Below are 72,089 nucleotides of genomic sequence, written 5' to 3'. Positions count from 1 at the left end.
ACGCACTGAAGAACAGCAAGGCCTGTGAAGAGCGACCTGAAAAACAGCAACGAGCAGGCAAGATCACACAGAAAACTTTGATACGAACTGACTGCACGCACTGAAGAGCAGATACAAACCCACAAGCACTAACTGAACGGCAGAAAACGATCTGAAAGCCACGAGTCTGAAAAAGCGCAAATCGTCTCTCACCAAACTTTTACTAACACGAGATTAGCAAAAGGAGCCCAAAGGGTGCCGCGCTTGGTTCTGAACCGGCCTTTTCTAGTCTCGTCGTACGTGGTGTACGTGACCGCGTGGTTGGCGATCGGAAATTCCGACAACTTTGTGCGACCGTGTGTAGGCAAAACAAGTTTGAGCCAACATCCGTCGGAAAAAATCCTAGGATTTTGTTGTCGGAATGTCCGAACAAAGTCCGACCGTGTGTACGCCCTATTAGCGTTCGCAGGGATCAGGCCTGTGTTTAGTGTTTTGTAAGTGACAGTGATCGATTGATACTGCACTTGGGTGGGCTGGGCTGGGCTGGGCGGAGGGGCTAAACGCAGTTGCTAGCAGGTATCTGGGCTGATCCCGCTAACACTGCATTTTTGGGAACCCTAAACTGCTGGGGATGCTAATATAGATCTGATCAGATCCGTTCAGACACTATACTACTAAGGGAGGCGTATGGTGCGTGCGTGGGTGTTAGGGCTACTGGCACTAATCTGACGCTGCCTGGGGTGACACAGACCCTAACTGACGCTAAAACCTAACTTTGATCACCCGCCAGGTCATCAGGGTGTTAAACCTTTATTGGGTAAAATACAGCGGGTGCCCTGGCGCTATAAAAAAAATCTAGTTAAACCACATCACCCGTAACACTTATACAGTGATCACAGGTGACGGGGTAATCAAGGGATTAAACCTTTATTGGGGGGTTAGGGGGTCCCTAGACCTATCTGGGCCTAGTACTAATTGCCCTGATTAGTGTCACTAATGACACCAGTACAGCAATCAAAAAAAAAAATCTGAATGCTGTACTGGGTGACACAGTGACAGGTGGTGAAGGAGTTAACTGGGGGGATGATTTGGGGTGAATTGGGTGCCTAAGTGACCTGGTGTCAGTGTAGTGTTGTGCAACTCACTCTGTGATGTCTTCTCTCCTCGGTCTGGAACGGAAAAGAACGACATGAGGAGAGATGACATTACTTCCCCTGTCAGTGTTTACACTTACACGACAGGGGAAGGATCTCATTCGTCAGGACCGATCACCAGGTCCAGGCCAGATATCATTGGTCTAGGCCTGGAGATTGATCAGTTCCTGATCGAATCCGATGGTCATGGCCGGCGGGGGGGCGCACACGCGCGCTTCTCAGGCGACCGAGCGTGCAACGTATAGCTACGACGCTTTGCGCAGCCGGTCCAACCTGCTGCAGTATAACTGTGATGGCTGGCCCAAAAACGGTTGTGGGGGTAAATCCTTCCGGGGCTCAAGTGGTTAATCGCCACTGTTTTTTTTTTATTTTTTGCTTAACAAACGAAAAAAGATTGAAAGTTATGAAAAAAACTAACATTTTCCTTAGTTTCTGTTATAAAATTTTGCAAATAAGTATTTTTTCTTCTTCACTGATGTGTGCAGATGAGGCTGTACTGATTGGTACTGATAGGCTGCACTGTTGGGCAATGATGAGGCTGCACTGATGGGCACTAATGTGGAGGCACTGATGAGCCTGCAGTAATGAGGTGGCACTCATGAGCACTGATAGGCACTGTTTATCATTGTAAATGTCCCTAGCTCTCCTTTCCTCATGTTGTGACAGAGTGTGAGGAAAGGATTGTAGATAACCGGCAAGTCTATTTACATGTGATCAGCTTTGATTGGACACAGCTGATCACATGGTAACAGGCTGTTGTGATTGACCCTTTACCGTGATCTATGATCGGCTGTGTCCTGAGGAAAAAGCATTCACAGAGCGCACCCGATGAGCGTCCCAGGGGGCATGCAGGAGGAGTGGTTTTGGGAGGATGTCCATGAACGCCATCCCAAAACAAGAGAGCCGCGCTGTAGCCAACTTTTGGTCATAGTGTGGTCATGAGGTGGTTAATAATGGAGTACTTTTACATGTGGTAGCGCTTTTTTACCCCTTTTTTATATTTTTATTGTCCATTTTCTGACTGGTACAATATCAAGAAATATGCACAATTTAAGTTCCACTTGCTCTTGTATTATGACACATAACCATTCCTTTTAACATAATGATTAACATATACTAAGTATATTATAGATACAAAAAATGTATCACTTTTAAAATCTTAAAACTGCCCCCTTGGTCCTTTATGCACTAAAAATATTAACTCCTTTTTAGATTATCTAAATTAAGAAACAAATCCAAACCAAAAAGGTGCAAGCACAAACAATTATTTTGACTTTTTGAGTTGCCTGGTGGGCTTCCAAACATTTGCTGCATCTCAGCTTTAGTTTTAAAAAATGGCTTATAGTTCCTGCTCTGCAAGCTTACACCTACAGTATTAAGTGCTGATATGTTAACCAAATACTGGGTAGAACTGGATGCTCTAGAACTAATAAGGGAAAATTATTTTTATTTAAAGTGAAGCCATCATGCCTCTTTTATAAGGGTGCTGAGGCTCATATCCCATAAACAGGCCTCCAGGTGTTGCTAAAAGCAGGCCATTGAAGTCTATTAGAATGCAGTGGCTGCCTGGCCGCTCATCCTAATGTGACAGGGGACATTGCTGAGCTTTTCAGTGAAAATATTAGTAACCTACGTCATCTCAACCCTTTTCTTCTCTACTCTGCTATCAACAACCTCTACGACAAAATCTCACCCCTATCCTGCACCAACCTAACCACTTCTGTCTACAACACCTCACTTCTAGCCTCACTGTACTCAGTGGCCCCCCTCACTACACTCAGAATCAGGCCCCGAGTCCTTCAACCTTGGCAAACAGATAATACTAGAAGCCTGAAAAAATGTAGTCATGCTTGCGAGCGCCAGTGGCGTAAGACTAATGCTCTGTCGGACATTGATCGGACATTCCGACAACAAAATCCATGGATTTTTTCCAACGGATGTTGGCTCAAGCTTGTCTTGCATACACACGGTCACGCAAAGTTGTCGGAAAATCCGATCATTCTGAATGCGGTGACGTAAAACACGTACGTCAGGACTATAAACGGGGCAGTAGCCAATAGCTTTTGTTTCTTAATTTATTCTGAGCATGCGTGGCACTTTGTGCGTCGGATTTGTGTACACACGATCGGAATTTCCGATAACGGATTTTGTTGTCGGAAAATTTTAAAGCAAGCTCTCAAACTTTGTGTGTCGGAAATTCCGATGGAAAATGTGTGATGGAGCCCACACACGGTCGGAATTTAAGACAACAAGGTCTTATCACACATTTTACGTCGGAAAATCCGACCGTGTGTACAGGGCATAAGTCTCAGAGAGATTTCAACCAATATAAATCTGCCCTCCAAAAATACAATTCCAGCCTCCTCACTGCCAAGCAGACCTACTTTATCACTCTCATTAGTAACTTATTATCCCGTCCCCGTCAACTCTTCTCTGCCTTCAACTCTCTACTTCGTCCTCCACCGCCTCCACCTGCCAACTCACTTACTGCCCAGGAGATCGCCAATCACTTCAAACAGAAGATTGATACAATTCGTGAGGAGATCTCTACTGTTCTGATACCCTCCATGCTTCAAACTTCATGCCCACAGGCACAATCATTACTTCCCTCTTTCAACCGCACCACTATAGAAGAGGTTGCTAAACTACTTGCTAATGCCCACCTTACCACCTTCCCTCTGGATCCTGTTCCCTCACAAATGCTACGTTCACCCTCTGGCTCTATGCTACACTCTCTAACCCACATTTTCAATCTCTCCCTCTCTTCTGATATCTTCCCCAGCTCTCTAAAACATGCACTTGTCAGACCCATACCACCTCTACGCTGACGACACCCAAATATCTACACCTCAGCTCACTCCCACTGTCTCCTCACGTATCTCTAACTTACTATCAGATATATCAATCTGGATGTCACACCACTTCCTCAAACTCAATCTATCCAAAACCGAACTTATAATTTTTCCTCCCCCATATGCCACTTCCCCTGATCTCTCGGTCAAAATCGATGGCACAACTATAAGCCCATCCCCACATGCCAAGGTTCTAGGTGTCATCCTGGACCCTGAAATTTCCTTCAAGCACCACGTCCAATCACTGTCCTAATCCTGCCTCCTCAACCTCCGCAACATCTCCAAAATGTGCCCTTTTCTAACCAATGACACAACAAAGCTCTTAATTCACTCGCTGGTCATCTCTCGCCTTGACTATTGCAACTCCCTTCTCATTGGCTTACCTCTACGTAGTCTATCACCTATTCAATCCATCATGAATGCTGCTGCCAGACGCATCCACCTTAGCAATCGCTCTGTCTCTGCTACCCCTCTCTGTCAATCCCTCCACTGGCTTCCGGTCGCCAAAGAATTACATTCAAAATACTAACAACTACCTACAAAGCCATCCACAATTTAGCCCCCACCTACATCACTAGCCTAGTCTCTAAATACCAACCTACTCGTTCTCTTCGTTCCACTCAAGACCTTCTGCTCTCTAGCTCCCTCATCACCTCCTCCTATGCTCGCCTCCAGGACTTTTCCAAAGCCTCTCCAATCCTATGGAATGCCTTACCCCAATCTGTCCGCTTATCTCCTACTCTATTAGCTTTTAGACGATCCCTGAAAACCCTTCTCTTCAGAGAAGCCTACCCTACCCACACCTAACAACTGTTTTTTAATTTTCTCCATCAGCTCACCCCCCACAGTTATTACCTTTTGTTTCCACTTGACCCTCCCTTCTAGATTGTAAGCTCTAACGAGCAGGGCCATCTAATTCCTCCTGTATTGATTTGTATTGTAAGTGTACTGTCTGCCCTCATGTTGTAAAGCGCTGCGCAAACTGTTGGCTCTATATAAATCCTGTTTATTAATAATAATAATAATAATCCTGATATGCATTCTTGTTTTGGGTCAGTGTTTGAAAAAGTATTGAAGCATACCAGTCAGGCAACTTGCATTTTTGAAGAAGAGTTTGGCAATAGTAGCTTTTATATTACTATAACTCCAGGCTTGATTTAAGTGAGCCTTTCATAATGGTGCACTGAAGAAGCCAAGGAGCATTTTGTAACTTATAAAATAAGACACCTTGAAGAGTTGGCCTTTGCAAAGGGAGAAGTTTAAAGGTAAAGTTCATTTAGATTGGTTTGGCAATGCATATTACAACCAATCCAGCTAAGAGAATATTGATTGGAACCAATTTTTCAGATTCACTGATGTCCATGTTCATTTTGTTTTTGTAACCAGAATAAATTTAATATGCAACTTACAAACATATATAAATGTATTTACTATTAAGTGTTATGTACTTGTCCTTTATTCATAGCACACACCATTTAGAACATCAAGAAACTAATACGGTAACTTATGGTAATATTCCAAACTCTTCCAACTAAAACCACCAGCTGAGAGAACCATCCGATATTTAGAACATTTTCTAATTAAATATATTCATCTGTGAATTGATTTTTAAGGCCATTATTACTGTGTGAGTATTTCATATCCTTAAGCTTTGTTGGCACTAGGGAATGTGATGAGAGGTTAATGAACCGCAAGCTTTGTATTTCAGAAAAATGTAACTATATATTTAATGAAGTCTTAGCTACTGACAGAAAAAAAGTTTTATTGGTCCTTGTCTGACCAAACGCTATGATTTTTTTTATGTTATCTTTCCTCATTATGTTTTTATGCGTTTGGTGATTAGCGTGAAATTTTGATTGTTCCTAATGCCCCAGAAACATCTTGAAACTTTCATTTCCATATGTCCTATATGTTTTCAGTAAATTATTAATAGTATGACAGAGTTACATACTATATCAGTCACTTGTGAACACAGAAACCTATAGGATAAAGTAATTTATTTGTTATTTCTTAATAAAACATATTTAGCTAGGTGTTTTCTTCCCATATGTACTGCATTTGTTCAGTCCTGAAAATCAAATAAGTATATCACTGCTGTATTCAGTGTCTGATAACAAGTGTATTGAATAAATCCATGTTTTTTTAAGAGCTTACATTTTAAGGAAGGCCATACAGTATTCATTTTTTTTTTCGTTCAAGCAGCGAGTTTAACAGGAAAAAAATGAGCTGATTCCCCAATCCACACAGGTAAATGGGGGAATCCTTTGAGCTATAATATTGTATTCTGATGGTGGGGAGCCTTGATCAGTGTTTCCAGCTATAGCCAGTGACACTGTTCATTCAGGAAAAACCCAACAATCTGGTTGTACACAAGTCAAAGGATAGATCTACTTGAGTACAACCAGCCTGCCCATCCATGGATCAAAATTTGATCAGTCCCTGCTGAACCAAGAAAATTTAGATACATGTATGGCTAGCTTAAGGCTCCTCAATCACCCATCAAAGTGGAACTCCAGATGGAAATCATAATTTTGCCATTTTTAATTAGATGTTTTAATCAGGTTTAACACATACAGTATATGGGAATGTGTTAGGTATCAGCAGCTCTCATTAGATATAATATTTATAGTTGCTTGAAAGGCTTTGTGTATAATTGAGAGGGGGAGATGCAGAGACACTAAGGAGATAGCTGGATGACGGAGACACGTATAGTGACCACAATATCAGACATCGGCAGCCATGATAAACATGATCAGTTTACAGAGGGGAACACAGGAACAGCGAGGATCAACCAGGTATTGTACATAGAAAAGGCATGGCAAAAGCACTGGGCTATATCTCATACCTTAAAAGCACAGGAGCCTGTTTTTGTTGTTTGTTTAAAGATACAACCACTTTAAGATACAGTTAACCATAGAAGTATTTTTTCAAGTGTGTTAGAATGGGGGGGTAGTGATATATATGTAGAAAAATTCAAGTGGAATTCCAGCCTGTATAAAAAAAAAAATCAGCAGCTACAAAAACTGTAGCTGATGCTTTTAATATAAGGGCACCTACCTTCCAGGGTTCCCGCGATGTCAGCACCCCAATCCGATCTATCGGCTTGATAGGCGCTAGCATTGCTAGTAAGAGAAACCATCAGTGAAGCCTTCAGTCTTCACTGCTGGTTTCCTACTGCACATGCGCGAGTCACGCTGCACTTTCTGAATGGACCCGTCGTCTCCTGGGACACACACAGATCCCAGAAGGCAGCGAGGGAAGGAGGAGGGCCCACTGAAATCGCGGAAATGACTCCGCTTTAAACTAAAATGATTGCATAGAATCATGATTATTTTGCAATTGGTGAGAAAAATAAAATAAAAATCAGTTTTCAGAAAATGCAAAATTACATAATATAATATTGTAACAAGATCAGTGGAGACATACTTGACAAGAGCATGGAAACAAACTACCCAGAAAATGTAAACTCCAAGGAAAATCTATTGGCAACACAAAAAAATGGACACAGATGCAGAGATTGAACATGTGGTAAGAGTGAATGAAGGAAGAATACTAAAGAAAGTCTTTTTGTAAGTCATGCTGCAAGAAAAGAAAAAAATATGGATAAAAGATGTATAGTGCAAGCAGACCTGTGTGTGTGGGGGGGGCTACTAAAATATATCAAGCAAAGAAATTAAAGCTGAACTCTAATCTAAAAGCTAAATACATGATCGAAAAACATATATGGGAGCTGTTTCACCAGCTCAAAGGGTCTATACAGTACACCCCTCACATTTTTGTAAATATTTTATTATATCTTTTCATGTGACAACACTGAAGAAATTACACTTTGCTACAATGTAAAGTAGTGAGTGTACAGCTTGTGTAACATTGTAAATTTACTGCCCACTCAAAATAACTCAACACACAGTCATTAATGTCTAAACCGCTGGCAACAAAAGTGAGTGCACCCCTAAGTGAAAATGTCCAAATTGCGCACAATTAGCCATTTTCCCTCCCCGGTGTCATGTCATTCATTAGTGTTACAAGGTCTCAGGTGTGAATGGGGAGCAGGTGTGTTAAATTTGGTGTTATCGTTCTAAATCTCTCTCATACTGGTCACTGGAAGTTCAACGTGGCACCTCATGGCTAAGAACTCTGAGGATCTGAAAAAAAGAATTGTTGCTCTACATAAAGATGGCCTAGGCTATAAGGAGATTGCCAAGACCCTGAAACTGAGCTGTAGCACGGTAGCCAAGATCATACAGCGGTTTAAAAGGATAGGTTCCACTCAGAACAGGCCTCGCCATGGTCGCCCAAAGAAGTTGAATGCACATGCTCAGCGTCATATCCAGAGGTTGCCTTTGGAAAATAGATGTATGAGTGCTGCCAGCATTGCTGCAGAGGTTGAAGGGGTGGGGGGTCAGCCTGTCAGTGCTCAGACCACATGCCGCACTCTGCATCAAATTGTTCTGCATGGCTGTCTTCCCAGAAGGAAGCCTCTTCCAAAGATGATGCACAAAAAAGCCCACAAACAGTTTGCTGAAGACAAGCAGACTAAGGACATGCATTACTGATGAGACTGAGATAAACTTATTTGGTTCAGATGGTGTCAAGTTTGTGTGGCGGCAACCAGGTGAGGAGTACAAAGACAAGTGTGTCTTGCCATATAGTCAAGCATGGTGGTGGGAGTGTCATGGTCTGGGGCTGCATGAGTGCTGCCGCCACTGGGGAGCTACAGTTCATTGAGGGAACCATGAATGCCAACACTGTGACATACTGAAGCAGAGCATGATCCCCTCCCTCTGGAGACTGAGCCGCAGGGCAGTATTCCAACATGATAACGACCCCAAACACACCTTCAAGATGACCACTGCCTTGCTAAAGAAGCTGAGGGTAAAGGTGATGGACTGGCCAAGCATATCTTCAGACCTAAACCCTATTGAGCATCTGTGGGGCATCCTCAAACGGAAGGTGGAGGAGTGCAAGGTCTCTGACATCCACCAGCTCTGTGATGTCATCATGGAGGAGTGGAAGAGGACTCCAGTGGCAACCTGTGAAGTTCTGGTAAACTCCATGCCCAAGAGGGTTAAGGCAGTGCTGGAAAAAAATGGTGGCCATACAAAATACTGACACTTTGGGCCAATTTGGGCATTTTCACTTAGGGGTGTACTCACTTTTGTTGCCAGCGGTTTAAACATTAATGGCTGTGTGTTGAGTTATTTTGAGGGGACAGCAAAATTACACTGTTGTACAAGCTGTACACTCACTAATTTACATTGTAGCAAAGTGTAATTTATTCACTGTTGTCACATGAAAAGATATAATAAAGTATTTACACTAATGTGAGGGGTCTACTCACTTTTGTAAGATACTGTATATGTGTCTGTCCATTCCTGAGATTTATATAGCTCTGCCACGTGACTAGTCTAGTTGGCTAATTGACTTTTCTCTTCTGCAAAATATCTAGATCACCTAATTATATTTAGCTTGCAAATGTACAGTAAAAAAGCAAGCGTCTTCTCACTGTTTTTCCTTGTGTATGTTCCTCTTGAGCAGCACAACTGATAGGCCCCCTAATACTTACTCACCCTGTACCAGAGTCCCACTCAAACCAGTTATGTTTTAATTAACAGATGACTGCATTCGTTGTTATTTTTTCTACATAAAGTTCAGCTTGCCATAGATTTTAGTATAAAATAGTTGACAGTGAACATAAGATCAACCAGGCTTTTAGGGAAATATAATAATGGCATGACGTCACTATCCAGATACAAATTTCTATTTTCTTTTTGGGCAGAACAGGAAAGTTTTTATCAACCTCATTTTTATTGTAATCTCTATCTGTCCTGTATCCTGTCAGCACAGGAAATGGATTGGAGTTAGATAGAGATAGAATCACTGTCCAAATCTTCCTTTCCTAATGGCAATTGAACCCACACATTTTTGTATGCGTTTCATGTTGAGAGAGGAAAAATCCCCCCAAAACAAGACAGAGACAAAAATAGAATCCTGAGTGAAATGTTAAGTAAAGTGGTATAGACTCCAAAAGGAGAGACATATTTGCCCTAAGTCATTAGTAAGACCCTATCCAAAATATGCAGATCAGTTTTGGCACCAGTTCACAAAATGGATATTGGAGAAATCAAGAAAGTGCAGAGGACAACCAAACTGATAAGAGGCATGGAGGAGCTCGGCTATGAGAAAGGATTAGCTGAACTGAATTTATTCTCTCTTGAGAAGAGGAGATTAAGGGGGGATATGATTGTAGCGATACCCCCACAGGGGCTGCTTAAGTTAGTTCAGTCCGTTACTCTGCCTCTCAACCCTAAAAACAGCCTCAGCCCCCTCTGGCACAACCTGGCAATAGTGTAAGTGCAATGACCAACGAGAAACACACACGTTATGATAAAACACAGAACTTGTCTTCACTGCAATATTTCTGTGGAAGAATAACAGACAGTAACCATATATATTCAGGTAATCAACTAGAGAGCAATATCTGCTCTAGATCCTATAGTCAAGCTGCTTGCAGGGGATTCCAAACCAGAGAATGTCCCCAAAAGCAGAAGCATACTTAAATGGTAAATAAAGCACAATATGATATTTTAAATTGGGTTGGTTACCTTTACTCCAGTTGGCTCTATGAGTCCAGGAAGGAGGAGAGCAGAGGAATGACCCTCTTTGTGTCAAGCCTCTCTCTTCTTTCCCCTGACACCACAGGCCCAACTTTAAACATTTATTCAAGTCAACAAGTAATGGCTTAACTTTCTAGATAAACTGTTCCATACACCCAATGCATATGCAGAGCCCTGAATATGTGTGTGCGGATCCGTATGGCATTAGTAGCTTAATTCCTTCAGAAGAAAAATAAGGTTTGGTGTCTTCAGCTAGCCACTTTCGTTGGTGCACTCCTGGATAGCAAGCCCAAACACCACAACTGGCCCAGCTTATCAACTGAACCAGGCAGGATCCTCCTCAGCAAGGCAAGAGGACAATGATGTCTGTATACAGTGTACCAGAAATGGATAGCATTATCCCCTATCCCTGCGGTACTACAAGTGTCGACAAGATGACTACAAGTGAGAGGTACATGTTTGGCAATTCTGCCATGACGAGAAAGTGTGGGAGCTTTGATCGGCTGTTCCAACTGTGCTACACAGCGCTGCCTCCACAATCTACTGACAGTTAGTTATGTATTCACGCATTATTTTTGCCTATTGAACTATTGCCTTCATTCTACCTTGATTACTTCACAGCCATCCGGGGAAAATTACCCACCTATCTGCCTTCACTGGAAATAACTCACAGGCTATAGCAGTTTTGGTTGGTTCAAGGACATTCACAATCTAGTGGATTTCACAGCTTTTGTGGATATGCCGCTGTTCACCCCTGTTCTTTGCCCTCTCCCCTACCCCGGGATTGTTCCACAGTAAGGATATTCCTCTCAGCCATGGAGTGGTGCTTTTTTATATTCTTTTTACATTTTGCAACGTCCATTTCTTGCATCATTACTGACAGGACTACCTGGCTGGTGGTGTAGCCACCTCCAATTACACTCATCCAAAGTGCCTTAATGTTATATTTTTATATGCTTGAGAGGCGTCAAACGCTCTGTTTTATGTGTTTGTCTTTGGTACCAGACAACATTTTCTATATGATGTTAGGTGTAGGATTTTTGTCATTTTTTTATGTCATTTGGTTATACTGATTTTTCAATAAATTAATTGCATTTTTATATATAAAAAAAAAGTCTGGTTATTATTTTCCTGGGCTCATTCTGAGTGGCACTTGGCACTGTGTCCTTCTGGTATAGTGCATATCAGCCCAGTAGATTGCCTTTGAATATAACTGGATATTAATATTTATAGGTAATAACACCAGGGGCAGTTGATCTAGAGAATGTGCAGTTGCCTCCTGGTCAGGGTTGCCAACCTCTTGAAGTAAAATTTACTGACACCACACAAAAAAATAATTATAGAGCAATTTTTTATACTGACAGGACACAGAAAAATTACTAAGAGAGCGAGCTTCCGGTTCCGGCACTGCATGGAGTAGCTGTTCCTCTCCTCAGCTCCTGCAGCACGACCACAATTCAGCCTAAAAAAAACAGCCTGAGCCGCCCCAAACACCCACAGCCTCCTCCAGGTCACTGCCGCCTACACATGGACCGGTTTGTGGAGAAAACTGGTGCCCAATCGCACACGGCCCTGACGGCGCTGCCGGCCCAGCCGCAAATTGAGGCCCCGGCTTCGGCTTACATGGAGCCTCACACTGACTCACAGCCGGCCGAAATGGAGGTAAGCGGCTGCTCAGCCCATCAATCCTCCTTGCATACCTCACCCTCACATGCCTCCTCTCCACACACCTCTGCTCCACAGGCCATCTCTCCACAGGCCTCTGCTCCAAATCACACTGGAGACAACAGCATGAAGTGCATAGCACAGGCTGTGGCAGCTCTCTTATCCCTCATGATTGCTACCTCTGTGGAGAAAGCTGTGAACGCAGGGATGAAACAAATCAAGGCCCAGCTAGGAGAGCATACCACCAGACTAAATGATTTAGAGCACCGCTTATCTGGCGTGGAAGAGGAGCTCTACCTGGCCCAGGCCACGGAACAAATGCAGGATAAGACCAATCAATACATCATCCAAAAATTGGACGATTTAGAGGAAAGGTCCAGAAGGAACAACCTGCGATTCGTGAGTGTCCCAGAATCGCTTCAAATGCAGGCTCTTTCTGAATTCTGCGCCAGGCGCATTCCTGAAGCACTACACCTTTCAGGCCCCTGCACAGTGGAACAAGCCCACCGCATGGGATCTTTTAACACTGAGTGCAAATGAACCCGGCCAATAATCGCTAAATATCTGAACTATTCAGACAAAGACCTTATTCTACAAAAGTTCAGACAAAATCGCTCTCTCCAAAATGACAGAATAAGGGTCCTGATATTTGCTCATTACTCAATTGAGGTCTCTAAGAAACTGAAAGCATTCCAGCAGGTATGCACAGAACTCTATAAACAGCAAATAAAATTCACGCTGGCGTTCCCGGCTACCCTCCGCCTCAAGACTCCAAACGAAGAACAATTATCTTTCCAAGACCCTTCTGAAGCGGAAGCCTTCTTGCGGTCTCTGCATGCAGACCTGCACCCTCACACCCCTTTCAAGGCTGTTCCTCTCAACCGCTCCCTGGACTAAAGGAGCCCGCAAAAGGACTCCCCTAAATACTTAAGACCCTCGGCTCCAGAACACCACCATGTAACCCCTCTCTGAAAGGGAGTCACATAACATGTCTCCGTTACTCTCTCTATCAAGGGCGCATACAATGCAGCACCGCACAGTCTGACACTATCATTTTTTTTGTGTGTATCGTACATCTCAAAGGCCTTTTTTTTTTTTTTTTATTCTTTTCTCTCTACCAGCTCTACCTGTTTTATAACCACCATTTTCGTTTCTAGGCGACCGTATAATATATACTATGTTCCATGTTATGATGTTAAACTAATAATACTCTTTCTAGTATAAAATGCTTCTACTATGCTCTATCTCTCCTCCTGGCCTCACTGTGTACCCCCTACTATTTTTGTCTTCCTCCCATACATGACCCGAGGCAGCCGCGCAAACTCTTCTTGCTTAAATGGGCGCTCTTATGCCACTCTACCAGGGTCCTGTATTGGGAGCTGACCTACATAGTGACCCCAAGTGGATTGTTATGTTATATTTCCATGTTTCCCCCTCCAACCTCTACTCCCCTCCCTCCTCCAACAGCCCTGGGGCCCATGCCCTACCCCAGACTCCCCTTCACCACACTACTACCACGAGACCATTACCTATCCTCCTGATAACAACTACTTCACATTATCAACTACACAGTGATAAATCTGCAACAGCGGCCCAAATCCTTCACGCAACCCCCCCGATATGAAAATAGTCTCTTGGAACATACAAGGTCTTAGATCCCCTAACAAGAGAATGAAGATCCTCAGACATCTTAAAAGACTTAAAACTAACATCGCCCTACTCCAGGAATCTCACTTATTAACTCAAGATTTCCATCGTATGAAAAAGCTATGGGTGGGCACGGTCATAGGCTCAGATGCTGTTGGGCGTAAAGCAGGGGTTCTCCTGCTGATACATAAAGATCTCCCCTGCACAGTCCTATTCGTAAAAGCAGACACCCAGGGATGTCTTCTCTTGGCACATATCCAAATAGGAACCAAGGACCTAGTAATATCTAATGTCTACACTCCCATCAAACAGTTCTATAGTGAACTATCTACATGGCTACTTAGTAATACACACCTTCCACACTTAATTGGAGGACACTTCAACGACATTCTCCATCAGACTGATGACAGATCATCACCCAAACGCCCCAGGGCAGGAGCCGACCCTACCACCCCTACGCATTTGGCATCCACTATGGACTCCCTACACCTCCAAGACCTTTGGCGACACTCACAACCAGTTGACAGAGAATTTACCTTTTACTCCAACCCTCACCAGGATCGACTATTTCTTTGGCTCTGACGACCTAATCCCTATGCTGTCAGGTGCAGACATACATGACATTGCCATCTCTGACCATGCTCCAATCGAGGTGACACTCGATAACCTAGATCTACCTCCCTACCCCAAAATCTGGCGTTTCCCTTCCTACCTACACAACAACACTGACTTCCAGCAATTCATGGAAAAAGCTTGGTCTGAATACTCCACGGCCAACGCGCCCCACATTGGTAATCCGAATCTCTTCTGGGATGCCAGAAAAGCATACCTTAGGGGACGGATTATCTCCTATGCCACCTCCTTTAAAAGGAACACTCTAACAAAATACAAATTAGCCAGCGCGCGACTACATCAGGCACAACGCTCCCTAACCACCAAGGACTCCTCTGACAGTAGAAACGAATGGCAGACAGCCAAGAGGGCTTTCGATATATGGGCAGACACCCTTGAATTAACCAAAAAAGCGCACTTAGACGCCACTCTTCATAAATTCGGAAATATAGCAGGCAAACTTCTAGCCAGACTGTGTAAGGGCCCCCTCCTCAAGCTGTCTCCTTTCATGTCTAGCCACCTACCAATTCAAGGGAATCCTAGATTTTCCCCTGGACTGGACCACTAACAGAGCCACAATTTTGATACTTCACAAAGTTAACCAAAATAACCATTTTCAGTGAAAGTATTAATATTTAAGCTACAAACATGTAGCTAATGTGATTAGCAATGTGCTTAAAGTATAACAAAAAGGAAAAAAAAACATATTTCTCCTTTTAAATCTCATGCACACAGGGTGTTAGAAAAAAATAGCTGCAAAGCCAATACCGACACCAGGAAAAAAGGTCTGTAAAAACAAGCTTTCAGTAGCTTTTTACATTGGTGTTAATGCGCGTTTAGCCACATTAGCGTTTAGCAGTGTTTCTCTGCCTCTTTTATTAAAAAAATAAATAAATGGCGTGGGGTCCCCCCAAAATCTATACCAGACCCTAGCATGTAGCCAAGCAGGTCACTCGCCCCCCTCCTGGACCATACCTGGCCACATGCCCTCAACATTGGGTGAGTGCTTTAAAGCAGAGTGGTTTTACGTGCTATCACAAGGGGCGGGGTCTCATGGTGACATCACTGGGTGGCCAAGCCCTTTGGCTATATAAGAATTGGCAGAGAACAGAGCTGGCATAACAACGGGAGCCAGAGTCAGAGGAGGACTGGGTCAGTGGTGGAGAAGACAGCAGTGGAGGGAGAAGACCAGAGGAAGAACACATCACCGGAGGGAAAAAACCAGAGGAAGAACACACCACTGGAGGAAGGAGACACTTTGAAGATTTTTAATAAAGGAATTGTCAAAACCGTCTCTTGTTTTTATTTACACTACACTCCTTTTTTGGGGGGTAAATGGGTAGGGGTACAATGTACCTCATACTCATTCACATGGGGGGCTTCCAGATTCCAATAAGCCCCCTGCCTGCAGACCCCCACAACCACCACCCAGGGTTGTTGGGAAGAGGCCCTGGGGGGGCATGTCATTATAGCGTGGAGTTTCCCCTCAAAGTCTTGGGGGGTACCCCACACCATTTTTTTTCATTTTGGTATGGGGTTCCCTTTCAAGATCCATACCAGACTCAAATGGCCTGGTGTGGATCCTGGGGGTGGGCTCAATGCCGTTTAAAAAAAAAAATTGGCATGGGGTTGCCCTTCAAGATTCTCAGAGCGCAAATCGCATGCCACAAGTTAGAGCATAATGATCCGACTTGGATGTGATTTCCATTCAAATCTACAGGCTGATAAGTTAAGATGGCTCTCATAGGGAACCATTGATTTTGACATGTCAAAAAAACAAACAAACGCTTGATGCGGCTTAGCGCCGTATCCAGTAATTCGATGCATTTAGCAGCATCAGACGTTTTTACAGCTGTAACGCTGGTCTTCAGAACATGCTGGCCTATGCCACTTACAGCTCCTAAAAGCCTATATTTGCATGGACACATAGAATAATATGGAGAGGCATTTTTAAGCTGCAACAAAAATGTCTGACGCTGGTAAAAATGCAAAAATTCAAAATTACCAGGAGCTCTTGTCCCATCACCTGCTAGGACAGTGTCTGGGGAGGGACCACACACAGGCAAGCAGTTCCCGTCGTAACTTCCCATCTCTGGTCAGGTCCCTGACTGATATGACCACAAAGGATGGTAACCCACAGAGTTGGTCTCCAGAGTCCATTAAGGTCTTTCAGAGTCTCAATGCTGCCTTTGTTTCTGATGATGTGTTGGCACACCCTGATACTACGTTGCCTTTTATTCTAGAAGTTGATTCTTCTGAGACTGGAGTTGGCACCCTTTTGTCTCAACGTCCTAACTGAAAATGTCTCATTGTATTCCATTTAAGAAGTTACCCACTTCTTACCCAGGAACTGGCTTAAATTTTTGCTTGGGAGATCTTTCGCTTACATGGGCTACCCAAGGTGATTGTCTCGGACAGGGGTAGTCAGTTTGTATCCCGGTTATGGCGAGCCTTTTGTGCACAGCTGGGAATTCAGCTTGTTTTCTCCTCTGCATATCACCCGCAGTCTACTGGGACCACAGAAAGAGCCAATCAGTCCTTGGAGCAATTCCTACATATATATTTCTGACCATCATAACAACTGTTCAGACCTCTTACCTTGGGCGGAGTTTGCTCACAATAGTGCCTTGAATTCTGCTTCCTGATTGTCCCCGTTTATGGCGAACTGTGGTTTCCAACCTTCCATGTTGCCTCCGCAGGGTATTCCTGAGTTAGAGGAGCATCTCCATGGTCTTCGTTCCACTTGGGCACAAGTCCAAGAGGCTTTGCGACAAGCTAATGATAGGTACAGACTCCATGCTGACCACAGACGCCTGCCTGCACCTTCCCACCAGGTTGGGGACAGGGTCTGGCTGTCATCGTGCAACCTCCGACTTTGTGTTCCCTCCCTGAAGTTCGCACCTCAGTCTATTGTGCCTTTCCATATTCTTCGCAGGGTTAAAACAGTGACTTACGCAATAGTTGTTCCTTCTAATATGCGTATCTCAAATGTAATTAATGTCTCCTTATTAAAACCTTTGGTCTGCAATGGCTTTACCACCTTGGTGCCATGTCCTCACCCTGTCCAGGTTAAGAATCATGAGAAGTATTAAGTACAGTCCATTGTTGATTCCCGTAGGTTCAGTGGGTGCATACAGTACCTGGTGCATTGGAAAGGGTACGGTCCTGAGGAAAGCTCTTGGGTCTCATCCTCGGACGTACGTTTTCCCCTCAAGCCTGGTGGTCCTCTGAGGGGGAGGGGTCGTTAAGGAGGGGGTACTGTCAGGGCTGGGCTCAGCCCTTCCTTTTTCTGAGCTGTCCACTCAGCTGTCGGCTAATTGCCAGCTCCTATCTCTCCACAGTGACTCACCTGTTGATGATATCCTGCTCATCAGTCCTGCCTGCTTAAGCCGTCCAGCCCAGATGATCTCTGCCTTCGCCTTGGTCAACATCACAGAGACTATCTCCTGCGTTCCTGTTAAAGACTTGCTTGGCTGACATTCCTTCTGGATCCAGATCCTGTTTGCTGTTCCACTATGCTCATCTCTGGCTTCCTGACTTTCTGGCTTGTCTGGCTATCCATTCCAGTTACTGATCTTTGGCTATGTTTTGACTATGTTTCTTCTATTTACTTCTATTTACTCTGTTACTCTCTGTACTTTCTGCACTCTATATTTACAAAATACTCTGATAACACTTTTTACTGTGGCCTTTGCAGTAGCATTTGCCACTGGACATCCAAAAAACATGTCCATACATACATATATGTTATGTTGTCCCTGTCTATTGTCCATTGGAGTGTTATAGATAAGAAAGGGAAGAATAGTGCTGTTCACAGGCATATGTAGTACATCTGCTAGATAAAGTAGTTTAGAGGCAAGAGGGTATAGGCACACATAGAGAAGAGAGAAGACTGGCCAGTCATTATGGGCATTGAATTAAGTAAGAGAATGAAGGGTAAGAGACCCTCAAAAATGCCCAGTGCAAGAGGAGAGCTATATATGAACCGAAGGTGTGGTTCTGCCTATACTGAGCTCCTAGATTAATGGTTAATGTGGACAGAAATCCACAATGGGCAACTGGGTTACCAAGGTCCACAGGGACTAAGAATCATGCAGAGTAAACAGCTAGAGAAATAGCCATGTGAGCAGGATGGATCAAGGGTGACATTAACACTAGACAGAAAGGGACATTTTCATGTTAAAGCGGGGGTCCACCTATCTATAGTTTTTTTTTTTTTTTAGTTCATTCACAAACTTTTCTTCTCAGCATTACATACTCACATATTGTGTGTAATATGTCCGCCTGTGTCAGATTTCATCAGAAAGAATAACTTTTATTATTCACTGCAGGCGGTTTCCATCTTCATTGTGGGCATTTGAAGCCCACAAGCATTTATTTCCTGGATGTGGTGAATGCTGTGCTCCCAGCATTCACCGCTCATCCCCGCACATGCTCAGTGGCATCCTGGGAAGCCTGAGACTAGCTCCCAGGAGTCTGGGAGAGGCTAGAAACACGCCTACTCCCACGGGAGGAGAACCAGAAAGTGCAAAGAAGAATAGAAAAATAAAAGGTAATTACGACGATTTAAATTTTTTTAAACGGCATGTCAGCATCTAGGCAAGGAAGAGAATACATACAGATATTGTTCAAAATTTGGGTGGAACCCCGCTTTAAGTTGTGGGATGAATTTGGGGTCAGGCACTACAACTAGTAAAAGTCAGAAACAGAGAAATGAGAGGTAAAACAGAATACTTTATATGTTGTCAGAGAGGGAAGATGGGATGAGCACTCTGGCTGCCCGTCTGATCATAGAAGCTAGATATAAAAGATATCTGAACAAAATAAGGAAAGCAGAATTTAGGCAGGGAAATATTAATGAGTGTTAAAAGAAATTGAGAGAATGATATGCACGTGTTGTGTACAAATGGGAAAAATGTAAGCGATTTTAGAGAGATATTGGTGTATGTGTGTGCAAATGCTGGGAGCTTTAGTTCTATCCCTTGTGTGTGTTATGTACGCAGATGTGACCCCCTCCTTTGTGCTCTCCTGAAAGAATGTGGCTGAGATGAGAGGTCAGTGATAAGCTGAAAGGACACCGTGCCAATTCCAGTTTTTTAGACAAAACATTTATAACAAAATGTGCCAGGTTAATGAATCTAATGGTAAACAATGTGATCACAATTATTTTGAATCTGTTTTCCAAACACGGTAAAATGAAGGTTACATTTAACCATGTATTACACAAATTGAATATCCTTTGATAGTGGAAACAGTGCACTTAAAAAGGGAAATTAAGTAAAATGAAGTAATAATGAGTATTAATTTCTAATATGAGTTTAACAATTTTATTAATAATATAGATATATTGAAACTGGTTTAGACAACCTTTGGTTGGAAATGAAGTCCAGGTTAATGGGAAAATTGGTAAAAATGGGATTAGTTTAGATTAAGATAACAATTTTGTAATTTTACATTTATTCAATAAGCCCTTATTGAGAGAGAAAAAGATTAAGATGAGGTTGTTATTTGGAATACAGCTGCCATAATATTTAACAAAGCCAAGATGGATGGGATACATAAGAAGTTTTTCTACAAAAATTAAATTTTAAGGTTCTTGATAATAACTTGACATGCGGTCCAGGATGTGAGAGTAATAATAAATAAAATTTAAATAAACAGACCCATCACATCAAGTCCACACACCCTGTTAGGATAGATGCCACCTGCAGCCAGTTGTTTTTTAGTTTATGATGCTTTCTGGTCCATCATACAGATTGGTCCTTTTGTTTTATTTATTTTTATTTTTGAAATCCAAAGCAGAATGTGTGGATTGTGAAATGATGTGCCCCTTTTCCTTGTAAGTGCCGCGGTATAAGCAGAAGAATATTTTGGATTTATGGGCATCTCTCCATGACCGCAGGGTATTGTTATCATTTATTATAATATTGCCAGGAAAAAGTTGTCTTTTGAAACATGAAACTGGAGTTCTTACACTAACAGCATGATAGAAAACAAGCCATTGTAATATATTTATGGAAGCTGGACCCAGTAATGAAGGGTTCATCCTGATATATCAGAGCTGTAGCTTTATGCAAAGGTGCTATTAGACAAAGTTAGATATTGTTTTGGTCAAACATTTAATTTTTAATGGTCCGACATTCTGCACAGCAAATATACAGCTAACTAAATGTTTGTCTAATGAAAGGTTTAAAATATGAGTTTGTTTATGTACAAATCTAACAATGAAAAATGAGTACATTTGAAACCAGCCACCTTACTGCCTCTATTGGAGGAGGCTGGAGACAAAGGAAGACACATGTGTTAAATTGATGGTGTAGGAATCAGCTGCTGTGAGCCCAGTGCAGGACACCCTCCCTGAAGACCCAGATATTAAATTTTTTGTAGATTTGAGTATGCAGTTTATCACCCAGAAGGATACTCTGTATTAAAAGTCATTGGATCCTTTTTCCCCAGCTCAAGAAGCAGAGCTCCATGTTTTAGCAAAGCCTGTGAGCTATAAAAAGAATGTATATTTATATAGATAGTCGAGATATCGAGAGCTTTTGGTTCCATTTAAAGGGCCAGAAGTTTGTTTTTACTTCAGCAGGTAAACCAACCAAGCATGCCAAGTTAATTTGATCGGCTGTTTTCAGCCTTCCAGGTTCTTGCTGAGGTAGCCATATTAACTTTAAAACTCACACATGGAAGCGGACCAGGTGACTAAGGATGTTGCATTTACACCCCCAGACACTTGATGGGTCTGTGCAACTCACAGATTCCACCCTAGTTCTGGCCCAGTATAGCTGGGATTAATAATTCAACTTTAAGGACCCCAGAACGAGAAGAACAAGTGGTCCATAGGGGGCAACTTCTTATGAAACAGGACTTTGGAAAAGGTGATCATTTATGTCTGCCAGTCACTCTTTTCCCTCCAGCTTGACACATGGACCTTGTCATCAGTCACACACAGTTATGGCTGCCTCAGTAAATGAGCATGGGATAGATCCAGGGTTCTCCACAGTTGTTTTTATAACATACCACTTCTTGTTTTACCTGTTACCAAAGGTGTTACCAAAAGCTGAACATCCCTTCCAGAGATTACAAAAAGATATATCCAGATGCCCAAGTTAGGATTTTACAATTATGCATTTTGTCTGTATGGACATGTTTTTTGGATGTCCAGTGGCAAATGCTACTGCAAAGGCCACAGTAAAAAGTTTTATCAGAAGTATTTTGTAAATATAGAGTGCAGAAAGTACAGAGAGTAACAGAGGAAATCATTTTTATAGGAGAGTCCTTACTAGACGTTTTGAGGTTTTATTTTTACACCCCCTACTCTCTACAATGTAGCGGACAAAGTAGAGTAAGAAACTAGAACACTTTTGCCTGAATGTTTTCTTATATTTTATCAAGCCTCTAAGGGGGATGTTGGACTCTCTCCCTATGGGATTTGGTTTGGGAGTGTGTTACTTACTTGCTTATATTTTGCCTCAGCAGCTGAAGTCCTCCATTCGGATTTCACAGAGAATGTTGCTGATCTTTTAAGGTTTTTTACAAACTCATTTATGTGTTTTCTCCCCAATTCCAGATCCTAAAAGTTTGGAAGGATTTAAAACTAAAGCCAGGTGACTTGTGGATTGTTAAGAGACATTTATATATAAGGAAATGTTTGGAGACTCAATACAACAGCTATTTCATGTACAGTTTTTGCAAAACTTGAAGGAAAAGTCAGCTGCATCCACACCAAACACTGCGAAAATGACTAAATTAAAGAAATCTCTGTGTTTGATTTGTTTCCCTCTTGTGTTCACAGTATAGGGTACTTTTTGATTCAATTACTTTAATTGTAAGGGATATATATATATTTCAAAAGTAGTTTAGCCATGTTGAAGTCATATTTGTCTTTTGTTTGTCTTCCATTTTATGTAGAATTGTCTGTGTTTACATATGCTGATAAGTCAGCATGCCCACAATTCAGCTAGAAGGCCATTCTGGCCACAGGGGTGTACAGCCAGTACTCTGTAAATATGTCTTATCAATCATTTGTTTTTCACAATGAAAAGTCATTTTGTAATGAAAAAGTTGCTCAGCTATTTTCTCCACAATGGAGTTTTTTGCCTCTTTGGCCAGGACTACCTCCACCTAAGCATGTGGAGGTTCCAGGTTAAAGGTGATAGCAGGTAGGGTTAGTAATCAAAATATTGATCAAAAGAGGGGAGACTGTAATGGAAATTTGTACGTTCTGTATATAATTGTATTTTATTTTGTATGTATTGCACACTGCCCTCACTGTGCACACTGCACTAATAATGTTTTCAGTACATGTTTACATTCTTTCGAGTCCTGATTAGAATTAGTCTGCCTATGTAACGCCCCTTGTTACCATAAATGTACAATTGTAATATTAATGTGATACCTACGTAATCATGTGCATAAAAACCTTCAATTGCGTCATAATAAAGCAGAACAGTTATTTGGAAAGATGCTGAGCGTATCTTTTGTGTCTGTTCCCTACTGCAGTAGTTATTATTAATTTGGAACCACTAATCAATATGAGGATAGGAGTTGCCTATCTTCAATTTAACCAAGTCATTATTAAACAAGTGTGATTTAACTGTACTTCTGTCTCGGTCTGATTCATGGTTTCTGACACTAACCTAGTCTCAAAATTCAACCAAATCATTCTGTTTGTTCTTCCAAAGACCTCCTGCTTTCTAGCTCCCTTGTTTTCTCCTTCCATGCTCAACTCCAGGACTTCTCCCCAGCCTGTCCACTGAAATCCCTTCTCTTCAGAGAAGCCTATCCTGCTTCCACCTAATAACTGTACTTTTATCTTTTCCATCAGCCCATCCTCCACAGTTATTTCCTTTTGTATATCTTGACCCTTTCTTTGAGATTGTAAGCTCTAATGAGCAGGGCCCTCTGTATTGAATTGTATTGTAACTGTACTGTCTGCCCTCATGTTGCAAAGCACTGTGCAGACTGTTGGTGCTATATAAATTCTACAGTATATAATAATAACAATTTAAAATAAAATACCATGGCTTGTGGTGAGTTGCCTTCAAAATGAATGCTATGCAACGTGCTAATGCACAAAACGTGCCTGTTACAACAAATATCAATTCTAATTCAAGTGTCAATTTGAAAACTGCCATAGAAGTTAAGGCCTTACAATACATTTAGGGAACAGCAGCAGTTATAATGCAAAATATAATATTTATATAACATAAGGTAGTTTGCATTTGATCAACTGACCAATAAATGCTTGTGTATACAGCAGTTTAATTACATTTCTTTGTCCACTTTTCCAGTTTTCAGATTAATGTGGTAATGTAATAATATTTTTACTCTGCATTTACCCATGATGGATTGTTTCCATCAGTGTCAAGACATAAAGCAGTTTTTAGCAGTCCAAACGCAAGGAGCTAAAATCAGTTTTTGTTTAGTTGATTGGTGGCAAAAGTGCTAGTTTAAATAAAAGACAGCAAAATGATTGATTTTCCAATGTTGATTACCTGGCAATAACAACATGAATTTAAATAATGAAAACCATTTCTGCAGCATCCTGCAGATATTTGGGAGCCAGGAAAAGAATATCCTCCACCATTGGCTATTCTAATCACCCCTGCAATATATTTGTTTTAAGTTTAATATTTTCAGGGCATAAAAACTCATTTAGAAGTGCAACACTTTTCTAACATACCAGTTCACACAGATAAATATTATTTTGTAAAGTCCGGTGTCATTTAAAACACAATAATTCCTTTTATTTATTATTTTTATTACATAGTTAACTTGGATTATATATTTTTTTGTAATATGGCTTAATGTGATTAAGCGTAATAATTTTTGTATTATAATGTATTATTTATCCATGTTTCCATTTTATCTTGATAGATTTTGCATAAATAAAAATGTGAATGAGTGGCAGGGAAAACTGACAGACTTGCATTGTGGGACTGCATAAATGAGCAGTAACCTAAAAGTGACCTAGTTATACTTTTATTCTAGTCATACCACCATTTAGCTATTGTACATTCCCTGCATTAAAGTAAAAAACATTTTAGGACTTGCTGTGCCTTGCTCCCCCTCTAAACATTTACTTCACTCCTGGATTGATCCAGCACTGTGCTCGGCTGCAGTCTTCTCTCCTCTCTCCTTCATACAGGGACTAACAGGCAGCAGTGGAAAACATTGGCTCCTGCTGCTGTCAGCCAGATCCTGTGATCTGTGAACACAGCCCAGCTTGGGAGTGAGCCTGCACGTCTGCCCCCACAGAAAGTGGCTTGCTATGGGGGGCAGACATGGAAGAAGAGGAGTGGACAGAGCCTGTGGAGGACCACAGAAGAGAAGGTTCAGGGCCTATTCTTGCAATACCATTGCACATAGCAGGTAAGCGTAACATGTTGTTATTTTAGGGAAAAAAATATCCTTTTAGAACCACTTTAAACCTGTTATTCTTGCCAGTAAGTCTGCTACTTTTAAAAACTTCCTAAATGGCAAACCATTTAACACTGACAGTGGTGTTTACAATGATCCACTTTTACGTTGTGTTAAAAAAATTGTTATGTAAGACCCTTAAACTCCCCTCCAAAAATGATGAGTTCCCCCCACCACCACCTACGTGCAATCATTTTTGAGAAAATGTGTGCAAAAAACACAGCTCTGGTAGTGAAAGGGTTCTACTTTTTTTTAGTTTATTTTTATTTGTGCAATTACACTTTTTGTTACATTTTTTGGTAACTTTATTGTCATCACAAAAGGATGACATAGTGCTGGGGACAGGTTCTTTTTAAGGATAAATATATTGTCTTTTAGACCCCCTAATATCATTACTTGCATTACCAATCAAGCTCAGTTAGCTTCTTCCCTGCCCAGAGCTGCTTGAGATTGACAGATCTGATCCCAGAAGTGTTCAGAACTGAGTGCTTATGGGTTCATTGTTTACAGCAAACAGATGTACACGGATTTCCCACTGCTCTCGATCCTGACATCTACCATGGCGGTTACAGGCACTGGGAAGGGACAAGTAAGTCCAGGACACGTGGCATGAAGGGTTAGTGAGCTGGCCCTAAAACAACTCAGTCTAAAAAGGAAACAAAACTATTACATGAAGAGAAATGCTCTTTATTGCATACCCCTTTTGCAATAAAGAGCCTGTTTTCTTTTGTCTTTTTAATATGATTTTAATTGTACTTTAATATAAAAAAATAAATAAAAAAAAGACTAAGTGAAAATGTGTAATTTTATCTTAGCAGTGAACTGCTAAACACTTTTTTTTTTTTTGGTGACACATTCCCTATAAAGAACAGTATGTAAAAAAAAAAAAAAAAGAAGCAGACTTGTTAATAACAAATAACAGGATAACAGGATAACCACACTTTTGGAAAAAGAAGTATTTGATAACCCATTAATAATGTTCTATACCCATCTTTTCACACTATATAGTTTTGGAAATTGCTTTCAATAATTCTATTGTCTGAAGTTTTGTTTTGATTTAAGATCTAAATACTGTGACTATATTGATCAAAATGGTTTAGAGAGAGACGAGCCCAGATATCTAAATGCAAGCACAGCAACTTTATATTTCCCATGCTTGGTAAGATTTGTGTTTAGTAATGTGCCTTTATTGTGCACAGTTGAAGCACTAAGCAAATGTTAAGATAGTTTAAATTGATTCCAGAGCTTTCTTTTGTGTACCTACAGAATAAGTGATCTGTGGTATTTAAAACCATTGATTTAGAATGGCATCAAAATAAATTAGTTTTATTGAAGCATCCTGACATTTGTAGAGGCATTAAAGTGCCATAGAATAGTTTTGTGATTTCTTTTTGATTTGATGTGACCACCACTGAAAAGGAATTGCCCAACAATGCAAAAGAAACAGGAGTTTGTATAATATTTTTATTTTATTATAAGATTAACCTAATGCTAAACTCTGCACATCTTTCATTTATTATGTTAATAACCACAAAATATATAAATTCACTTTGAGTTCACTAATGCTTTCCCATTCCCATTTATTACCTTGTAATTGAAGTAGTGACATCATCACTGTACTGTACAAAGCCTGTACAGAGGGCAGGGCTGTGGGAGGGGCCCAGTAGGCTCCACCAACCATATGCTGCCTGCAAAAAACTATGGGAAGGGCGGGGACAAGACCAGTCACCTTGCATAAGGAGAGAGAGCAGCAGTGACCGATCTTTGTTACAGGAAGCTCCTGTACCGAGGCATATCTTCACGCTGGATTGCTGCACTGATCTGGAAGAAATACATAGCAGGTGAAGTTGAAAAAGTAAGTTAGTTGTCATTACTAAAATCTTGTATATAGTCCCTTATCATCACCTCCAAGAGCTTGCATACTATTGATGTTATGCTAACTGGTCTGTAATTCCCAAGGGTGTATCTTGGCCCTTTTTTAAATATTGGTGCTGCATTGACCTTTCTCCAATCTGCTGGTACATTCCAGTCAGTAGACTGTTCATAAAAATTAGGAACAACGGTCTGTAATACCATACACAAAGCATTGCAAAACTCAAAAAAGAATACACATGCCTCATGTAAAAAGATTTCACATCGCTCCAGGCATGATATCACATGAATCACCTGCCCCACTCAAAGGCATACAGGTGCTGGCTCTGCAACATGCAGACAATCAAGAAAATATTTGCTGGACAGCCACACTCTGAAGTAACACCTTTATCATATAAAGTAAATTCCAAACAGTCAATCCATGGATGAGAGAGGTACAACAAAGGTATTATCCTGTATGCACAGATCCTCCCCCTCCTGCAATGTGTACCTTGGAAAGAACAGGCAAGGTAGCCAACCTCAACCTGCACAATCTCAGTTGTGTTTTTTATGCTGGAGAGAACAGTTTCTTGTTCTCCGAGATAGCCAAGTCACATGATATTGACATCACACATGTGGGCATGTATACAGGCTGGAAATCTTCACCTTCCTGAACTCTTAGCACTGAAAAAACTGCACAGTTTATGATGTAACCGTGGTATACAGATCATTCAAAAAGGTATATAGTGGCAATATTTTAATGTAAAAAGAACATTTATAAGCTGTGGGCACTGTGGGGGGGTGGGGGGTGGGGGCGGATAAACTATTTTCATATTACTGGGTTTAGTAACACTTTAAGCACGTATAATGGTGTGAAACGAGTTAGCTGCCTTTGCTGTACCTCTCTCATCCATAGAATGACTGTTTGGATTTTACTTTATACAATAAAGGTGTTATTTCAGAGTGCAGCCATCCTGCAAATCTTTACATGCCTCATGTAGTTAGATTTTTTTTTTTATCCAGAGTTTAGTTTTAACTCAAATGCTAGAAAGTCAGTTTATCTCAAATGCTACCAAGCATGTGATGACAAAAATGAACAGATGTGAAATTATATATCAAAAGAATCTGTACATTAAATTATACAGAAATCCAGACTTTTACTGTAAAAGTGAAGCTTTGCTTCGCCTCTTCTCCCTTCCAGGCTTCCCAATTTGTCAGTGAGGCTACCCATTAAAATAAAGGACCAATAGTGATGCGTAAGGGTCAGGCCAATATTGACATTTACAGAAAAAGATGAGAGGAAAAGCCAAGACTTTTTTAAATGCACAGTATAAATCCTTAAATGTATTGATGGTTTTGTCATGTTGTTGTCTCAAAAGGTAACCCCTACTTTTGAATTTGTTTCTTCAAAGGATGAGTTTTACCACACCTTAACTTTAAATAATTCTGATATTTAGGATATATAATTTTGTTTTATTTATAATAAAATAAAGTGTATCTAAAGGGAGGGTTTTAACCCCATCAGATTTTTTTTGCCATCTGTGTCCCATAAGGGAAATTTCCCTTCACTTCCCATCCCATAGCCAAAACAGGAAGTGAGTGGAAATCCCTCTCAAGTAAGGGTCACCAGAACTAGTGTCCTCACTGGAAGATTTCCTCTCTATTACGTTTATGATGTTACCCCAAAATGTATGTTTTTTTTTTTAACTTTTAATGATATTGGTATGACATGGGGCAGCTGGGATAAGAGAGAGAGCTAGAGTGAGGAAGAATTAACTGTAAGAGACTGTGTGCTATATTAATTTATTACTTCTCAGTAAAATTTCCAAGTTAACTCAGAGGTGCCTGGTCTGCAGTTATTACCAAAGAGGATGCATGTAATGGCATATCAAAAGAACTAGGGCTTGTACAACATAAGATGAAGAGGAGATGCAAGATGGTCACCATGAAAGAGTTAATCATGCTGTGAAGATGGCAGTAGATGCGGCCCAGGATATACACATTGTCCCTGGGAGTGAGGTGGCAATCATGGCTGTGCTGGTGGAGCGAGACATAACCTCTATGGTGTCCCCGCAGAAATGCTGCATTCAGGAAGAAAAATTGTACAGTGATACCGGAAGGGTGCTTTACAGAAAAGTGCTTAGGTATACAGTGCAACTGTACAAGGTGAAGCACTCACTTCTAAGTTGGGGTGTCACCTTATTAATGCTGATTATCTGTTCCCGAGCATTAGCTAGCACAATCGCAAAGGGTGTTCCCATTGGATGATAAGCCGGGCCCACATGCAGGCTCCATGCAGAGAGGATTGTGGGCACGATCACTCACTATTTAATCATTTATACTAAATCTGGAGCTTATGTCAATGTGTAGATCTGCTGTTATAAATCTGCTCATATGTAGGCAGATCAGGCTGCGTAAATGTGTCTTTAGCTCCGGGCAGCTCAGTATACAGCAGAATTTAAGGTCTATAGTGATGGAAACATCTGACAGATGGGAAAGGGGGAAAGCAGTTGTGAGCTCCAACCACCTATATCCTTGGTGAGTTCCATTGAAATGGTCATACAAGTATCTCAGTGTGAAAGAAATAACCGCGCTAAAATATATATGAATAAGATATGTGAAATATTCTTATATCGATGTCCCAAAAACCTCTGTTCGAAAATTCATGTATGTATGTGAAACATTGCGATAATCAGAAAAATATATATAAGTCCATACATATAACTGTGAATCAAAAGGTGATGTCCATATGTGGTAGATGGAAATCTTTATATATGATAATTGACCAGAATCAGTCACAGAGAGAAGCCCATGAATGGACACAACCGGACTTGGTGGTAAAGATGAAAGAGACACCACACTCAGTGATCCGCCACCGCAAAAATATTGCACTTACCACAAGGCAAGCAAAAACCAGCCTATGTTCTGTCCTGGTATGGGAAAATCCAGCTGGTGTGACTTGACTGCATACAGCGTGGCTAAGAGGATGTAGCAAGGACCCCAAACTCTCATCTCACAGGCATGTGAATGAAAAGAAACTGACCATAGTGTAATACTGGCAGGACAGTTTAATAAAAAAAGGTAGAAAACTTACATAAGTAAATTAAAAACAGCAAATAGCCGGCCGGCATAGCGAGCACCCGTCCACACTAGGATGGCGATGACGTCAGAGCGTCAACCTCCCGCGGTATGTTTCACCACAAATGGCATCGTCTGGGGAACGGGCGATGCTCTGGGTCATCGTCTTAAATAGAATACAGATAACCAAGCCTCGTTCTGAGATCTCAGCAGTGGAAAGGAAAATAGCCACTCAAATCGTGGCTCATATTAGAGGGGGAAAAAGATTCAGAATTGAATCTTATACTTAAAACAAATTGCTTAGTATGAAAATGCAAATATGTGAACCAAACAAATGAAAAAATGTATAGAAAAGTGTCCAATCAAGAAGTCCTTCCTCTGACAAAAGGTCAGGCTGGCTCAATATTCCTTTAAACTAATGAGCAAAAGGATTGTGAGATTTGACACACTGCCATCTTGTGGTGATAAAAGAGATGGCTATAAAAATACAAAAAACCGAGTGAATGACCTCAAATAATAATTAAACAGTCTCCTTTAATTAAAAATAGAAATAAATAAAATGTGATAAATTCCTTGTGGACACATATTAACCAAGAGGCTAAGGCGTCTCATGGTATATAATATTGTTGAGAGCCTATACTCCACAAAGTAATAATAAAAACGAATTTTATTGAAAATAAAAATAAAATAAAATTAGTGTGCATATCTTTGCCTAAAAAAGGCACAAAAAATATTAAATACTTTAGGAAATATTGTATTATATTATATTGTAAAAATATTATTGAAAACAATATAATATATTTTAAGCAAATCGAGAAAAATATCGAGAAAAATATTTTTTAGAAAAAAAAATTTCTTTTTGTAAAGAAAAAAAAATTTGTTTTCCTTTTTTTTTTCCCTTTCCCTACATGGATATCCACAAGTTTATATGAAAACTCAGCATCAAGCGATATATGGTATCCAATCCCATTCAAAATAATCATATTCCATCTATCGGCTATAGACATTCAGGACTCACAAACGCCTCTCTATTTAATCCTCCTGTGGCTTTTGCCCCCTCTCTTAAAGTCTTTAAGGATATAGTACTTGGTGACCTAGATAAAATGCCTATCAATAAGGCGAAAATAGATAGAGACTTTGTGGCAGGTCTGGATTCTTTATGTGAAAATAAAGATCTAGTCATCAGGCCTGCCGACAAAGGGGGTGGCATTATAATTTTAGACAAAAAAGACCACCTGGCAGAAATGCATAGGATATTAGGTGATACGGATACATATACCCTTCTTCCCTCTGACCCTAAAATTAAGTATAAGAAAGAATTAGAAGTTCTTGTTCAGAGAGGTTTTGAACTAGGTGTCCTTAATAAAAAGGAGAAGTCTTATCTCATACCTAGGGCGCCGAGGACACCAGTGATATATTATCTTCCAAAAATCCATAAGCACCCTACCTGCCCCCTGTCCGATTGTGAGCGGTATAGATTCCGTTACATCCCGGGTGGGCAGGTATATAGATTTTTTCCTGCAACCCATAGTTGTGAAGGTACCTTCTTATATTAAGGATTCACGGCATGTGATTAATTTACTGACTGAAATTACACCCAGACCAGGACTGTGGATGGTGACAGCTGACGTCACGTCTCTTTATACTGTCATACTACACAGTCTCGGTCTCCACGCAGTTGAATATTTTTTGAGGCGGGACTCTAACCTCCTTGATGAACAAATCTCCTTCATTCTTGAATTGCTCCATTTTGCTGCTTCTCGCAGTTACTTTTGGTTTGGAGGACAATTTTACAAACAGGATAGAGGAATGAAATTTTACACACCAATCGGGTTGAACGTGGAAGTAGACCTGAATACTTTCGTCGATAATGCTTAGAATTGGTTCTAATGTTAACTTGATGTGACATCTCAGTGTTAATAGAAGATTTTAATTCCCCTTTTTCTTCCCAATATAATTTTCCAAAGGTTTTTTTTTTTTTATCATACAGGGAAAGGGAAAAAAATGTTTTTTTCTTTACAAAAAGAAAATTTTTTTTCTAAAAAATATTTTTCTCGATATTTTTCTCGATTTGCTTAAAATATATTATATTGTTTTCAATAATATTTTTTACAATATAATATAATAGAATATTTCCTAAAGTATTTAATATTTTTGTGCCTTTTTTAGGCAAAGATATGCACACTAATTTTATTTTATTTTATTTTTATTTTCAATAAAATTCGTTTTTATTATTACTTTGTGGAGTATAGGCTCTCAACAATAATATATACCATGAGACGCCTTAGCCTCTTGGTTAATATGTGTCCACAAGGAATTTATCATATTTTATTTATTTCTAATTTTAATTCATGGAGACTGTTTAGTTATTATTTGAGGTCATTCACTCGGTTTTTTGTATTTTTATAGCCATCTCTTTTATCACCACAAGATGGCCGTGTGTCGAATCTCACAATCCTTTTGCTCATTAGTTTCAAGGAATATTGAGCCAGCCTGACCTTTTGTCAGAGGAAGGACTTCTTGATTGGAAACTTTTCTATAAATTTTTTCATTTGTTTGGTTCACATATTTGCATTTTCATATTAAGCAATTTGTTTTAAGTATAAGATTCAGTTCTGATTCTTTTTCCCCCTCTAATATGAGCCACGATTTGAGTGGCTATTTTCCCTTCCACTGCTGAGATCTCAGAACGAGGCTTATTTATCTGTACTCTATTTAAGGCGATGACTCAGAGCGTCGCCCGTTCCCCAGACGACGCCATTTGTGGTGGAACGTACGTCGGGAGGTCGACGCTCTGACATCATCGCCATCCTAGTGTGGACGGGTGCTCGCTATGCCGGCCGGCTATTTGCTGTTTTTAATCTACTTATGTAAGTTTTCTACCTTTTTTAATTAAACTGTCCTGCCAGTATTACACTATGGTCAGTTTCTTTTCATTCACATGCCTGTGAGACGAGAGTTTGGGGCCCTTGCTACATCCTCTTAGCCATGCTGTATGCAGTCAAGACACACCAGCTGGATTTTCCCATACCAGGACGGAACATAGGCTGGTTTTTGCTTGCCTTGTGGTAAGCGCAATATTTGTGCGGTGGCAGATCACTGAGTATGGTGTCTCTTTCATCTTTACCACCAAGTCTGGTTGTGTCCATTCATGGGCTTCTCTCTGTGACTGATTCTGGTCAATTATCATATATAAAGATTTCCATCTACCACATATGGACATCATCTTTTGATTCACAGTTATATGTATGGACTTATATATATTTTTTCTGATTATCGCAATGTTTCACATACATACATGAATTTTCTAACAGAGGTTTTCGGGACATCGATATAAGAATATTTCACATATCTTATTCATATATATTTTAGCGCGGTTATTTCTTTTTCTTTTGTCATTTTGGTGCACATCTCACTGTTTAACTGCTGCTTTTTGGGGGGTTTATCGATTTAGTGGTAGCGCAGTATTTTTTCTTGTTTTTTCTTGTTTTTTAAGTATCTCAGTGTGGTCTTTCAACTGCATTTTCATGAATAAACTTAATGAATCAGAGCAGCCGGTATAAAGCCAATAAAACAGGAGAGGTACAAAATCTTGTATGGACACCTCAAATAGTCTTCATCAATATTTTCTGATTCAAATTTTTCTGCAGCCTCCCTTTCTACATCTAATTTAATTTATAATTTGACCACTTCAAGGATAGCAGTTGTTTACCGGTTGTAGACCAGACAAACTACACCTTGAAAGTATTCAATAGTGCACAGTTTAAGAATAAATTAAAGAACATAATTATCACTAATCAATGTGCCTTAAGTTATCTATGGTCAAAATTTAAAATCATATATTCATTTCCACAGTGTATTCATAATCCAATTAAATCTAGCCTACTCTATTTAATCTGAACAATCTGGAAGTTTGTAAAATTACTTTGTGAAGATCCCCCCACATTTACTTTCTTGAATTCTGTGACAAATATTCACTATTCCCTGTGAGTAGGCATGTCTTTTTCGATCATTTCAAAGAACATGACCTCTAATTTACACAGGTACTGAGAGGAGGAGTTTTAGGAGGCGGAGTCAGTACAGTAATCACCGTTTTCGGACAAAAAGGTACCGTGGAAGGTGTAGTTCTTAGAAATTGAGGGGAAGCTACAAAACATGAAGGGAATCCATGAAATTGTGGAAAGACATGGCCAGCAGACAGGCAGCACTTACAACATGAAAGGACATTTTTCAAGTAACCTAATATTGGATTGTCAAAAATAACTATTGTTTGTATTGTTATTATGATGCTGATGTTATAAAATGAAAGTGCATGCTGTGATCATAGAACTTATTTAAGTTGTCATAATTTACATAGCACTACCCCCGTGGGAGTTGTAAATGTCAGGGTTTCCTGAACAGCCAGTCACATAGCATTTTCAACTTGCATCCAGACTCAGAAAACAGTCCTCGAGCTTTGCTTTTTTGTTGTTTTATTAAGGGATAATAACTTGGATGGGGTTTGGGATTATGGGATGCCCAACTTGACAGTAACAAACAAACCAGGGACAACTTCTTCCCTATTTACAGCTCCATTTGTTCCTCCTGCACAGCTTCACTTGATCCTCTGTACAGCTCCGCTTGACTTACTCTGCAGAACTCCAATTGATTTGTTCTTTGGAAACTAACACACTCTTGTTAGCTCAGCATAAGCTCCTTACAGGCTAGGAATTCTCAGTCCCTTAGAAAAGTAGCACATGTGGAGTGAACTGCATCCTAAAACACCTTCATCTCCCCTGTAGACACTGGTCCTAGCTCTACTTCTTGAAGGAAATGCTAGCCCACCTGGCTGCCTCTTCACCAGCCCACCTGGCTGACTCTTCTTCACAGTCCACCTGACTGACACTCTGCACCAGTCCAAGCTGACTGACATACAAATATGTCATACTTACCTGCTCTGTGCAGTGGTTTTGCACAGAGCAGCCTGGATCCTCCTCTTCTTGAGTCCCTCTTCGACGCTCCTGGCCCTCCCTCCTGTTGAGTGTCCCCACAGCAAGCAGCACCCCAGCCACAGCACCATGTGTTTATTCAGACAGGGAGCCACGAAGTGTGGCAAATAATTTTGCGCTACCCCCAAAAACTAGCAGCTGACACACCAAATTGGATAAATGGCAAACATGAACAAAAACAAAAAGTGTAGCGCTATAAAAGTGATGGGCCAAAAGCAATATGGGCTGTGGGCCCAAATGGCACCAGAAAACTTCAAACAATGAGTTAGAATGAAAAAATGGTATTGACACACATAAAAAGTGACACAATTAAAATCAACACAGATAGTAGTGCAAAAGCTCAATATATATATATATATATATATATATATAGTCCCAGTCTATATGGTTGGAGTTGTAAAACTCATCAGTGGAAAAACTCCAATGTGGGGAAATGTGTCTGTCCAAATACTGGGATATGTGATTGTGGCGTGTTCAAACATTCTGGTAAGCCTCCTCTTCTTATGGTGGTGGTTTCCTCACAATCACATATCCCAGTATTTGGACAGACACATTTCCCCACATTGGAGTTTTTTCACTGATGAGGGTTAAGGCAGTGCTGGAAAATAATGGTGGCCACACAAAATATTGACACTTTGGGCCCAATTTGGACATTTTCACTTAGGGGTGTACTCACTTTTATTGGCAGTGGTTTAGACATTAATGGCTGTATGTTAAGTTATTTTGAGGGGACAGCAAATTTACACTGTTATACAAGCTGTACACTCACTACTTTACATTGTAGCAAAGTGTAATTTCTTCAGTGTTGTCACATGAAAAGATAGAATAAAATATTTACAAAAGTGGGAGGGGTGTACTGAAAGGGCTGGGCTCAGCCCTTCCTTCTCTGAGCTGGCCGCTCAGCTGTCGGCTAATTGCCAGCTCCTTTCTCTCCACAGTGACTCAGCTGTTGATTATCTGCTTGTCAGTCCTGGCTCCTTAAAGTCATCCAGCTCACTTCATCTCTGCCTTCGCCTTTGGTCACATATCAGAGAATTTCTTCTGCATTCCTGTTGAAGACTTGCTTGGCTAACATCCCTTCTGGCTCCTGATCCTGCTTGCTGTACTACTACGTTGATCTCTGGCTCTCTGACATTGGCATTGGCTGTCTACCCAATCTGGTTACTGAACTCTGGCTATGTATTGACTACGCTTACTCTGTTTACCTTTTTATTATTATTAAACAAGTGTGATTAACTGTACTTCTGTCTCGGTCTGATTCATGGTTTCTGACAGTAGGCGAAGGCCATGAATTCAGAAGATACAGTCAGTCCACTTGTTGGTAATATTTTTTCCAGATTGGATGACCAAGATCACCGCATGGATCAGATTGCCTTGGCGTTACAAATGCTCCTGAGTTGCACGGCTCACCTGGAATCTTCCACTATGGCTGCTCCGGTACAACCTGTGTTGCAAGCCGTCCCTGCTGCTGCTCCAGTTTCTGTGCAGGCACCCACCTCGAGTATTACCTCTATAAGAGGCATGTCTGGTTCCACTCCATTTCCCTAGAGATTTGGGGGTGATCCAGTTCAATGCAGAGGGTTTCTCAACCAGGTTGAGAGATACTTTGAGATGCTGCCCCAGGTGTTTCCCACGGACAGAAGCAAAGTAGGTTTTGTGATATCTTTGCTTTCTGAGAGAGCTTTGGCCTGGGCAAACCCTCTATGGGAGATGCAAAAACCTGTGGTCCTGAGTTACCCATTTGTGGCTTCCTTCAAGCTTCTGCTGCCAAGAGACTCATGTCCATCAAACAGAGTACGAGAACTGTTGCCGATTACGCCATTGAATTCCATACTCTGACAGCAGAGGTTGCTTGAAACAATGAGGCCCTCGTGGCTGCCTTCTCCCATGGTCTCTCAGATAATATCAAGGATGAGATAGCAGCCCGAGATATACCCACTGAGCTGGAGAGTTTGATCACATTTGCCATCCTCATTGACTCCAGACTCAGAGAAAGACTCTCTTTTAAGGAGTGCTGGCGCAAGCCTCCTGTACATTTGTCTCCGAGCTTTGCAGTCCCACCCTTGCCTCCCTCACCTCCCATGCCTCCTGGTACCGAGTCGGTCTGTGAAGATGAACCCATGCACTTGGGCTTCACGCGTCTCTCTGCAGATGAGAGAGCCCTTAGGAGGAGGGAGAGATTGTGCCTTTATTGTGACCAGGCTGGTCATTTTTTAAAGTCCGTCCAGGGAACGCCCGAACCTTGAGGTCCTGTCACGGACAGACCTTAGGTGGTGTCGTGTCGTCCCCAGTTATCCAGAAGGATAAGCCCCTGGTTTCGGTTACCCTGTCTTGGGCTGAGTCATCTGTCGAGATACAGGCTCTAATTGACTCTGGGGCTGCAGGCCTGTTCATTGATGCTGCCATTGTATTGAAGCACTCAATTCCGCTGCAGCTGCGTGACACTCCATTTGCCATTGAGGCTCTTGATGGGAGACCTCTACAGCCTGCCCATGTGACTCATGAGACGTGTCCATTGTCCATATCCATAGAGGCCCTTCACCATGAGATAATCCAATTCCAAGTTATTTCCTCACCTAAGTTTCCGCTGGTTATTGGTTATCCTTGGTTACAGAGGCACAACTCTTCTTTTCATTGCCTCCGTGCTGAGGTTCTTTCCTGGTTGCCACAGTGCAGTGAGAGATGCTTCCAGAAGGTAGCCAAGGTCCTGTATACCTCTTCACTCGCCTCCCTGCCTGAGGAGTACCGCGATTTTAGCAATGTCTTTGATAAAGGTCAAGCCGGTACTTTGCCTCCACACCAGTCATATGATTGCGCAATTGACATTCAACCTGGTGCCATACTCCCTCGTGGCCGGGTTTACCCTTTGTCGGTCTTGGAGGATAAGGCCATGGAGGAGTATGTTGCAGACATACTTTCTCGAGGTTTCATCAGCAAATCCTCATCTCCTGCTGGTGCTGGTTTCTTTTTTGTGAAGAAGAAGAGTGGGGAGCTGAGACCTTGTATCGATTATAGGGGCTCAATCGTTTCATGATTAAGAATGCCTATCCCATTCCGTTGATTACGGAGTTATTTGACCGCCTCAAGGGAGCAACGGTTTTCATGAAGCTTGATTTGAGAGGGGCATACAATCTCGCCAGGGTTAAGGAGGGCAAAAAAGTGGAAAACCAGATCAGGTCATTATGAGTATCTTGTAATGTCTTTTGGCCTTTGTAATGCTCCGGCAGTTTTCCAGGAGTTATTTAACGATGTCCTCCGAGATTTGTTGCAGATAGGTGTGGTGGTTTATCTCGACGATATCCTTATATTTTCCAAGTCCCTGGAGAGCCACTGCACAGATGTCTGTCGTGTGCTTCAGAGACTAAGAGGGAACAATCTCTATTGTAAATTGGAAAAAGTGTGAATTCCATTGTGAACAGGTTAAATTCCTGGGCTATGTCATTTCCACTGCTGGTTTTTCGATGGACCCAGAGAAACTTTCAGCGGTCCTACAGTGGCCTCGACCCATGGGTTTACATCCTCTGCAGCGTTTTCTTTGCTTTGCCAACTATTATCAGAAGTTTATTTGTAACTTCTTGTCTCTGGTCAAGCCCCTGACTGATATGACCAGGAAAGACGGTACCCCACAGAGTTGGTCTCCGGAGTCCATTAAGGCCTTTGAGAGTCTCAAGGCTGCCTTTGTTTCTGCTGATGTGTTGGCACACCCTGATCCTACATTGCCTTTTATTCTAGAAGTTGATGCTTCTGAGACTGGAGTTGGCACCCTTTTGTCTCAACGTCCTATCTCTGAGTGCGCTATGCATCCGTGTGGCTACTTTTCCAAAAAATTGTCACCGGCAGAGGACAATTACGAGATTGGTGACAGAGAGCTGTTGGCGATCATTTTAGCCCTGAAAGAATGGAGACATCTCCTTGAAGGTACCACTGTGCCAGTTCTCATTCTTACTGACCATAAGAATCTCACATTCTTGTCTGAGGCTAAGCTCCTCTATCCCAGAAGGGCGCGATGGGCTCTTTTCTTGACAATTTTTAATTACATTGTCTCATTCTTACCTGGTATTAAGAATGTAAGGGCTGATGCCTTGTCACGACAATTTTCCTCCACTTCCAAGATGGAGTCGGTTCTGGTTACTGTGATTCCTCCTGATCGTATTCTGGCTATGGTTCGCACCAGTCTTACTTCTCCTTTGGGTGACAAAATTCTTGTTGCTCAGGTCAATGCCCCTCTTGAGAAACCTTGTGACCGCTGCTTTGTTCCTAAGAGTCTCCGTACTGCTGTGCTCCAGACTTACCATTCTCCCAAGGCTGCTGGCCACCTTGGGAAGAATCAACTTTTTGGGCCATTTACCAACAATTCTGGTGGCCTAGTCTACGTGCTGATGTAACCGCCTTTGTAGCTGCCTGTTCCGTGTGTGCTCAGAGTAAGACTCCACGACACCTTCCAGTGGGCCTCCTACAACCCATACCCAATGGAGAGAGGCCCTGGACCCACCTGTCTATGGATTTCATTGTGGAGTTACCCAACTCCCAGGGCAACACAGTTATCCTTATGGTGGTTGACCAGTTCTCGAAAATGTTGCATTGTATTCCACTCAAGAAGTTGCCTACTTCTAAGGAACTGGTTTCTATTTTTGCTCGGAAGATCTTATGCTTACATGGACTACCCAAGGTGATTGTCTCAGACAGGGGTAGTCAGTTTGTGTCCCGGTTCTGGTGAGCCTTTTGTGCACAGTTGGGTATTCAGCTTGCTTTCTCCTCTGCGTATCACCCGCAGTCTAATGGGGCCGCAGAACAAGCCAATCAATCCTTGGAGCAATTCCTACGTTGCTATATTTCTGACCATCATAACAACTGGTCAGACCTCTTACCGTGGGCAGAGTTTGCTCACAATAGTGCCTTGAATTCAGCTTCCCGTTTGTCCCTGTTTATGGCGAACTATGGTTTCCAACCTTCCAGGTTGCCTGCTCATTTGTTCCGCAGAGTATTCTTGCATTGGAGGAGCATCTCCGTGGCCTTCGTTCCACTTGGGCACAAGTCCAGGAGGCTTTGCGACATGCTAACGATAGGTACAGACTCCATGCTGACTGCAGACGCCTGCCTGCACCTTCCTACCAGGTTAGCAACAGAGTCTGGCTGCCGTTTCGCAACCTCTGACTTTGTGTTCCTTCTTGAAGTTCGCACCTCGGTTTATTGGGCCTTTCCGTATCCTTCACAGGATTAACCCAGTGGCTTACGCGTTGGACCTTCCTCCTAGTATGCGCATCTCTAATGTGTTTCATGTCTCCTTATTGAAACCTTTGGTCTGCAACTGCTTTACCCCCTCCGTGCCACATCCTCACCCTATACAGGTTGAGAACCATGAGGAGTATGAAGTACAATCCATTGTTGACTCCCATAGGTTCCGTGGGCGCATACAGTACCTGGTGCATTGGAAGGGGTACGGTCTTGAGGAATGCTCTTGGGTCTCATCCTCGGACGTACATGCCCCTGTCCTCCTCCATGATTTCCATAGATGTTTTCCCCTCAAGCCTGGTGGGCCTCCAAGGGGGAGGGGTCATTGAGGAGGGAGTACTGTCAGGGCTGGGCTCAGCCCTTCCTTCTCTGAGCTGGCTGCTCAGCTGTCAGCTAAATGCAAGCTCCTTTCTCTCCACAGTGACTCAGCTGTTGATAATCTGCTCGTCAGCTGTCCAGCTCACTTCATCTCTGCCTTAGCCTTTTGTCACATCTCAGAGAATTTCTCCTGCATTTCTGTTGAAGACTTGCTCGGCTGACGTCCCTTCTGGCTCCTGATCCTGCTTGCTGTACTACTACACTGATCTCTGGCTCTCTGACATTGGCATTGGCTGACTACCCGATCTGGTTACTGAACTTTGGCTATGTATTGACTAAGCTGTTTACCTTTGTATTATTATTATTGAACAAATGTGATTAACTGTACTTCTGTCTCGGTCTGATTCATGGTTTCTGACAGTGTACTCACTTTTATGAGATACTGTATATGGTATTCTGAGGTAAAGTTCTATTGTTACGTAAATTATGCAATTACCTTTAAATTTAGATACTGTGGTGAAGAAGGAAGTACAGCATTGTATATTTTATTGTAATATTTACAAGAGGGGAAAAAGAGGGGGGGGGGGATGGAAGGTGAAAAGAAAGAGAGAACTGGGGTGATGAGACAGGAGGGGAGAGCGGGAAATGGAAGGAAGGAGAGTGGATAGAGAGAGAGAGTGGGGATAGAGATGGGGTAGAGAGAGAGGAGAAAGAGGGGAAAAGGGAGAGAGAAGATGAGGGGGTAGAGATGGGGGGAAAGAGGGAGGGAAGAGGAGAGAGAGTGAAAAGAAAGAGAGAGGAGAGGGGGGACAGGGGGAGAAACGGGAGAGAGAGAGAGGCATCAGAAAATAGATAGAGAATAAAGAGAGGCAGTAACATTTATGTACACATTCTCCTGATTACCTTCACCTAAATAGATGCTTCAGCTTCTCCTGCTCAGTTCTACTCCTTCTCTGCCCCCTCCCCAGTCCCCACGGCAGCTCGGCTCTTTCTCCAACTTAGCTTCAGCATAGCTCCAGAATTCTGTTCTTCTCAATCAAAGGTGGCGGCTTGAGAAGGGGGCAGGTTACAGTAGCGCCCAGTAAGCAGCAGGAGGCGGATCAGCTCCTACTGTTAACTCTTTTTTATCCTATGGCTGGCCGGCAGCTGTTCCTATAGATTAAGGCTGCTGGTTCTTTTCTGCTGCTTCTGTAGTCAGTCACAGTGACAAGTACAGGAGGGAGAGGCTGCAGGGCCCTCCTCTGCACGCTTAGTAGGGATGAACTTCGAGTTCAAGTCGAACCCACGTTCGACTCAAACATCGCATGTTTGACCGTTCGTCGAATTGCGAACATTATGGGCCGTTCGCGCCAAATTCGAGTGGCGCGTCACGGCCCATAATTCACTGCTGCATCGCAGTGCATTACTGACTGATGACTGGCCAAGCATGCACTATGACCCGCATGCTTGGCCCATCACAGCGCCGTCTGTACAGAGAGCCGTAATTGGCCGAAGCCAGGGTGGCTTTGGCCAATTATGGCTCAGTGGTAGGGATGAGCTGAACACCCCCCTGTTCAGTTCGCACCAGAACTTGCGAACAAGGCAAAAAATTTGTTTGAACACGCGAACACTGTTAAAGTCTATGGGACACGAACCTGAATAATCAAAAGTGCTAATTTTAAAGGCTTATATGCAAGTTATTGTCATAAAAAGTGTTTGGGGACCCGGGTCCAGGGGACATGGATCAATGCAAAAAAGTTTTAATAACGGCTGTTTTTTCGGGAGCAGTGATTTTAATAATGCTTAAAGTGAAACAATAAAAGTGTAATATCCCTTTAAATTTCATACCTGGGGGGTTTCTATAGTATGCCTGTAAAGGGGCACATGTTTCCCGTGTTTAGAACAGTCTGACAGCAAAATGACATTTCAAAGGAAAAAAAGTAATTTAAACCTACTCGCGGCTATTAATGAATTGCCTGTCCGACAATACACATAAAAGTTCATTGATAAAAACGGCATGGGAATTCCCCACAGGGGAACCCCAAACCAAAAATTTAAAAAAAAAAGACGTGGGGGTCCCCCTAAATTCCATACCAGGCCCTTCAGGTCTGGTATGGATATTAAGGGGAACCCTGGCCAAAATTTTTTTAAAAAATGGCATGGGGTCCCCCTCAAAATCTGTACCAGACCCTTAAGGTCTGGTATGGATTTTAAGCGGAACCCTGCGCCAAATTTTTTTTTTTTAAATGGCGTGGGGTCCCCCCAAAAATCCATACCAGACCCTTATCCGAGCACGCAACCTGGCAGGCCGCAGGAAAAGAGGGGGGATGAGAGACCACCCCCTTCCTGAACCATATCAGGCCACATGCCCTCAACATTGGGAGGGTGCTTTGGGGTAGCCCCCCAAAACACCTTGTCCCCATGTTGATGGGGACAAGGGCCTCATCCCCACAACCCTTGCCGGTGGTTGTGGGGGTCTGCAGGTGGGGGGCTTATCGGAATCTGGAAGCCCCTTTACCAAGGGGACCCCCAGATCCTGGCCCTCCCCCCTGTGTGAAATGGTAAGCGGGTAGAAAAGTACCCCTACCATTTTACAAAAAAACTGTCAAAAATGTTAAAAATGACAAGAGACAGTTTTTGACAATTCCTTTATTTAAATGCTTCTTCTTTCTTCTATCTTCTATCTTCTTTCGGTTTCTTCCTTCATCTGCTTCTTCTTTTGGTTCTTCTGGTTCTTCCTCCGGTGTTCTCATCCGGCATCTTCCTCTGCGGCGTCTTCTTATCTTCTTCTCCTTGGGCCGCTCCTCATCCATTATGGCATGGAGGGAGGCTCCCGCTGTGTAACGCTTCTCCTCTTCTGATGGTTCTTAAATAACGGGGGTGGGGCCACCCAGTGACCCCGCTCCCCTCTGATGCACGGGGACTTGATGGGGACTTCCCTGTGGCATTCCCCGTGACGTCAAAGGGGGGCGGGGTCACCCGTTACGTAACCCTCCCTCTTAGAAGAGGAGAAGCGTCACACAGCGGGAGCCTCCCTCCATGCCATCATGGATGCGGAGCGGCCTGAGGAGAAGAAGGGAAGAAGAAGCTGACGCCACGGAGGAAAATGCCGGACGAGAACACTGGAGGAAGAACCAGAAGAGTCAGGAGAAGTAGAAGATCGAGGAAGAAACCGAAAGAGGATAGAAGATAAAAGAAAGAAGAAGCATTTAAATAAAGGAATTGTCAAAAACTGTCTCCTGTCATTTTTAACATTTTTGACAGTTTTTTTGTGAAATGGTAGGAGTACTTTTGTACCCTCTTACCATTTCACACAGGGGGGAGGGCCGGGATCTGGGTGTCCCCTTGTTAAAGGGGCTTCCAGATTCTGATAAGCCCCCCGCCTGCAGACCCCCAAGACCACCGGGCAAGGGTTGTAGGGATGAGGCCCTTGTCCACATCAACATGAGGACAAGGTGTTTTGGGGGCTACCCCAAAGCACCCTCCCAATGTTGACGGCATGTGGCCTGGTACGGTTCAGGAGGGGGGGCGCTTTCTCATCCACCCCTCTTTTCCTGCAGCCTGCCAGGTGGTGTGCTCAGATAAGGGTCTGGTATGGATTTTTGGCGCGGGGCTCCCCTTAAAATCCATACCAGACCTGAAGGGTCTGGTATAGATTTTGAGGGGGACCCCACGCCATTTTTTTTTTATTTTGGCCGGGGTTCCCCTTAATATCCATACCAGACCTGAAGGGCCTGGTATGGAATTTAGGGGGACCCCCACGTCATTTTTTTTTCTAATTTTGGTTCGGGATTCCCCTGTGGGGAATTCCCATATCGTTTTTATCAATGAACTTTTATGTGTATTGTCGGACCGGCAATTCATTAATAGCCATGAGTAGTTTTAAATGACTTTTTTTATTTTGAAATGTCATTTTGCTGTCAGACTGTACTAAACACGGGAAACATGCGCCCCTTTACAGGCATACTATAGACACCCCCAGGTACGAAATTTGAAGGGATATTACACTTTTATTGTTTCACTTTAAGCATTATTAAAATCACTGCTCCCAAAAAAAGGCCATTTTTAAAACTTTTTTTGCATTGATCCTAAAATTAGCACTTTTGATTTCTCCCATAGACTTTTAAAGGGTGTTCCGCGGCTTTCGAATTTGCCGCAAACACTACAAATTGTTCACTGTTCGGCGAACTGTGGAACAGCCGACATTCGAGTCGAACATGAGTTCGACTCGAACTCGAAACTCATCCCTACTCAGTGGGTTTAGCACACGCCCCACACTATATAAGGCCGCCTGCATGACGGCCCTGTGTAGTGTGTTCCGGCGTTGAGAGAGAGATAGAGAGAGAGACAGTGTAATTTGATTTAAGTTAGATAGAGTAGGCAGGCGAGTCAGTTAGCTGCACTTACAGTGTATTGTGTATATATATGCATCCTAGGTGTTGTATATATATATATATACACTGTATTCAGTTTAGCTAGATCCTTTCCTATTATTCTCTTCTCTCCTACTCACAGGCAGGCAGGTGTTTTTTCATTATTTACAGCTACCTGAAGAAAATTGCTGGTGTTTTTCTGATCCTATTAACCCTATTAGCTACAGTATTTACAGTTGGTGTAGTGCGCCCTCTGCACAGTGTGCACCTAAAGCTACCTGAAGAAAATTGGTGGCGTTCTCCTGATCCTATTAGTACCGCAGGCAGCTGCAGTATTTACAAGTTAGTGTAGTGTGTCCTCTGCACAGTGGGCACCTAAAGCTACCTGAAGAAAATTAGTGGTGTTCTTCTGATTCTATTAGTACCGCAGGCAGTTTCAGTATTTACAAGTTAGTGTAGTGCGTCCTCTGCACAGCGTGCACCTAAAGCTACCTGAACAAAATTGGTGGTGTTCTTCTGATCCTATTAGTACGGCAGGCAGCTGTAGTATTTACAAGTTAGTGTAGTGCGTCCTCTGCACAGTGTGCACCTAAAGCTACCTGAAGAAAATTGGTGGTGTACTTCTGATCCTATTAGTACCGCAGGCAGCTGCAGTATTTACAAGTTAGTGTAGTGCGTCCTCTGCACAGTGGGCACCTAAAGCTACCTGAAGAAAATTGGTGGTGTTCTTCTAATCCTATTAGTACCGCAGGCAGCCATAGTATTTACAAGTTAATGTAGTGTGTCCTCTGCACAGTGTGAAACTAAAGCTACCTGAAGAAAATTGGTGGTGTTCTTCTGATCCTATTAGTACCGCAGGCAGCTGTAGTATTTAGAAGTTAGTGTAGTGCGTCCTCTGCAATGTGTGCACCTAAATCTACCTGAACAAAATTGGTGGTGTTATTCTGATCCTATTAGTATGGCAGGCAGCTGTAGTATTTACAAGTTAGTGTAGTGCGTCCTCTGCACAGCGTGCACCTAAAGCTACCTGAAGAAAATTGGTGGTGTTCTTCTGCTCCTATTTGTACCGCAGGCAGCTGCAGTATTTACAAGTTAGTGTAGTGTGTCCTCTGCACGGTGTGCAACTAAAGCTACCGCAGGCAGCTGTAGTATTTAGAAGTTAGTGTAGTGCGTCCTCTGCACAGTGTGCACCTAAAGCTACCTGAACAAAATTGGTGGTGTTCTTCTAATCCTTTTAGCACCCCAGGCAGCTGCAGTATTTACAAGTTAGTGTAGTGCGTCCTCTGCACAGTGTGCACCTAAAGCTACCTGAAGAAAATTGGTGGCGTTCTCCTGATCCTATTAGTAGCGCAGGCAGCTGCAGTATTTACAAGTTAGTGTAGTGTGTCCTCTGCACAGTGGGCACCTAAAGCTACCTGAAAAAAAATTGGTGGTGTTCTTCTGATCCTATTAGTAAAGCAGGCAGCTGTAATATATACAAGTTAGTGTAGTGCGTCCTCTGCACAGTGTGCACCTAAAGCTACCTGAACAAAATTGGTGGTGTTCTTCTGATCCTATTAGTACGGCAGGCAGCTGTAGTATTTACAAGTTAGTGTAGTGCGTCCTCTGCACAGTGTGCACCTAAAGCTACCTGAAGAAAATTGGTGGTGTACTTCTGATCCTATTAGTACCGCAGGCAGCTGCAGTATTTACAAGTTAGTGTAGTGCGTCCTCTGCACAGTGGGCACCTAAAGCTACCTGAAGAAAATTGGTGGTGTTCTTCTAATCCTATTAGTACCGCAGGCAGATATAGTATTTACAAGTTAGTGTAGTGTGTCCTCTGCACAGTGTGAAACTAAAGCTACCTGAAGAAAATTGGTGGTGTTCTTCTGATCCTATTAGTACTGCAGGCAGCTGTAGTATTTAGAAGTTAGTGTAGTGCGTCCTCAGCACAGTGTGCACCTAAATCTACCTGAACAAAATTGGTGGTGTTACTTTGATCCTATTAGTATGGCAGGCAGCTGTAGTATTTACAAGTTAGTGTAGTGCGTCCTCTGCACAGCGTGCACCTAAAGCTACCTGAAGAAAATTAGTGGTGTTCTTCTGATCCTATTAGTAAAGCAGGCAGCTGTAGTATTTACAAGTTAGTGTAGTACGTCCTCTGCGCAGTGTGCACTTAAAGCTACCTGAAGAAAATTGGTGGTGTTCTTCTGCTCCTATTAGTACCGCAAGCAGCTGCAGTATTTACAAGTTAGTGTAGTGTGTCCTCTGCACGGTGTGCAACTAAAGCTACCTGAAGAAAATTGGTGGTGTTCTTCTGATCCTATTAGTACCGCAGGCAGCTGTAGTATTTAGAAGTTAGTGTAGTGCGTCCTCTGCACAGTGTGCACCTAAAGCTACCTGAACAAAATTGGTGGTGTTCTTCTAATCCTTTTAGCACCTCAGGCAGCTGCAGTATTTACAAGTTAGTGTAGTGTGTCCTCTGCACAGCGTGCACCTAAAGCTACCTGAGAAATTTGGTGGTGTTCTTCTGATCCTATTAGTAAAGCAGGCAGCTGTAATTTATACAAGTTAGTGTAGTGCGTCCTTTGCACAGTGTGCACCTAAAGCTACCTGAAGAAAATTGGTGGTGTTCTTCTAAATCCTATTAGTACTGCAGGCAGCTGTAGTATTTACAAGTTACTGAGTGCGTCCTCTGCACAGTGGGCACCGAAAGCTACCTGAAAAAAATTGGTGGTGTTCTTCTAATCCTTTTAGTACTGCAGGCAGCTGCAGTATTTACAAGTTAGTGTAGTGCGTCCTCTGCACAGCGTGCACCTAAAGCTACCTGAAGAAAATTGGTGGTGTTCTTCTGATCCTATTAGTAAAGCAGGCAGCTGTAATATATACAAGTTAGTGTAGTGCGTCCTCTGCACAGTGTGCACCTAAAGCTACCTGAAGAAAATTGATGGTGTTCTTCTGATCCTATTAGTACCGCAGGCAGCTGCAGTATTTACAAGTTAGTGTAGTGGGTCCTCTGCACAGTGGGCACCTAAAGCTACCTGAAGAAAATTGGTGGTGTTCCTCTAATCCTTTTAGTACCACAGGCAGCTGCAGTATTTACAAGTTAATGTAGTGCGTCTTCTGCACAGCGTGCACCTAAAGCTACCTGAAGAAAATTGGTGGTGTTCTTCTGATCCTATTAGTAAAGCAGGCAGCTGTAATATATACAAGTTAGTGTAGTGCGTCCTCTGCACAGTGTGCACCTAAAGCTACCTGAAGAAAATTGGTGGTGTACTTCTGATCCTATTAGTACCGCAGGCAGTTGTAGTATTTACAAGTTAGTGTAGTGTGTCCTCTGCACAGCGTGCACCTAAAGCTACCTGAAGAAAATTGGTGGTGTTCTTCTGATCCTATTAGTAAAGCAGGCAGCTGTAGTATTTACAAGTTAGTGTAGTGCGTCCTCTGCACAGTGTGCACCTAAAGCTACCTGAAGAAAATTGATGGTGTTCTTCTGATCCTATTAGTACCGCAGGCAGCTGCAGTATTTACAAGTTAGTGTAGTGTGTCCTCTGCACAGTGTGCACCTAAAGCTACCTGAAGAAAATTGGGGTTTTCTTCTAAATCCTATTAGTACTGCAGGTAGCTGTAGTATTTACAAGTTAGTGTAGTGCGTCCTCTGCACAGTGTGCACCTAAAGCTACCTGAAGAAAATTGGTGGTGTACTTCTGATCCTATTAGTACCGCAGGCAGCTGCAGTATTTACAAGTTAGTGTAGTGCGTCCTCTGCACAGTGGGCACCTAAAGCTACCTGAAGAAAATTGGTGGTGTTCTTCTAATCCTATTAGTACCGCAGGCAGCCATAGTATTTACAAGTTAATGTAGTGTGTCCTCTGCACAGTGTGAAACTAAAGCTACCTGAAGAAAATTGGTGGTGTTCTTCTGATCCTATTAGTACCGCAGGCAGCTGTAGTATTTAGAAGTTAGTGTAGTGCGTCCTCTGCAATGTGTGCACCTAAATCTACCTGAACAAAATTGGTGGTGTTATTCTGATCCTATTAGTATGGCAGGCAGCTGTAGTATTTACAAGTTAGTGTAGTGCGTCCTCTGCACAGCGTGCACCTAAAGCTACCTGAAGAAAATTGGTGGTGTTCTTCTGCTCCTATTTGTACCGCAGGCAGCTGCAGTATTTACAAGTTAGTGTAGTGTGTCCTCTGCACGGTGTGCAACTAAAGCTACCGCAGGCAGCTGTAGTATTTAGAAGTTAGTGTAGTGCGTCCTCTGCACAGTGTGCACCTAAAGCTACCTGAACAAAATTGGTGGTGTTCTTCTAATCCTTTTAGCACCCCAGGCAGCTGCAGTATTTACAAGTTAGTGTAGTGCGTCCTCTGCACAGTGTGCACCTAAAGCTACCTGAAGAAAATTGGTGGCGTTCTCCTGATCCTATTAGTAGCGCAGGCAGCTGCAGTATTTACAAGTTAGTGTAGTGTGTCCTCTGCACAGTGGGCACCTAAAGCTACCTGAAAAAAAATTGGTGGTGTTCTTCTGATCCTATTAGTAAAGCAGGCAGCTGTAATATATACAAGTTAGTGTAGTGCGTCCTCTGCACAGTGTGCACCTAAAGCTACCTGAACAAAATTGGTGGTGTTCTTCTGATCCTATTAGTACGGCAGGCAGCTGTAGTATTTACAAGTTAGTGTAGTGCGTCCTCTGCACAGTGTGCACCTAAAGCTACCTGAAGAAAATTGGTGGTGTACTTCTGATCCTATTAGTACCGCAGGCAGCTGCAGTATTTACAAGTTAGTGTAGTGCGTCCTCTGCACAGTGGGCACCTAAAGCTACCTGAAGAAAATTGGTGGTGTTCTTCTAATCCTATTAGTACCGCAGGCAGATATAGTATTTACAAGTTAGTGTAGTGTGTCCTCTGCACAGTGTGAAACTAAAGCTACCTGAAGAAAATTGGTGGTGTTCTTCTGATCCTATTAGTACTGCAGGCAGCTGTAGTATTTAGAAGTTAGTGTAGTGCGTCCTCAGCACAGTGTGCACCTAAATCTACCTGAACAAAATTGGTGGTGTTACTTTGATCCTATTAGTATGGCAGGCAGCTGTAGTATTTACAAGTTAGTGTAGTGCGTCCTCTGCACAGCGTGCACCTAAAGCTACCTGAAGAAAATTAGTGGTGTTCTTCTGATCCTATTAGTAAAGCAGGCAGCTGTAGTATTTACAAGTTAGTGTAGTACGTCCTCTGCGCAGTGTGCACTTAAAGCTACCTGAAGAAAATTGGTGGTGTTCTTCTGCTCCTATTAGTACCGCAAGCAGCTGCAGTATTTACAAGTTAGTGTAGTGTGTCCTCTGCACGGTGTGCAACTAAAGCTACCTGAAGAAAATTGGTGGTGTTCTTCTGATCCTATTAGTACCGCAGGCAGCTGTAGTATTTAGAAGTTAGTGTAGTGCGTCCTCTGCACAGTGTGCACCTAAAGCTACCTGAACAAAATTGGTGGTGTTCTTCTAATCCTTTTAGCACCTCAGGCAGCTGCAGTATTTACAAGTTAGTGTAGTGTGTCCTCTGCACAGCGTGCACCTAAAGCTACCTGAGAAATTTGGTGGTGTTCTTCTGATCCTATTAGTAAAGCAGGCAGCTGTAATTTATACAAGTTAGTGTAGTGCGTCCTTTGCACAGTGTGCACCTAAAGCTACCTGAAGAAAATTGGTGGTGTTCTTCTAAATCCTATTAGTACTGCAGGCAGCTGTAGTATTTACAAGTTACTGAGTGCGTCCTCTGCACAGTGGGCACCGAAAGCTACCTGAAAAAAATTGGTGGTGTTCTTCTAATCCTTTTAGTACTGCAGGCAGCTGCAGTATTTACAAGTTAGTGTAGTGCGTCCTCTGCACAGCGTGCACCTAAAGCTACCTGAAGAAAATTGGTGGTGTTCTTCTGATCCTATTAGTAAAGCAGGCAGCTGTAATATATACAAGTTAGTGTAGTGCGTCCTCTGCACAGTGTGCACCTAAAGCTACCTGAAGAAAATTGATGGTGTTCTTCTGATCCTATTAGTACCGCAGGCAGCTGCAGTATTTACAAGTTAGTGTAGTGGGTCCTCTGCACAGTGGGCACCTAAAGCTACCTGAAGAAAATTGGTGGTGTTCCTCTAATCCTTTTAGTACCACAGGCAGCTGCAGTATTTACAAGTTAATGTAGTGCGTCTTCTGCACAGCGTGCACCTAAAGCTACCTGAAGAAAATTGGTGGTGTTCTTCTGATCCTATTAGTAAAGCAGGCAGCTGTAATATATACAAGTTAGTGTAGTGCGTCCTCTGCACAGTGTGCACCTAAAGCTACCTGAAGAAAATTGGTGGTGTACTTCTGATCCTATTAGTACCGCAGGCAGTTGTAGTATTTACAAGTTAGTGTAGTGTGTCCTCTGCACAGCGTGCACCTAAAGCTACCTGAAGAAAATTGGTGGTGTTCTTCTGATCCTATTAGTAAAGCAGGCAGCTGTAGTATTTACAAGTTAGTGTAGTGCGTCCTCTGCACAGTGTGCACCTAAAGCTACCTGAAGAAAATTGATGGTGTTCTTCTGATCCTATTAGTACCGCAGGCAGCTGCAGTATTTACAAGTTAGTGTAGTGTGTCCTCTGCACAGTGTGCACCTAAAGCTACCTGAAGAAAATTGGGGTTTTCTTCTAAATCCTATTAGTACTGCAGGTAGCTGTAGTATTTACAAGTTACTGTAGTGCGTCCTCTGCACAGCGTGCACCTAAAGCTACCTAAAGAAAATTGGTGGTGTTCTTCTGATCCTATCAGTACCACTGGCTGCTGCAGTATTTGCAAGTTAGTGTAGTGTGTCCTCTGCACAGTGTGCACCTAAAGCTACCTGAACAAAATTGGTGGTGTTCTTCTAATCCTTTTAATACCGCAGGCAGCTGCAGTATTTACAAGTTAGTGTAGTGCATTCTCTGCACAGCGTGCACCTAAAGCTACCTGAAGAAAATTGGTGGTTTTCTTCTAATCCTGTTAGTAAAGCAGGCAGCTGTAATATATTCAACTTAGTGTAGTGCGTCCTCTGCACAGTGTGCACCTAAAGCTAGCTGAAGAAAATTGGTGGTGTTCTTCTGATCCTATTAGTACCGCAGGCAGCTGCAGTATTTACAAGTTAGTGTAGTGTGTCGTCTGCACAGTGTGCACCTAAAGCTACCTGAACAAAATTGGGGTTTTCTTCTAAATCCTATTAGTACTGCAGGCAGCTGTAGTATTTACAAGTTACTGTAGTGCGTCCTCTGCACAGTGGGCACCTAAAGCTACCTGAAGAAAATTGGTGGGTTCTTCTAATCCTTTTAGTACCGCAGGCAGCTGCAGTATTTACAAGTTAGTGTAGTGCGTCCTCTGCACAGTGTGCACCTAGAGCTACCTGAAGAAAATTGGTTGTGTTCTTCTGATCCTACTAGTACCGCAGGCAGCTGTAGTATTTAGAAGTTAGTGTAGTGCGTCCTCTGCACAGTGTGCAACTAAAGCAACCTGAAGAAAATTGGTGGTGTTCTTCTGATCCTATTAGTACCGCAGGCAGCTGTAGTATCTACAAGTTAGTTTGGTGCATCTTCTGCACAGTGTGCACCTAAAGCTACCTGAAGAAAATTGGTGGTGTTATTCTGATCCTATTAGTACCGCAGGCAGATTTAGTATTTACAATTTAGTGTAGTGCGTCCTCTGCACAGTGTGCAACTAATGCAACCTGAAGAAAATTGGTGGTGTTCTTCTGATCCTATTAGTACCGCAGGCAGCTGTAGTATTTAGAAGTTAGTGTAGTGCGTCCTCTGCTCAGTGTGCACCTAAAGCTACCTGAACAAAATTGGTGGTGTTCTTCTGATCCTATTAGTACGGCAGGCAGCTGTATTATTTGCAAGTTAGTGTAGTGCGTCCTCTGCACAGTGTGCACCTAAAGCTACCTGAAGAAAATTAGTGGTGTTCTTCTGATTCTATTAGTACCGCAGGCAGTTTCAGTATTTACAAGTTAGTGTAGTGCGTCCTCTGCACAGCGTGCACCTAAAGCTACCTGAAGAAAATTGGTGGTGTTCTTCTGATCCTATTAGTACTGCAGGCAGCTGTAGTATTTAGAAGTTAGTGTAGTTCATCCCCTGCACGGTGTGCACCTAAAGCTACCTAAAGAAAATTGGTGGTGTTCTTCTGATCCTATTAGTAAAGCAGGCAGCTGTAATATATACAAGTTAGTGTAGTGCGTCCTCTGCACAGTGTGCACCTAAAGCTACCTGAAGAAAATTGGTGGTGTTCTTCTGATCCTATTAGTAAAGCAGGCAGCTGTAGTATTTACAAGTTAGTGTAGTACGTCCTCTGCGCAGTTTGCACCTAAAGCTACCTGAAGAAAATTGGTGGTGTTCTTCTGCTCCTATTAGTACCGCAGGCAGCTGCAGTATTTACAGTTAGTGTAGTGCGTCCTCTGCACAGTGTGCACCTAAAGCTACCTGAACAAAATTGGTGGTGTTCTTCTGATCCTATTAGTACGGCAGGTGGCTGTAGTATTTACAAGTTAGTGTAGTGCGTCCTCTGCACAGTGTCCACCTAAAGCTACCTGAAGAAAATTGGTGGTGTTCTTCTGATCCTATTAGTACCGCAGGCAGTTTCAGTATTTACAAGTTAGTGTAGTGCGTCCTCTGCACAGCGTGCACCTAAAGCTACCTGAAGAAAATTGGTGGTGTTCTTCAGATCCTATCAGTACCACTGGCTGCTGCAGTATTTACAAGTTAGTGTAGTGTGTCCTCTGCACAGTGTGCACCTAAAGCTCCCTGAACAAAATTGGTGGTGTTCTTCTAATCCTTTTAGTACCGCAGGCAGCTGCAGTATTTACAAGTTAGTGTAGTGCATTCTCTGCACAGCGTGAACCTAAAGCTACCTGAAGAAAATTGGTGGTGTTCTTCTAATCCTGTTAGTAAAGCAGGCAGCTGTAATATATTCAAGTTAGTGTAGTGCGTCCTCTGCACAGTGTGCACCTAAAGCTAGCTGAAGAAAATTGGTGGTGTTCTTCTGATCCTATTAGTACCGCAGGCAGCTGCAGTATTTACAAGTTAGTGTAGTGTGTCCTCTGCACAGTGTGCACCTAAAGCTACCTGAAGAAAATTGGGGTTTTCTTCTAAATCCTATTAGTACTGCAGGCAGCTGTAGTATTTACAAGTTACTGTAGTGCGTCCTCTGCACAGTGGGCACCTAAAGCTACCTGAAGAAAATTGGTGGGTTCTTCTAATCCTTTTAGTACCGCAGGCAGCTGCAGTATTTACAAGTTAGTGTAGTGCGTCCTCTGCACAGTGTGCACCTAGAGCTACCTGAAGAAAATTGGTTGTGTTCTTCTGATCCTACTAGTACCGCAGGCAGCTGTAGTATTTAGAAGTTAGTGTAGTGCGTCCTCTGCACAGTGTGCAACTAAAGCAACCTGAAGAAAATTGGTGGTGTTCTTCTGATCCTATTAGTACCGCAGGCAGCTGTAGTATCTACAAGTTAGTTTGGTGCATCTTCTGCACAGTGTGCACCTAAAGCTACCTGAAGAAAATTGGTGGTGTTATTCTGATCCTATTAGTACCGCAGGCAGATTTAGTATTTACAATTTAGTGTAGTGCGTCCTCTGCACAGTGTGCAACTAATGCAACCTGAAGAAAATTGGTGGTGTTCTTCTGATCCTATTAGTACCGCAGGCAGCTGTAGTATTTAGAAGTTAGTGTAGTGCGTCCTCTGCTCAGTGTGCACCTAAAGCTACCTGAACAAAATTGGTGGTGTTCTTCTGATCCTATTAGTACGGCAGGCAGCTGTATTATTTGCAAGTTAGTGTAGTGCGTCCTCTGCACAGTGTGCACCTAAAGCTACCTGAAGAAAATTAGTGGTGTTCTTCTGATTCTATTAGTACCGCAGGCAGTTTCAGTATTTACAAGTTAGTGTAGTGCGTCCTCTGCACAGTGTGCACCTAAAGCTACCTGAAAAAAATTGGTGGTGTTCTTCTAATCCTATTAGTACCGCAGGCAGCCATAGCATTTACAAGTTAGTGTAGTGCGTCCTCTGCACAGCGTGCACCTAAAGCTACCTGAAGAAAATTGGTGGTGTTCTTCTGATCCTATTAGTACTGCAGGCAGCTGTAGTATTTAGAAGTTAGTGTAGTTCATCCCCTGCACGGTGTGCACCTAAAGCTACCTAAAGAAAATTGGTGGTGTTCTTCTGATCCTATTAGTAAAGCAGGCAGCTGTAATATATACAAGTTAGTGTAGTGCGTCCTCTGCACAGTGTGCACCTAAAGCTACCTGAAGAAAATTGGTGGTGTTCTTCTGATCCTATTAGTAAAGCAGGCAGCTGTAGTATTTACAAGTTAGTGTAGTACGTCCTCTGCGCAGTTTGCACCTAAAGCTACCTGAAGAAAATTGGTGGTGTTCTTCTGCTCCTATTAGTACCGCAGGCAGCTGCAGTATTTACAGTTAGTGTAGTGCGTCCTCTGCACAGTGTGCACCTAAAGCTACCTGAACAAAATTGGTGGTGTTCTTCTGATCCTATTAGTACGGCAGGTGGCTGTAGTATTTACAAGTTAGTGTAGTGCGTCCTCTGCACAGTGTCCACCTAAAGCTACCTGAAGAAAATTGGTGGTGTTCTTCTGATCCTATTAGTACCGCAGGCAGTTTCAGTATTTACAAGTTAGTGTAGTGCGTCCTCTGCACAGCGTGCACCTAAAGCTACCTGAAGAAAATTGGTGGTGTTCTTCAGATCCTATCAGTACCACTGGCTGCTGCAGTATTTACAAGTTAGTGTAGTGTGTCCTCTGCACAGTGTGCACCTAAAGCTCCCTGAACAAAATTGGTGGTGTTCTTCTAATCCTTTTAGTACCGCAGGCAGCTGCAGTATTTACAAGTTAGTGTAGTGCATTCTCTGCACAGCGTGCACCTAAAGCTACCTGAAGAAAATTGGTGGTGTTCTTCTAATCCTGTTAGTAAAGCAGGCAGCTGTAATATATTCAAGTTAGTGTAGTGCGTCCTCTGCACAGTGTGCACCTAAAGCTAGCTGAAGAAAATTGGTGGTGTTCTTCTGATCCTATTAGTACCGCAGGCAGCTGCAGTATTTACAAGTTAGTGTAGTGTGTCCTCTGCACAGTGTGCACCTAAAGCTACCTGAAGAAAATTGGGGTTTTCTTCTAAATCCTATTAGTACTGCAGGCAGCTGTAGTATTTACAAGTTACTGTAGTGCGTCCTCTGCACAGTGGGCACCTAAAGCTCCCTGAAGAAAATTGGTGGGTTCTTCTAATCCTTTTAGTACCGCAGGCAGCTGCAGTATTTACAAGTTAGTGTAGTGCGTCCTCTGCACAGTGTGCACCTAGAGCTACCTGAAGAAAATTGGTTGTGTTCTTCTGATCAAACTAGTACCGCAGGCAGCTGTAGTATTTAGAAGTTAGTGTAGTGCGTCCTCTGCACAGTGTGCAACTAAAGCAACCTGAAGAAAATTGGTGGTGTTCTTCTGATCATATTAGTACCGCAGGCAGCTGTAGTATTTAGAAGTTAGTGTAGTGCGTCCTCTGCTCAGTGTGCACCTAAAGTTACCTGAACAAAATTGGTGGTGTTCTTCTGATCCTATTAGTACGGCAGGCAGCTGTAGTATTTACAAGTTAGTGTAGTGCGTCCTCTGCACAGTGTGCACCTAAAGCTCCCTGATCAAAATTGGTGGTGTTCTTCTAATCCTTTTAGTACCGCAGGCAGCTGCAGTATTTACAAGTTAGTGTAGTGCATTCTCTGCACAGCATGCACCTAAAGCTACCTGAAGAAAATTGGTGGTGTTCTTCTAATCCTGTTAGTAAAGCAGGCAGCTGTAATATATTCAAGTTAGTGTAGTGTGTCCTCTGCACAGTGTGCACCTAAAGCTACCTGAAGAAAATTGGGGTTTTCTTCTAAATCCTATTAGTACTGCAGGCAGCTGTAGTATTTACAAGTTACTGTAGTGCGTCCTCTGCACAGTGGGCACCTAAAGCTACCTGAAGAAAATTGGTGGGTTCTTCTAATCCTTTTAGTACCGCAGGCAGCTGCAGTATTTACAAGTTAGTGTAGTGCGTCCTCTGCACCGTGTGCACCTAGAGCTACCTGAAGAAAATTGGATGTGTTCTTCTGATCCTACTAGTACCGCAGGCAGCTGTAGTATTTAGAAGTTAGTGTAGTGCGTCCTCTGCACAGTGTGCAACTAAAGCAACCTGAAGAAAATTGGTGGTGTTCTTCTGATCCTATTACTACCGCAGGCAGCTGTAGTATTTAGAAGTTAGTGTAGTGCGTCCTCTGCTCAGTGTGCACCTAAAGCTACCTGAACAAAATTGGTGGTGTTCTTCTGATCCTATTAGTACGGCAGGTGGCTGTAGTATTTACAAGTTAGTGTAGTGCGTCCTCTGCACAGTGTGCACCTCAAGCTACCTGAAGAAAATTGGTGGTTTTCTTCTGATCCTATTAGTACCGCAGGCAGTTACAGTATTTACAAGTTAGTGTAGTGCGTCCTCTGCACAGCGTGCACCTAAAGCTACCTGAAGAAAATTGGTGTTGTTCTTCAGATCCTATCAGTACCACTGGCTGCTGCAGTATTTACAAGTTAGTGTAGTGTGTCCTCTGCACAGTGTGCACCTAAAGTTCCCTGAACAAAATTGGTGGTTTTCTTCTAATCCTTTTAGTACCGCAGGCAGCTGCAGTATTTACAAGTTAGTGTAGCGCATTCTCTGCACAGCGTGCACCTAAAGCTACCTGAAGAAAATTGATTGGTGGTGTTCTTCTAATCCTGTTAGTAAAGCAGGCAGCTGTAATATATTCAAGTTAGTGTAGTGCGTCCTCTGCACAGTGTGCACCTAAAGCTAGCTGAAGAAAATTGGTGGTGTTCTTCTGATCCTATTAGTACCGCAGGCAGCTGCAGTATTTAGAAGTTAGTGTAGTGTGTCCTCTGCACAGTGTGCACCTAAAGCTACCTGAAGAAAATTGGGGTTTTCTTCTAAATCCTATTAGTACTGCAGGCAGCTGTAGTATTTACAAGTTACTGTAGTGTGTCCTCTGCACAGTGGGCACCTAAAGCTACCTGAAGAAAATTGGTGGGTTCTTCTAATCCTTTTAGTACCGCAGGCAGCTGCAGTATTTACAAGTTAGTGTAGTGCGTCCTCTGCACAGTGTGCACCTAGAGCTACCTGAAGAAAATTGGTTGTGTTCTTCTGATTCTACTAGTACCGCAGGCAGCTGTAGTATTTAGAAGTTAGTGTAGTGCGTCCTCTGCACAGTGTGCAACTAAAGCAACCTGAAGAAAATTGGTGGTGTTCTTCTGATCATATTAGTACCGCAGGCAGCTGTAATATTTAGAAGTTAGTGTAGTGCGTCCTCTGCTCAGTGTGCACCTAAAGCTACCTGAACAAAATTGGTGGTGTTCTTCTGATCCTATTAGTACGGCAGGCAGCTGTAGTATTTACAAGTTAGTGTAGTGCGTCCTCTGCACAGTGTGCACCTAAAGCTACCTGAAGAAAATTGGTGGTGTTCTTCTGATCCTATTAGTACCGCAGGCAGTTTCAGTATTTACAAGTTAGTGTAGTGCGTCCTCTGCACAGTGTGCACCTAAAGCTAACTGAACAAAATTGGTGGTGTTCTTCTAATCCTATTATTACCACAGGCAGCCATAGTATTTACAAGTTAGTGTAGTGCGTCCTCTGCAAAGCGTGCACCTAAAGCTACCTGAAGTAAATTGGTGGTGTTCTTCTGAACCTATTAGTACTGCAGGCAGCTGCAGTATTTACAATTTAGTGTAGTGCATCCCCTGCACTGTGTGCACCTAAAGCTACCTGAAGAAAATTGGTGGTGTTCTTCTTATCCTATCAGTACCACAGGCTGCTGCAGTATTTACTAGTTAGTGTAGTGTGTCCTCTGCACAGTGTGCACCTAAAGCTACCTGAACAAAATTGGTGGTGTTCTCCTAATCCTTTTAATACCGCAGGCAGCTGCAGTATTTACAAGTTAGTGTAGTGCGTCCTCTGCACAGTGTGCAACTAAAGCAACCTGAAGAAAATTGGTGGTGTTCTTCTGATCCTATTAGTACCGCAGGCAGCTGTAGTATTTAAAAGTTAGTGCAGTGCGTCCTCTGCACAGCGTGCACCTAAAGCTACCTGAAGAAAATTGGTGGTGTTCTTCAGATCCTATCAGTACCACTGGCTGCTGCAGTATTTACAAGTTAGTGTAGTGTGTCCTCTGCACAGTGTGCACCTAAAGCTCCCTGAACAAAATTGGTGGTGTTCTTCTAATCCTTTTGGTACCGCAGGCAGCTGCAGTATTTACAAGTTAGTGTAGTGCATTCTCTGCACAGCGTGCACCTAATGCTACCTGAAGAAAATTGGTGGTGTTCTTCTAATGCTGTTAGTAAAGCAGGCAGCTGTAATATATTCAAGTTAGTGTAGTGCGTCCTCTGCACAGTGTGCACCTAAAGCTAGCTGAAGAAAATTGGTGGTGCTCTTCTGATCCTATTAGTACCGCAGGCAGCTGCAGTATTTACAAGTTAGTGTAGTGTGTCCTCTGCACAGTGTGTACCTAAAGCTACCTGAAGAAAATTTGGGTTTTCTTCTAAATCCTATTAGTACTGCAGGCAGCTGTAGTATTTACAAGTTACTGTAGTGCGTCCTCTGCACAGTGTGCAACTAAAGCAACCTGAAGAAAATTGGTGGTGTTCTTCTGATCATATTAGTACCGAAGGCAGCTGTAGTATTTAGAAGTTAGTGTACTGCGTCCTCTGCTCAGTGTGCACCTAAAGCTACCTGAACAAAATTGGTGGTGTTCTTCTGATCCTATTAGTACGGCAGGCAGCTGTAGTATTTACAAGTTAGTGTAGTGCGTCCTCTGCACAGTGTGCACCTAAAGCTACCTGAAGAAAATTGGTGGTGTTCTGATCCTATTAGTACCGCAGGCAGTTTCAGTATTTACAAGTTAGTGTAGTGCGTCCTCTGCTCAGTGTGCACCTAAAGCTACCTGAACAAAATTGGTGGTGTTCTTCTGATCCTATTAGTACGGCAGGCAGCTGTAGTATTTAGAAGTTAGTGTAGTGCGTCCTCTGCACAGTGTGCAACTAAAGCTACCTGAAGAAAATTGCTGGTATTCTTCTGATCCTATTAGTTCCGCAGGCAGCTGTAGTATTTAGAAGTTAGTGTAGTGCGTCCTCTGATCAGTGTGCACCTAAAGCTACCTGAAGAAAATTGCTGGCGTTCTTCTGATCCTATTAGTACCGCAGGCAGCTGTAGTATTTAAAAGTTAGTGTAGTGTTTCCTCTGCACAGTGTGCAACTAAAGCTACCTGAAGAAAATTGGTGGTGTTCTTCTGATCCTATTAGTACCCCAGGCAGTTTCAGTATTTACAAGTTAGTGTAGTGCATCCTCTGCACAGTGTGCACCTAAAGCTACCTGAACAAAATTGGTGGTGTTCTTCTACTCCTATTAGTACCACAGGCAGCCATAGTATTTACAAGTTAGTGTAGTGCGTCCTCTGCACAGTGTACACCTAAAGCTACCTGAAGAAAATTGGTGGTGTTCTTCTGATCCTATTAGTACTGCAGGCAGCTGTAGTATTTACAAGTTAGTGTAGTGCATCCCCTGCACAGTGGGCACCTAAAGCTACCTGAAGAAAATTGGTGGGTTCTTCTAATCCTTTTATTAAATAGAGATGTGTGGCGCTACTCCATCAATCAGTAACAAACAGCTAATCCAAAATCACAACTAGACTTATCTAGGATATAGGATGAAGTTGGTAGGGTGGGCTCCACCCCCTGTAATCAATGCTAGGAAACAATATATAGACTTTAAAGAAGATGTCACCATACATGGGTTGATCAAAAAGTGAAGATGGGTAAATAAATACCAGTAATTGAAATAGTCAATAAAATATAAGCTGTCTCAGTGCTCAGAAAATTAAATATAAACTGTACAAGCCACCTCACATCAAGTGGCAAATAAAAAATAGACCTGTGAATAAACTAGCTTCCCAAAATAACTGAACAACCAAAATCCTTAATCATAAACGAAGTTAACAATGTGCCGCAAGTGCCAGCTGAAAATCAAATATTTTCTAGTGCTGATATCAGAAATAGGTGAATCTTCTAAGTGAACCAATATAATGGACTGATATAAAGTGCAAAAAATCCCTAAGTAGAAAATATTTTTACATATAATCCACAATATAGTAATGCAGTCATAACATCATAAACATTCTAATACAGTATAGGTAAATAAAAATTTGAGTACAATAGGACAGATAATCCCACAATAGAGATGCTGTCCCAAATAGTGACAATAGTGCAGTTAGTCCATCCAACAAGTGCAATCGTGATAAGTGATTTCCACAGGTGACAGTCTTTGAGTAAAGTGCAAATTGTGCAATGACTCGTATTTTTCTTCTATGCACGTTCTAGTGCATCTCCCCACTGTTCCCCCCAGCCTCTCACCTCCAGCAGCGGCCCCCAAATGGGCCAAGTAGAGCGGATAAATTTTCTAGGAGAGGATGTATCTCATGAAGCGCCTCCTTAGCATCAATGGGTCTGTCTCTCTGCCGCAGCTCACAGCAATCCCAGCACTCCCAGCAGTTATTTAGGAACAAAGGAGAGGTCTCATGGTGTAGTAATTCAATGCAAATTTATTGAAAAAATAGAGTAACTTACATTTAAAAACACAGCGATCAGTGGATGTGTAAAGCTTCCGGGTTCGGCCGTCCCCGAGAAGCGTTGTCACCTGACTCCTCCTACCCTGACGCGTTGCGTCACACCACGTGACTTCTAATCCTTTTAGTACCGCATGCAGCTGCTGTATTTAGAAGTTAGTGTAGTGTGTCCTCTGCACAGTGTGCACCTAAAGCTACCTGAAGAAAATTGGTAGTGTTCTTCTAAATCCTATTAGTACTGCAGGCAGCTTTAGTATTTACAAGTTACTGTAGTGCGTCCTCTGCACCGTGAGCACCTAAAGCTACCTGAAGAAAATTGGTGGGTTCTTCTAATCCTTTTAGTACTGCAGGCAGCTGCAGTATTTACAAGTTAGTGTAGTGCGTCCTCTGCACAGCGTGCACCTAAAGCTACCTGAAGAAAATTGGTGGTGTTCTTCTGATCCTATTAGTAAAGCAGGCAGCTGTAATATATTCATATATTCAAGTTAGTGTAGTGCGTCCTCTGCACAGTGTGAACCTAGAGCTACCTGAAGAAAATTGGTGGTGTTCTTCTGATCCTATTAGTACCGCAGGCAGCTGCAGTATTTACAGTTAGTGTAGTGCGTCCTCTGCACAGTGTGCACCAAAAGCTACCTGAAGAAAATTGGTGGTGTTCTTCTAATCCTATTAGTACCGCAGGCAGCCATAGTATTTACAAGTTAGTGTAGTGCGTCCTCTGCACAGTGTGCAACTAAAGCTACCTGAAGAAAATTGGTGGTGTTCTTCTGATCCTATTAGTACCACAGGCAGCTGTAGTATTTAGAAGTTAGTGTAGTGCGTCCTCTGCACAGTGTGCACCTAAAGCTACCTGAACAGAATTGGTGGTGTTCTTCTGATCCTATTAGTACGGCAGGCAGCTGTAGTATTTACAAGTTAGTGTATTGCTTCCTCTGCACAGTGTGCACCTAAAGCTACGTGAAAAAAATTGTTGGTGTTGTTTTGATCCTATTAGTAAAGCAGGCAGCTGCAGTATTTACAAGTTAGTGTAGTGTGTCCTCTGCACAGTGTGCACCTAAAGCTACCTGAAGAAAATTGATGGTGTTCTTCTAAATCCTATTAGTACTGCAGGCAGCTGTAGTATTTACAAGTTACTGTAGTGCGTCCTCTGCACAGGGGGCACCTAAAGCCACCTGAAGAAAATTGGTGGGTTCTTCTAATCCTTTTAGTACCGCATGCAGCTGCAGTATTTACAAGTTAGTGTAGTGCGTCCTCTGCACAGTGTGCAACTAAAGCTACCTGAAGAAAATTGCTGGTGTTCTTCTGATCCTATTAGTACCGCAGGCAGCTGTAGTATTTAGAAGTTAGTGTAGTGCGTCCTCTGCTCAGTGTGCACCTAAAGCTACCTGAAGAAAATTGGTGGTGTTCTTCTGATCCTATTAGTAAAGCAGGCAGCTGTAGTATTTACAAGTTAGTGTAGTACGTCCTCTGCACAGTGTGGACCTAAAGTTACCTGAAGAAAATTGGTGGTGTTCTTCTGCTCCTATTAGTACCGCAGGCAGCTGCAGTATTTACAGTTAGTGTAGTGCGTCCTCTGCACCATGTGCACCTAAAGCTACCTGAAGAAAATTGGTGGTGTTCTTCTGATCCTATTAGTACCGCAGGCAGCTGCAGTATTTACAAGTTAGTGTAGTGTGTCCTCTGCACAGTGTGCACCTAAAGCTACCTGAAGAAAATTGGGGTTTTCTTCTAAATCCTATTAGTACTGCAGGCAGCTGTAGTATTTACAAGTTACTGTAGTGCGTCCTCTGCACAGTGGGCACCTAAAGCTACCTGAAGAAAATTGGTGGGTTCTTCTAATCCTTTTAGTACCGCAGGCAGCTGCAGTATTTACAAGTTAGTGTAGTGCGTCCTCTGCACAGTGTGCACCTAGAGCTACCTGAAGAAAATTGGTTGTGTTCTTCTGATCAAACTAGTACCGCAGGCAGCTGTAGTATTTAGAAGTTAGTGTAGTGCGTCCTCTGCACAGTGTGCAACTAAAGCAACCTGAAGAAAATTGGTGGTGTTCTTCTGATCATATTAGTACCGCAGGCAGCTGTAGTATTTAGAAGTTAGTGTAGTGCGTCCTCTGCTCAGTGTGCACCTAAAGTTACCTGAACAAAATTGGTGGTGTTCTTCTGATCCTATTAGTACCGCAGGCAGCTGTAGTATTTACAAGTTAGTGTAGTGCGTCCTCTGCACAGTGTGCACCTAAAGCTCCCTGATCAAAATTGGTGGTGTTCTTCTAATCCTTTTAGTACCGCAGGCAGCTGCAGTATTTACAAGTTAGTGTAGTGCATTCTCTGCACAGCATGCACCTAAAGCTACCTGAAGAAAATTGGTGGTGTTCTTCTAATCCTGTTAGTAAAGCAGGCAGCTGTAATATATTCAAGTTAGTGTAGTGTGTCCTCTGCACAGTGTGCACCTAAAGCTACCTGAAGAAAATTGGGGTTTTCTTCTAAATCCTATTAGTACTGCAGGTAGCTGTAGTATTTACAAGTTACTGTAGTGCGTCCTCTGCACAGCGTGCACCTAAAGCTACCTAAAGAAAATTGGTGGTGTTCTTCTGATCCTATCAGTACCACTGGCTGCTGCAGTATTTGCAAGTTAGTGTAGTGTGTCCTCTGCACAGTGTGCACCTAAAGCTACCTGAACAAAATTGGTGGTGTTCTTCTAATCCTTTTAATACCGCAGGCAGCTGCAGTATTTACAAGTTAGTGTAGTGCATTCTCTGCACAGCGTGCACCTAAAGCTACCTGAAGAAAATTGGTGGTTTTCTTCTAATCCTGTTAGTAAAGCAGGCAGCTGTAATATATTCAACTTAGTGTAGTGCGTCCTCTGCACAGTGTGCACCTAAAGCTAGCTGAAGAAAATTGGTGGTGTTCTTCTGATCCTATTAGTACCGCAGGCAGCTGCAGTATTTACAAGTTAGTGTAGTGTGTCGTCTGCACAGTGTGCACCTAAAGCTACCTGAACAAAATTGGGGTTTTCTTCTAAATCCTATTAGTACTGCAGGCAGCTGTAGTATTTCCAAGTTACTGTAGTGCGTCCTCTGCACAGTGGGCACCTAAAGCTACCTGAAGAAAATTGGTGGGTTCTTCTAATCCTTTTAGTACCGCAGGCAGCTGCAGTATTTACAAGTTAGTGTAGTGCGTCCTCTGCACAGTGTGCACCTAGAGCTACCTGAAGAAAATTGGTTGTGTTCTTCTGATCCTACTAGTACCGCAGGCAGCTGTAGTATTTAGAAGTTAGTGTAGTGCGTCCTCTGCACAGTGTGCAACTAAAGCAACCTGAAGAAAATTGGTGGTGTTCTTCTGATCCTATTAGTACCGCAGGCAGCTGTAGTATCTACAAGTTAGTTTGGTGCATCTTCTGCACAGTGTGCACCTAAAGCTACCTGAAGAAAATTGGTGGTGTTATTCTGATCCTATTAGTACCGCAGGCAGATTTAGTATTTACAATTTAGTGTAGTGCGTCCTCTGCACAGTGTGCAACTAATGCAACCTGAAGAAAATTGGTGGTGTTCTTCTGATCCTATTAGTACCGCAGGCAGCTGTAGTATTTAGAAGTTAGTGTAGTGCGTCCTCTGCTCAGTGTGCACCTAAAGCTACCTGAACAAAATTGGTGGTGTTCTTCTGATCCTATTAGTACGGCAGGCAGCTGTATTATTTGCAAGTTAGTGTAGTGCGTCCTCTGCACAGTGTGCACCTAAAGCTACCTGAAGAAAATTAGTGGTGTTCTTCTGATTCTATTAGTACCGCAGGCAGTTTCAGTATTTACAAGTTAGTGTAGTGCGTCCTCTGCACAGCGTGCACCTAAAGCTACCTGAAGAAAATTGGTGGTGTTCTTCTGATCCTATTAGTACTGCAGGCAGCTGTAGTATTTAGAAGTTAGTGTAGTTCATCCCCTGCACGGTGTGCACCTAAAGCTACCTAAAGAAAATTGGTGGTGTTCTTCTGATCCTATTAGTAAAGCAGGCAGCTGTAATATATACAAGTTAGTGTAGTGCGTCCTCTGCACAGTGTGCACCTAAAGCTACCTGAAGAAAATTGGTGGTGTTCTTCTGATCCTATTAGTAAAGCAGGCAGCTGTAGTATTTACAAGTTAGTGTAGTACGTCCTCTGCGCAGTTTGCACCTAAAGCTACCTGAAGAAAATTGGTGGTGTTCTTCTGCTCCTATTAGTACCGCAGGCAGCTGCAGTATTTACAGTTAGTGTAGTGCGTCCTCTGCACAGTGTGCACCTAAAGCTACCTGAACAAAATTGGTGGTGTTCTTCTGATCCTATTAGTACGGCAGGTGGCTGTAGTATTTACAAGTTAGTGTAGTGCGTCCTCTGCACAGTGTCCACCTAAAGCTACCTGAAGAAAATTGGTGGTGTTCTTCTGATCCTATTAGTACCGCAGGCAGTTTCAGTATTTACAAGTTAGTGTAGTGCGTCCTCTGCACAGCGTGCACCTAAAGCTACCTGAAGAAAATTGGTGGTGTTCTTCAGATCCTATCAGTACCACTGGCTGCTGCAGTATTTACAAGTTAGTGTAGTGTGTCCTCTGCACAGTGTGCACCTAAAGCTCCCTGAACAAAATTGGTGGTGTTCTTCTAATCCTTTTAGTACCGCAGGCAGCTGCAGTATTTACAAGTTAGTGTAGTGCATTCTCTGCACAGCGTGAACCTAAAGCTACCTGAAGAAAATTGGTGGTGTTCTTCTAATCCTGTTAGTAAAGCAGGCAGCTGTAATATATTCAAGTTAGTGTAGTGCGTCCTCTGCACAGTGTGCACCTAAAGCTAGCTGAAGAAAATTGGTGGTGTTCTTCTGATCCTATTAGTACCGCAGGCAGCTGCAGTATTTACAAGTTAGTGTAGTGTGTCCTCTGCACAGTGTGCACCTAAAGCTACCTGAAGAAAATTGGGGTTTTCTTCTAAATCCTATTAGTACTGCAGGCAGCTGTAGTATTTACAAGTTACTGTAGTGCGTCCTCTGCACAGTGGGCACCTAAAGCTACCTGAAGAAAATTGGTGGGTTCTTCTAATCCTTTTAGTACCGCAGGCAGCTGCAGTATTTACAAGTTAGTGTAGTGCGTCCTCTGCACAGTGTGCACCTAGAGCTACCTGAAGAAAATTGGTTGTGTTCTTCTGATCCTACTAGTACCGCAGGCAGCTGTAGTATTTAGAAGTTAGTGTAGTGCGTCCTCTGCACAGTGTGCAACTAAAGCAACCTGAAGAAAATTGGTGGTGTTCTTCTGATCCTATTAGTACCGCAGGCAGCTGTAGTATCTACAAGTTAGTTTGGTGCATCTTCTGCACAGTGTGCACCTAAAGCTACCTGAAGAAAATTGGTGGTGTTATTCTGATCCTATTAGTACCGCAGGCAGATTTAGTATTTACAATTTAGTGTAGTGCGTCCTCTGCACAGTGTGCAACTAATGCAACCTGAAGAAAATTGGTGGTGTTCTTCTGATCCTATTAGTACCGCAGGCAGCTGTAGTATTTAGAAGTTAGTGTAGTGCGTCCTCTGCTCAGTGTGCACCTAAAGCTACCTGAACAAAATTGGTGGTGTTCTTCTGATCCTATTAGTACGGCAGGCAGCTGTATTATTTGCAAGTTAGTGTAGTGCGTCCTCTGCACAGTGTGCACCTAAAGCTACCTGAAGAAAATTAGTGGTGTTCTTCTGATTCTATTAGTACCGCAGGCAGTTTCAGTATTTACAAGTTAGTGTAGTGCGTCCTCTGCACAGTGTGCACCTAAAGCTACCTGAAAAAAATTGGTGGTGTTCTTCTAATCCTATTAGTACCGCAGGCAGCCATAGCATTTACAAGTTAGTGTAGTGCGTCCTCTGCACAGCGTGCACCTAAAGCTACCTGAAGAAAATTGGTGGTGTTCTTCTGATCCTATTAGTACTGCAGGCAGCTGTAGTATTTAGAAGTTAGTGTAGTTCATCCCCTGCACGGTGTGCACCTAAAGCTACCTAAAGAAAATTGGTGGTGTTCTTCTGATCCTATTAGTAAAGCAGGCAGCTGTAATATATACAAGTTAGTGTAGTGCGTCCTCTGCACAGTGTGCACCTAAAGCTACCTGAAGAAAATTGGTGGTGTTCTTCTGATCCTATTAGTAAAGCAGGCAGCTGTAGTATTTACAAGTTAGTGTAGTACGTCCTCTGCGCAGTTTGCACCTAAAGCTACCTGAAGAAAATTGGTGGTGTTCTTCTGCTCCTATTAGTACCGCAGGCAGCTGCAGTATTTACAGTTAGTGTAGTGCGTCCTCTGCACAGTGTGCACCTAAAGCTACCTGAACAAAATTGGTGGTGTTCTTCTGATCCTATTAGTACGGCAGGTGGCTGTAGTATTTACAAGTTAGTGTAGTGCGTCCTCTGCACAGTGTCCACCTAAAGCTACCTGAAGAAAATTGGTGGTGTTCTTCTGATCCTATTAGTACCGCAGGCAGTTTCAGTATTTACAAGTTAGTGTAGTGCGTCCTCTGCACAGCGTGCACCTAAAGCTACCTGAAGAAAATTGGTGGTGTTCTTCAGATCCTATCAGTACCACTGGCTGCTGCAGTATTTACAAGTTAGTGTAGTGTGTCCTCTGCACAGTGTGCACCTAAAGCTCCCTGAACAAAATTGGTGGTGTTCTTCTAATCCTTTTAGTACCGCAGGCAGCTGCAGTATTTACAAGTTAGTGTAGTGCATTCTCTGCACAGCGTGCACCTAAAGCTACCTGAAGAAAATTGGTGGTGTTCTTCTAATCCTGTTAGTAAAGCAGGCAGCTGTAATATATTCAAGTTAGTGTAGTGCGTCCTCTGCACAGTGTGCACCTAAAGCTAGCTGAAGAAAATTGGTGGTGTTCTTCTGATCCTATTAGTACCGCAGGCAGCTGCAGTATTTACAAGTTAGTGTAGTGTGTCCTCTGCACAGTGTGCACCTAAAGCTACCTGAAGAAAATTGGGGTTTTCTTCTAAATCCTATTAGTACTGCAGGCAGCTGTAGTATTTACAAGTTACTGTAGTGCGTCCTCTGCACAGTGGGCACCTAAAGCTACCTGAAGAAAATTGGTGGGTTCTTCTAATCCTTTTAGTACCGCAGGCAGCTGCAGTATTTACAAGTTAGTGTAGTGCGTCCTCTGCACAATGTGCACCTAGAGCTACCTGAAGAAAATTGGTTGTGTTCTTCTGATCAAACTAGTACCGCAGGCAGCTGTAGTATTTAGAAGTTAGTGTAGTGCGTCCTCTGCACAGTGTGCAACTAAAGCAACCTGAAGAAAATTGGTGGTGTTCTTCTGATCATATTAGTACCGCAGGCAGCTGTAGTATTTAGAAGTTAGTGTAGTGCGTCCTCTGCTCAGTGTGCACCTAAAGTTACCTGAACAAAATTGGTGGTGTTCTTCTGATCCTATTAGTACGGCAGGCAGCTGTAGTATTTACAAGTTAGTGTAGTGCGTCCTCTGCACAGTGTGCACCTAAAGCTCCCTGATCAAAATTGGTGGTGTTCTTCTAATCCTTTTAGTACCGCAGGCAGCTGCAGTATTTACAAGTTAGTGTAGTGCATTCTCTGCACAGCATGCACCTAAAGCTACCTGAAGAAAATTGGTGGTGTTCTTCTAATCCTGTTAGTAAAGCAGGCAGCTGTAATATATTCAAGTTAGTGTAGTGTGTCCTCTGCACAGTGTGCACCTAAAGCTACCTGAAGAAAATTGGGGTTTTCTTCTAAATCCTATTAGTACTGCAGGCAGCTGTAGTATTTACAAGTTACTGTAGTGCGTCCTCTGCACAGTGGGCACCTAAAGCTACCTGAAGAAAATTGGTGGGTTCTTCTAATCCTTTTAGTACCGCAGGCAGCTGCAGTATTTACAAGTTAGTGTAGTGCGTCCTCTGCACCGTGTGCACCTAGAGCTACCTGAAGAAAATTGGATGTGTTCTTCTGATCCTACTAGTACCGCAGGCAGCTGTAGTATTTAGAAGTTAGTGTAGTGCGTCCTCTGCACAGTGTGCAACTAAAGCAACCTGAAGAAAATTGGTGGTGTTCTTCTGATCCTATTACTACCGCAGGCAGCTGTAGTATTTAGAAGTTAGTGTAGTGCGTCCTCTGCTCAGTGTGCACCTAAAGCTACCTGAACAAAATTGGTGGTGTTCTTCTGATCCTATTAGTACGGCAGGTGGCTGTAGTATTTACAAGTTAGTGTAGTGCGTCCTCTGCACAGTGTGCACCTCAAGCTACCTGAAGAAAATTGGTGGTTTTCTTCTGATCCTATTAGTACCGCAGGCAGTTACAGTATTTACAAGTTAGTGTAGTGCGTCCTCTGCACAGCGTGCACCTAAAGCTACCTGAAGAAAATTGGTGTTGTTCTTCAGATCCTATCAGTACCACTGGCTGCTGCAGTATTTACAAGTTAGTGTAGTGTGTCCTCTGCACAGTGTGCACCTAAAGTTCCCTGAACAAAATTGGTGGTTTTCTTCTAATCCTTTTAGTACCGCAGGCAGCTGCAGTATTTACAAGTTAGTGTAGCGCATTCTCTGCACAGCGTGCACCTAAAGCTACCTGAAGAAAATTGATTGGTGGTGTTCTTCTAATCCTGTTAGTAAAGCAGGCAGCTGTAATATATTCAAGTTAGTGTAGTGCGTCCTCTGCACAGTGTGCACCTAAAGCTAGCTGAAGAAAATTGGTGGTGTTCTTCTGATCCTATTAGTACCGCAGGCAGCTGCAGTATTTAGAAGTTAGTGTAGTGTGTCCTCTGCACAGTGTGCACCTAAAGCTACCTGAAGAAAATTGGGGTTTCTTCTAAATCCTATTAGTACTGCAGGCAGCTGTAGTATTTACAAGTTACTGTAGTGTGTCCTCTGCACAGTGGGCACCTAAAGCTACCTGAAGAAAATTGGTGGGTTCTTCTAATCCTTTTAGTACCGCAGGCAGCTGCAGTATTTACAAGTTAGTGTAGTGCGTCCTCTGCACAGTGTGCACCTAGAGCTACCTGAAGAAAATTGGTTGTGTTCTTCTGATTCTACTAGTACCGCAGGCAGCTGTAGTATTTAGAAGTTAGTGTAGTGCGTCCTCTGCACAGTGTGCAACTAAAGCAACCTGAAGAAAATTGGTGGTGTTCTTCTGATCATATTAGTACCGCAGGCAGCTGTAATATTTAGAAGTTAGTGTAGTGCGTCCTCTGCTCAGTGTGCACCTAAAGCTACCTGAACAAAATTGGTGGTGTTCTTCTGATCCTATTAGTACGGCAGGCAGCTGTAGTATTTACAAGTTAGTGTAGTGCGTCCTCTGCACAGTGTGCACCTAAAGCTACCTGAAGAAAATTGGTGGTGTTCTTCTGATCCTATTAGTACCGCAGGCAGTTTCAGTATTTACAAGTTAGTGTAGTGCGTCCTCTGCACAGTGTGCACCTAAAGCTAACTGAACAAAATTGGTGGTGTTCTTCTAATCCTATTATTACCACAGGCAGCCATAGTATTTACAAGTTAGTGTAGTGCGTCCTCTGCAAAGCGTGCACCTAAAGCTACCTGAAGTAAATTGGTGGTGTTCTTCTGAACCTATTAGTACTGCAGGCAGCTGCAGTATTTACAATTTAGTGTAGTGCATCCCCTGCACTGTGTGCACCTAAAGCTACCTGAAGAAATTGGTGGTGTTCTTCTTATCCTATCAGTACCACAGGCTGCTGCAGTATTTACTAGTTAGTGTAGTGTGTCCTCTGCACAGTGTGCACCTAAAGCTACCTGAACAAAATTGGTGGTGTTCTCCTAATCCTTTTAATACCGCAGGCAGCTGCAGTATTTACAAGTTAGTGTAGTGCGTCCTCTGCACAGTGTGCAACTAAAGCAACCTGAAGAAAATTGGTGGTGTTCTTCTGATCCTATTAGTACCGCAGGCAGCTGTAGTATTTAAAAGTTAGTGCAGTGTGTCCTCTGCACAGCGTGCACCTAAAGCTACCTGAAGAAAATTGGTGGTGTTCTTCAGATCCTATCAGTACCACTGGCTGCTGCAGTATTTACAAGTTAGTGTAGTGTGTCCTCTGCACAGTGTGCACCTAAAGCTCCCTGAACAAAATTGGTGGTGTTCTTCTAATCCTTTTGGTACCGCAGGCAGCTGCAGTATTTACAAGTTAGTGTAGTGCATTCTCTGCACAGCGTGCACCTAATGCTACCTGAAGAAAATTGGTGGTGTTCTTCTAATGCTGTTAGTAAAGCAGGCAGCTGTAATATATTCAAGTTAGTGTAGTGCGTCCTCTGCACAGTGTGCACCTAAAGCTAGCTGAAGAAAATTGGTGGTGCTCTTCTGATCCTATTAGTACCGCAGGCAGCTGCAGTATTTACAAGTTAGTGTAGTGTGTCCTCTGCACAGTGTGTACCTAAAGCTACCTGAAGAAAATTTGGGTTTTCTTCTAAATCCTATTAGTACTGCAGGCAGCTGTAGTATTTACAAGTTACTGTAGTGCGTCCTCTGCACAGTGTGCAACTAAAGCAACCTGAAGAAAATTGGTGGTGTTCTTCTGATCATATTAGTACCGAAGGCAGCTGTAGTATTTAGAAGTTAGTGTACTGCGTCCTCTGCTCAGTGTGCACCTAAAGCTACCTGAACAAAATTGGTGGTGTTCTTCTGATCCTATTAGTACGGCAGGCAGCTGTAGTATTTACAAGTTAGTGTAGTGCGTCCTCTGCACAGTGTGCACCTAAAGCTACCTG

The sequence above is a fragment of the Aquarana catesbeiana genome, linkage group LG05, assembly GCF_042186555.1.
Source record: "Aquarana catesbeiana isolate 2022-GZ linkage group LG05, ASM4218655v1, whole genome shotgun sequence".
Classification (NCBI taxonomy): domain Eukaryota; kingdom Metazoa; phylum Chordata; class Amphibia; order Anura; family Ranidae; genus Aquarana; species Aquarana catesbeiana.
This window is presented reverse-complemented; position numbering follows the sequence as displayed.